The 72,089-nt window shown below is 35.4% G+C and overlaps 4 protein-coding genes and 1 pseudogene across 5 annotated transcripts; 2 read left to right on the top strand and 3 right to left on the bottom strand.

The window, feature by feature from the left end:
• Positions 1 to 8,049: 8,049 nt before the first annotated feature.
• Positions 8,050 to 12,540, bottom strand: LOC141597258 (uncharacterized). Its single transcript, XM_074417642.1, has 2 exons — positions 11,991 to 12,540; positions 8,050 to 9,516 (listed from the first exon to the last, which is right to left on the bottom strand). The coding sequence occupies exons 1-2, from the start codon at positions 12,254 to 12,256 to the stop codon at positions 8,277 to 8,279; spliced, it is 1,506 nt and encodes a 501-aa protein (XP_074273743.1). The 5' UTR covers positions 12,257 to 12,540; the 3' UTR covers positions 8,050 to 8,276.
• An 8,245-nt stretch (positions 12,541 to 20,785) lies between these two features.
• On the top strand, positions 20,786 to 31,754 carry LOC141597257 (arginine--tRNA ligase, chloroplastic/mitochondrial-like). 2 transcript variants are annotated; one of them, XM_074417641.1, is made up of 18 exons: positions 20,786 to 20,981; positions 22,136 to 22,210; positions 22,293 to 22,429; positions 22,547 to 22,622; positions 22,750 to 22,851; positions 22,958 to 23,173; positions 23,343 to 23,423; positions 25,668 to 25,751; positions 25,899 to 26,003; positions 26,135 to 26,313; positions 26,665 to 26,749; positions 27,009 to 27,195; positions 27,591 to 27,660; positions 29,698 to 29,767; positions 30,621 to 30,710; positions 30,998 to 31,066; positions 31,159 to 31,257; positions 31,415 to 31,754. In XM_074417641.1, exons 2-18 carry the CDS (start codon positions 22,202 to 22,204, stop codon positions 31,523 to 31,525), a joined length of 1,770 nt encoding a protein of 589 aa, XP_074273742.1. In that variant the 5' UTR covers positions 20,786 to 20,981; positions 22,136 to 22,201; the 3' UTR covers positions 31,526 to 31,754. The 2 variants fall into 2 exon arrangements, with proteins under 2 accessions (XP_074273742.1, XP_074273741.1); XM_074417640.1 differs by having other exon boundaries at positions 20,813 to 20,981; positions 22,140 to 22,210.
• An 8,972-nt stretch (positions 31,755 to 40,726) lies between these two features.
• On the top strand, positions 40,727 to 45,022 carry LOC141597255 (uncharacterized). The gene is made up of 2 exons (XM_074417638.1): positions 40,727 to 41,563; positions 43,101 to 45,022. The coding sequence occupies exons 1-2, from the start codon at positions 40,856 to 40,858 to the stop codon at positions 44,352 to 44,354; spliced, it is 1,962 nt and encodes a 653-aa protein (XP_074273739.1). The 5' UTR covers positions 40,727 to 40,855; the 3' UTR covers positions 44,355 to 45,022.
• A 303-nt stretch (positions 45,023 to 45,325) lies between these two features.
• On the bottom strand, positions 45,326 to 47,187 carry LOC141597256 (profilin-1-like). The gene is made up of 3 exons (XM_074417639.1): positions 46,898 to 47,187; positions 45,879 to 46,016; positions 45,326 to 45,788 (listed from the first exon to the last, which is right to left on the bottom strand). Exons 1-3 carry the CDS (start codon positions 47,024 to 47,026, stop codon positions 45,654 to 45,656), a joined length of 402 nt encoding a protein of 133 aa, XP_074273740.1. The 5' UTR covers positions 47,027 to 47,187; the 3' UTR covers positions 45,326 to 45,653.
• An 8,934-nt stretch (positions 47,188 to 56,121) lies between these two features.
• On the bottom strand, positions 56,122 to 57,860 carry LOC141595709 (PI-PLC X domain-containing protein At5g67130-like; annotated as a pseudogene).
• Between the last annotated feature and the right edge of the window lie 14,229 nt (positions 57,861 to 72,089).

The raw sequence follows: 72,089 nt of genomic DNA, 5'->3' as shown, positions 1-72,089 counted from the left end.
TCACTTCTGTTACTAGAGTGGTTAATCTTTTTCTTGAGGGCCGGTGTCCTCTTCCTCTAGGTGAGTACATTGCCAGCGCCCCTCTCACGCCACTTGTTAAACCGGGTGGTGGGGTTCGTCCTATTCTTTGTTGGCACGGTCCGGAGACGACTTGTCTCTAAGGTTGGTGCTTTTATGGTTGGTCCTTCTTTATCTTCTTATTTTGATGGACTTCAGTTTGGGGTGGGTGTGTCCGGTGGAGGAGAGGCTATCTTGCATGCCTTGAACCGGCTCATTGAGGCTCGGGGGACTCAGGAGGGGCTTTCTATGCTGCTGGTTGATTTCCAGAATGCGTTCAACCTTGTTGACCGTTCGACCATGCTTCAGGAGGTTCGCCGTCGTTGCCCGGCTCTCTCCCGTTGGGTGGAGTTTTGTTATTCCAGCCCGGCCCGCCTTTTTTATGGGGAGCACTTGTTTGTGGTCTTGTCGGGGTGTTCGCGGGGTGATCCGTTGGGGCCTTTGCTTTTCGCGTTGGTTTTGCATCCCTTGGTTTGCAAGATCCGGGACACTTTTGACCTCACTTTGCAGGCTTGGTACTTAGATGATGGCACCATCGTGGGTGATACTTTGGAGGTGGGGAAGGTTTTGGACTTGATTATGTTGGATGGCCCTCGTTTTGGTTTACATCTTAATGTCTCCAAGACGGAGGTCTTTTGGCCTGTTGAGGATCCACGGAGTCGGCTTCCTGGGGTTTTCCCCACTTCTATTTCTCGGCCATTGCGCGGTGTTACGATTTTGGGAGGACTGTCAAGACTTGTCCTGGTTTTAGCGGTGAGATTGTGGCGACGAGAGTAACTAAGACCATTGAGCTAATGGACTTGGTTGCGAGGATTGAGGACCCGCAATGTGAGTTGCTTCTTCTTCGAGCTTATCTTGGTATTTCTAAGCTATACTTCTCCTTTCGTACTTGCTCCCCTTGTGTTTTTGGGTCTGTCCATCTTCCTTTTGATGCCGCTCTTCGTTTCCGGCTTGAACGTATTGTCACCGCGTCGGGGCCGGGTTTTGGGATTGGCGGTGGCGCCTTGCTACTTTCCCTTTTCATCTTGGTGGTCTTGGTGTCTATGCGGCGGGAGATGTTTTATTTTATGCTTTTATTGCGTCCCGCTTGCGGTCTTTGGTTTGCGAGGCTAAGCTCCTCGGCCCTTCGGTATTGTAGCTGCGGCCCGCTTTTGATGATGCCGCGCAGTGTTTCTGCGACTACGGGTTCGATATTTTAGGTCACCCAAAGTGAAATTGCGCCCCAAACTTATGAAGAAACGGTAGACATTTATTTCACGACGGTTCTTCTTTGCCTCGTAGTCATTTTCTCTTTGACACCTCGCCTTGCTTGCTTTATGGCGTCTCGGCGCAGGTTCTCACTCCTCCGATTGGTTACGTGCGGTTCCTATCTCGGGGTTGGGTCAGACTATGAACGGGAGGACTTACCGTAGTGTCTTTGGGGTATCGTCCGGGTGTTCCGTTATTCACGGTATCTAGGCCCTGTCCGGCTTGCTCTCGGGTTTTTCTTTGGGATGTTTTTGGGGACCACGCTGTTTCTTGTCTTTGTCTTGTGGGCGTTAAACATCGGCATAACCTTGTCCGGGACACTCTTTTCGACATCTGCTATAGATCCGGTATTACTGCGGGAAAGGAGGTTGATATCGGTTTGGTTGATGGGCATGGTGGCTCTCTTCGTCCTGCGGATTTATTGCTTTATTCTTGGGACAGGGGCGTGATGTGTGCGTCGACCGACGGGTTCTTCACCTTTGACTCGGATCGGGTTGGCGATTTTGTCCGGGCGGGTTGTCGCCGATCTTTGCTCGGCGAAAGTGTGCTAAGTATGGGGATTTGTGCGCGATAGCGGGTTATGGTTTCCTTCCTTTCTCCTTCTCTTCACTTGGGGAGCTGGGTTCGGATCTTTGTTGCCTTGCTCAGCGGATCCGAAATTCTCGGTATCTCCGGATGCGGGGCTCGGGTGGCCGCTTACATTTTTACTAGACTTAGCTTTCTTTGTTGCTAAGGGTGTGGGAGCCCAGATTGTCTCTCGGCTCCCCACCAATTTCATGTAAACTTTTATGAATCTTTTATGAAAGCTGCGCGCATCCTTCCATAAAAAAAAAAAAAAAAAAAAAAAAAAAAAAAAAAAAAAAATAATAATAATAATAATAATAATAATAATAATACGGGGACTTGATGGGGTCTTCTCCTTTGACTCGATCGGGATGACGGATTTTGTGCCTGGTCGGGTTGTTCTTGATCTTTGCTCAGCGTAAGTGTGCTAAGTACGGGGATTTGTGCGCGGCAGCGGGTTAAAGTTTCCTTCCTTTCTCTTTCTCATCACTTGGGGAGCTTGGTTCGGATGTTGTTGCCTTGCTCAAGCGGATCCAGAAATTCTCGGTATCTCAGGATGCGGGGGCTCGGGTGGCCGCTTACATTTTTACTAGACTTAGCTTTGCTGTTGCTAAGGGTGTGGGAGCCCAGCTTGTTTCTCGGCTCCCCACCAATTTCATTTAAACTTTTATTTTTCTTTTAATAAAAGTTGCGCGCATCATTTCTATAATAAATAATAATAATAATAATAATAATAATAATAATAATAATAATAATAATAATAATAATAATAATAATAATAATAATAATAATAATAATAATAATAATAATAATAATAATAATAATAATAATAATAATATTTAAGTTAAATTAATTTAAGTTAATTTAAATTCGGATCGTGTAAGTTCGATTCGAGATCCTATAAGTTGATTCGATTAAGATCTTATAAGTTGATTCGATTCGAGATCCTATAAGTTCGATTCGGATCCAATAAGTTCGATTGATTCGAGATCCTATAAGTTCAGTTTAGTTCAGTTTAGTTCAATTCAGATCCTATAAGTTCAGTTCAGTTCAAATCAGATCCGTTTCAATCCAAAAGAACATGGCCTTAATATATATGGAGAGTATAACAAAAAAAAAAAAAACTTTCCCATTAAGGAACATGGAATAGGGGGAGACCGGAGATGTAACACATAACATAAGAATTTCAATTGCCCCATTAGAAAACATTAGGGCCCTTAACATCTCTTTCAGGAAATGAGGAATTGTCGTTTAACTGAGTCATAGGCTTTTAAAGGTCCACTAGTTTTGGGACCCGTGAGAATCACGGGTTTTTTTGTTTTAAGTTTCTTTGTTGGGTTTCCTTCCGTAAGCCTTTGTTTCAATTTTTTATTTTTCCCGTTTTTGTCTATTTTGGAGGCCCAATTGGTTTTATTTTTTTGTCTTTATTTTCTCCTTTTCTGCTTTTGGTTTGTTATGACTTATGAGAACTAACCCGGTTTTGAATTTCCGCTTTCATTTTAAAATTTGGTTGTATCTCTGTCGGTGAAACCAACACAAAACAACAGTCGTTCTTCATTTTTGCTCTCTCTATTGCTAGTCCCGTTTTTTGCGTGAGCTGTAGATCTCGCCAAGGTTAAATTGTCGTCATTCGGATCATTTGGTCAACCGTTTTATGCTCTTCTCCGCCATCCCCAGTTTAGATCATGGTATTTGTTGAGATGCATGAATAATTAATTAAAAGGTGAATACATCAATTATTTTGTATGCAATTATGTCAAAATTTATGAATACCAATTTATAACTACCAATAATTCGTGAGACTTCTTTATAAAATTGGTTTAATAATGTTATTTAATTTGATCCAAAGTTTAAATTGTAATAAACAAAGAGAAATGTAGTAAAATACGCATTTGTAACTCATCTAACTTGGCAACAAAACTAATTCTTTTTTTTTTTGTATGTTCATGGAAATTATTTTCTCTTATTTTTTCTATTTACAACCAACAATCTTAATATCGATGATTTACAACAATTGTGATTTGAAAATTTAAGTTGGGATAATAGAGAAAAATTAATCGTGGGAGGATTAAAATTTCCAAAATTCGTAAGGTACGGAATTGACCTAATTTAGTGCTCATATGCATTACAAATATTTGTCCATTGATAGAGTATGAAAAGCTAATAGAAACAAACAACAATAAGGACTAATATCCACCATATTTGTAGAGTAAGAGTCACTTTTTTTTTAATATATATATCTATGAATGATAAACATATAAATATCAATTAATATCACAAAGTCAAGTTTACAAAAAATTTCACCTTGATGAAAATTTAATCACCAATTTATGTTTCAAAACTTCATTAAAAATACAAATACTTTGACTTAAATGGCAAGACATTGTTTATAAAATTGAATATTTTATATGAAATGTATTAGAAAACTAAAAACCAAGTGAAAAGAATAGGAAACCATAAAGCTATAATAAACCAAATGTGTTAGATTAGAAGTCATGAATAAGGGAATGAAAGTTACAAGAGCATAAACCATCACCTAAATTAATTACTCACATATATAATAAGAAAATACCCTTAGTTGATGTAGTCATTTGTTATCATAGTTTGAGAATTGTTACACTTTCGCATTGTTACAATGGAATTTTAAGTAGAACCTCAACATGAATGTATACACATGTTTCTGCTTAAACGAAACTCACAAAATTTAGCATTTGTTAGTGACAAGCAAATTAATCAAACCAAAAATATTAACCTAAATGAGGGCCAAATGGATCAAATGCTTAGTTGCAAGTGTCGAAACTCTCGACGCAAGTAAACCTGCAAATCCAAACACTTTTATTAGTAACTTAAAATCTCATATCGACAATACACCAATTAAAAAAAACTAATTAATACAAAAAAAATATATTGAACTGTAAAATAATACAATATTGAATATTAAAACATTTTAAATGATAAATATAACTTCGTCAACCTAAATTAGCATATGGAAATATAAACATATTAATTAAAAAAAACTAATAAACAAAAATATTGGCAAATAGAATATGATATTAAAAGAGGGAGAAAACTTGTATATTTATACATTTTTTAAGACATTAAAGATTTTGATACGCCTCTTCCCCTTCCCCAATATTAAATATTAAAACATAAAAATGAGTAAATTAATTATATGAATTTATGAGATTAAAATTTGTCAAATTAATATAAAGATTCTTTAACTATGTGATTAATGAGTTCTTAATTAATTTTCCATTCTCTTGAACTTCTACTAATGTAAATACATAATTAAACAATAGGTAAAGATGGAAGATGGAAGTTTATGTAGACATAAGTAAAAAGAGTTTTGTGCTAGTATGAGATGATGTCACATGTCCTTTACTTAGATGCTCTACATACCTTTTTTTTATATATTATTGTATGTATATATTATTGTATGTATAGAATCCTAAACCAACGGCTGCATCGAGGGGACTCTCCAAACTGGCCATCAACTGTGTGAATGTCAAATTGGGGGAAAATGATATTTTGGAGGTTGTGTAGGCAGTAAATTCATGTGGGTTGGCTAAAAGAAGCTAGATTAGAGGGGGTTAAGAAGGTAAAAAAAGGGTGTTAAGAAATGACGGGCAAACATGGTATATGTCAATGAGATTTTTGTAATGCAAGGTGACATTTAATCCATGTTTACGTGGCTTTTAAGGTGGTGACGTGGGATTTTCGTAATCCTAGGTGACATTTCCAGGTCTACGTGGCCTTTAATAGTTACCATTTTAATAATATTTATAGATTTTAATTACCACCTTTGGAGAACAGCTTTTCTTCTTGTATGTCTTTATAAAATCTTGGCATATCAAAATATTGCCCTATAACAACCCAACCTAATAAGATAGGATGTGTATCTTTGGGCCCATTATTTGTCCTCACTTAAACCCAAAAGCACAAAGCCTCGTTACTAAGTGGTGGGTGGAAGCCCTTATAAACATATCACAATCCTCATATTTTTCCAATGTGGGACAATTTAATCTCATAACCTCACGATGTGTTACATACCCACTATATCTCGATTCTGAACCATTTATGAAAGCACTTTGGAATGAGCTGATAACATCAGGCAGAACACTTTGGAATGAGCTGATAACATCAGGCAGAACATTGCTCATACTTGTACATAAGATCTTGGAAAGACACTTATAAATGGTGTCACAAGTCACAAAATTGAGACACAGATTTGGGTACCTTCACTTTTGAAATCAATGTAATAACAGCTAGTCTTGCTATAGACAGATATATCCGTCTATAGCTAAAGATGGGTCAAATAACTTGAAAGTGGTGACATTCTTGGCCTCCACCACCCCACTTGTTGTTTGTCCTATTAGTAATGTGGCATTTGTTTGGCTCGTTTTTAGTTATAGACGGATATGTGCCGTCTATAATGAGATTTTGCAATGTAATAATGGTATGATTACATTGTTTCAGGAGTTTCCTAGAATGAAAAGCATCTTTGACACCAAATGTAACCTTATGACCCACAATTGACCAAGCATCCTTGAACAATTGGCTACTAAATCCATCTGGATCAGGGGCTTTTGAACCTATAATAAACCACCAATCGCAATATTGACTTAACGTTAACACCGCTTTAACCCTAATAGAAATTTACTAAAACACTACCTAGGCTGACAGGCTATGGCTCGGGCGAATTTTTCGGGCGCTAATTTTTTTGAAAAAAAAAAGTATGATTCGAAATATAGGTAAGATTGATGTTTCGGCCCTAAGCTAAATTTTGAACTAAGCTTCGTCCTTGTATACGAGTTTTAATCATAGTGAGAAACTGAGAATCAATCATGCTAACGAGTAACGAGTAACTAAGCTAAATTGTTGTAGATTGAAATAGAGTGAAGACCCACACTATTTATTTGTACTCTAATGCTAGGACCATCCTAAGATCATTGAGCGAGTAATGCAATTCGAGCGATCGACATTACCTTAAGTTTCTTAATTACTCCGTAGTAAGGAGCATAAGAGCAAATTATAGACTTTAAGCGTAATTATAGATGATACTCATAACCTGGATTCAAGATACGGTGTAATTATATTCGCCTAATGGATAAGATAGATCATTACACTTTACACTCTATATTTACACCACATTATTTTTAGCATAATGATCATAATAATATCATAAACCATTAAACCCCCACATTACGGTCATCATCGATATCATCATCGCCGTCGTCATCGTCATCATGATCCATGAAGCAAAATCAAGGGGTAGGATCATCTACATCATGATGATCATCAAGATCTACATAGTTAGGATCCTTGGAATCAACGGCAGCAACAGTAGCCACGTCAACATCAATGTTACCACCAGACCAAGTGAACTTGCCACCGTGTCCACCTTTCTTAGGCAGCCCACTAAAGCCAGTGGTGGACTTGCGGTCTTTTGGGCCTTCTTGGGCTTGGGCCGCTTTGGTGTGTGCCTTTGGGCCTCTCCTTCCTTGTTTCATCGCTTCTTTTGTTAATAATTTCTCTGTCACACAATTTTGTGAAAATGATGTGAATGAGGAGTGTTAAGTGTGAATGAATAGAGGGTTTATATATAGTTGAGTTTTGATATCTTTGATGAGATGTATTTACATTGTAAAATTAGATAAATACAAGATCATGTGAGTTTTGAAGGGTAGATAGCTACATGGATAAGAAACAAGCATATGGGGGCAATATTTGTAATATGTACCTATGTGGATAATTTATGACGAGTAGAAGGTTAAGAAGGAAAATGAGATTAATGGAAGTTTTTGTTAGGTGAAACATGAAGGATTTTACAAAAATTTTATCTAAATTCGTCAAAGTTTAAGACGGGTTAAGTACTCTGTATAAGACAAAAGCGAGTTACTCAATTATTAACCCATACAATGCATACACTCTTTAATTCGGACCGGATTATAACATAAGATATTATCAAGTTATTTGTCGATAATAACGAGTTTACAACTATAAACATTCGGACCGGATTATATCAAGTCGAGTCAATTCGGATTCGGGTCTTAAATTTAGGTGTCGGATCGGGTTAATCGGGTCGGATTCAATTTTTCCAGGTCTATTTACCATCATGGTCCATGGGTAACGTTCTTTCGAGTTACTCAATTATTAACACATGCAATGCATACACTTTGATTAAACCTTGTAATGTTTTCGTAATAAAGAGAGCATGTTTGTTACAAATAAGATGGGAAATAGTTTCTTACAGTTGAAACATCGGATGGAAGTGCATCAATCAACCATATTTATTACATTGCATAAATTTAAAGTACTTGAGAAACTGAAAAATACTAGTAGTACATGGGTTTCAATTGAAATTCAAAGGTGAGCCGATAACCTCGTTTTCACAACCAGGTGTCATATCATTCAGCGTCGTTTACGGCAGTGTAGGGTGTCGTTTTCTCTATGATTTCATAATCATAGACGTGGGTACCAATGTAAACACCGTCGTCCTTATTATACGTTTTGTATGGTCTCGTTGTACTTAGGTCTGTTTCAACATAAGAAAAAGGCACTTTACAAGTGCTCTTTTTCGCCACGAGGGTGGCAAAGATAGACCCCTTCGGGGGTACTAAGACCTCGTGATGTACTGTAATTTTTTCAGACTCATGTATCGGTTGTCCCCTCGAGTACAACCCTTGGTACGCATCTCGGAGAACAACCTCGTTTTCCCCTATGATTTGCGGGATGGAGCTCCTTACAACTATAGACCCATCCTGTTTGATTGTTTCCGTGTTATCCCAAGAACTGATTCGACTCTTGGTAAATGTAAACGTCATGTGCCACTGCGTAGGCACGGTATATGTATTCCCAACGCTCCTACGATCCATTTCGAATGATTCGTGGTCATACAAGATAGCATCGGCCATCCGAAAATCGGTAGGGTTCACGACGATTTGCCGGGTAATCACCCGCTCAACCACCTCGAATTGTGCTTCTTTTGCATCAGCATCGGTCCCATTCGCAATCAAGTAATCAGGCCGGTCGTTGCTGCTGCTCGGTGCTCTTACGCAAAACATATTATTTCCCACGTTTCGAATATTGATCGTAGAAGCGCTCTCAGGCGTCTTCAAAACCTCAAACAACGCGTCGTCTCCACTATCGTCTTGGCTGTAACTTTGGATTAAGTCATTATCGATCCTCCTGAGAAACCTGTCATAGTCGTAAGATTTAATCCGGACAAACCTGTTATCAACAGGCACAATCTCGTACATTGCTCGTGTCTCTCCACGGTTGTCGCCTTTGAAGACGTTGTACGCATATCGTCCCGATTCCACTCCAGAAACTTCAAGAAATTTACCATTGTCGCCCTTGAACGACACAAATTTGGGTAGAGTCACTACGGGTGTGGTACATTCCACAGCCAAAAGGTAAACATAGGGTCCGCCAGGTGCGGATGTCCGCAAATATTGGCGGCCCGCGTCCCCATTTTGATGAATTGATTCGCCAACGGGGGACACAAAACGCTTAACTAGAGAAAACTTGGTTCCGTCTGATCCAACACTAGGAAAGGGCCGAAACAATGTATTATTCCAAGCGTCCATGTCATTCACGGTTTCCACAGCTGTTGCAGTGATGAAAGCGCTTTCGTCATCCGATTCTCTGCACATCAATTTTTATCACAAATATTTTATCAAATTTTCATTTTGTTCTTTAATACGACTATACGAGTATAAGTATACTAGTCAAGAGTCGAAGACCCAAAATCGCAATGAAATCTTGCAAACAACAATAATGCGAAGAATCACATCTTACGTCTTCCACATTGGAGTAAGAGAAAAGAGTGTTCTACTTTATAATCCAAGGGGCTACTCTACCCATTGCCAATTGGTTTTGGGATGGAACCTCCTTAGACTTATAAAGTAACACTCTCTCCTCCTCGACAGGTACGACCCAGACCCATGTGCGATCCCATGTGCGATGGATCTAACAAATCTATATAATAACATAAAAAGGCATGCTGAGCCTCTTTTGAAGTGACTCGTGTCACCCCATATGTTATTGCCACCTATCATACCTATTTACACAATAATACAGAGTAATAATTTTCTTGTACAGAAAAAACGATTAATAATTAATTTTCATTTAATATTACGGAATAAATGCACATAAATGTAAAGAACTCAATAGATATTTATCTCCCCTTCAACCTTCCCAAGAAAAAAAGATAAAGAGTCATAAATCACCCTTTCACAATTTTAATGACCTCCATAATTAAAATCCGTCCTTTATAATGTTTTTTATCTTCTTTGTTTCCAAAACATAACGACACATTTCAAGCATGGACAAAAATAAACTCAAAACACATTTTATCCTCATTCTTATCATAAAAAAAAAGGTAGGTGAATTTTTCTTTCTTCAAATGTTGTTGTTATTAAATTAATTTGTTTTACGGTGTTTTGATAATATTGTTTTAGACTGGGAGTTTTAATCATGGAATGCTTAAAATCGTCCTTCAAAATAGCTATTCATTAAATTTATTACTTTGATCATTCAAGAGTTGATCTTATGCATATATATCTTTTGCATTTTAATTAACCGAGTGTCAAAATATGTTTATATACTGTTTTACAAGATTTAGATAACAAGATTTAGATTTGAATGGCAGGGGAAAATAAAAGAGGAGAAGAAATCATCCAAAGGTGAAGAAAACAATAGAATATGAAAGAAATAATATAATTGTTTAAGTGAAAACTTTTCCTACTATTTTGAATCAATTGGTACGGTAATTTGCCGTGAGACGATTTGGTCATTTTTTTTATGTATGTTTCTGAATCAATTGGTATGGTAATTTGTTTTTTTTTAATCAATTGGTACGTATGTATAAAGTTGATAAGGGGTAAGAAGAGGTGATTGTTGTGATGTTGAGTTTTATTATGTTTTATTAGGGACTATTTACAGGGAATAAGGTGAAAATTGTGATAATACGGATTTGGAAAACAATTTACATGTTCGTAAATTTCTAGCTAATTTCTTTATTAATATTATTGGTTATAATATTTTTATCTCTCATATTTGTTTGGTCTATTATTATTTACCGGTCATATTTTTTTGTCGTTATCTACCTAAGATGCTTTCTTTTTAATATCAAACGGGGCGAGTGACCTTTTTTAATTCATATCAAGTTCCGCCAACCCTAAATGGTTTATGAAAAATTAGAAGTATCTTGGCGATGTTACTACATTTTCTCTCTTTTCCTAGGATCGAGGTATTTGTATCTTGTACGTACATATCTATCATTTGATCGATTCATCATTAAAAACTGTATTAAAGCCACACAAAATAATTATAATAGTGAAAATATAAACATAAAAACGGCTTTTAAAAATCCCGTGATTTTGACGGGATACAAAACTAGTGACAACAATAATAATAACAGAACCTTACTCTGTTAATTCTAAAATGATTTCGGATCAGCTAATTTGAACAATAAAAAAATTTGGTATGTGGGATGTGAGAGTGGGCATAACCTCCCACCCCTATCTAGAGGTGGCAATCGGGTCAGTCGTGTCGGGTCACATCGGGTTAGGTCATATCAGGTCGTCCTACTCTTTAGGGTCAAGTTGGGCTCGGGTCTGGTCGTTATCGGGTTGAGTCATTTAGGGTCTAATGATATATCAGGTCGAGTCGGTTCATTATCGGGACCAGTAAAATTATCTCATTACTTCAATTTTTGACTATTAAGTTTAGTTTTAAACCATTATTTGGTTTAGTTACTCCATCGTTAAGTCAAACATATCAAACTAAACACTAAATCACATTCATTTTCTTCAATATTAAGCTTAATAATTATCGGGTTATCAATTTAATTGGGTCAATATTAGTTCGAGTTCATAACGGGTCGGTCATGTTGGGTTTCAGTTCACTGATCATCGGCTCGGATCGGGTTACGGGTCGTCATTAGGGACGGATCTGGTCAGTTTCGGTTTACAATATTTTCGTGTTTGAGTCAGATCGAGTCAGGCTCGTCAGCTCTACTCCCACCAACCTTTGATGAGAAAATTTTTGAAACTCAAACTTCATGTTATAACAAAAATAAGGAAGAATAGACAGCGTGAAAAGAAAAAATCAATCACCTGACCCAGTACTTGCCGTTGTAGCAACTTTTTAGGTGCACATCCTGGTTGTTTTCAGCCATCTCCACAACGAACTGTGCACGCCGGCTAAATTGGTCGATATCTGGATTGAACTCGAGATGATCTTTCAAAGGCCCATCATCAGTGACAACGGCCAAAAAATGGCCGGTTTCACTATGCTTGCAAGCGAGGAGTTGAGGCAATGTCGCCACAGACAACGTTTCCATTGTTTCTTCATCGATCACTAGTGGGGTTTGGGTAGCCATAGCTTTTAGGGTTTTTGTATGTGTGCAAATTATATAAGGGTTTTATTTGTATTTGTAGTAAGTAATTGTTTCAATTTGTACGTCCAATTTATAGGCCAAAGTCTTCTTTGGTTCTCTACGCTACGTATATTAGTTTAATGAATTCACCATATATCATGAATAACATGCAATTAATTGCAAATCTCGGCAGAAACTTGGAAGCATGGCGGAAATCGGGAAATGGGAAGTAACGTGCTCTTAGATAGTTGACCCAGCATTCCAATAATTGTCTTAGCATCGAGTCATTCATACAGTACATGATGATACTTATCCTAAGGAAAGAGAATTAAAAAAATTGAGTTATCTCTATAGTATTTTTCATACGGCAATTAATATATACTTTCTGCGTCCAGGACATTTGTTAATTTTGGTTTTTGGCACGAATACCAAGAAAAAGGGGATCTAATTATTTGATGGTAAGTGACCAAATTGAGGGTGGGAATTGTTCATCAAAAGCATTCCCAAAATAAAAATGATAAATGATTAACTGAAACACCTTAAAATGGACTAATAATCAAGACGGAGGGGGTATAATTTAAGCATTTATTCGTGGATATTTATCCACTCAAATTAAAATAGGAATAATATGCTGATATGCATGATGGATGGTGATTTAGTAGGATAAGATACGAGTTTAAGTGTTAATCCAAATAGGTAACCTAATCCAATATCAACCCTTGAGCTCAATATGTAACCTAGAGTGTCAAAAACAAATTAAGGTAAGTGATTAAAACGAAGAAAACCTAAACTAAAATCATTAATCTTGATTCTTCACATAACACAACTTTAACTATAATCAAGTGACCTGCTTAACCATTTCATAATCCACAAAGAAGGAAGTATAAATATGCATAATAAAAGAAAAATATTCTCATCTATACAAGTGATATGGAGGGACATATGGTACAATATGATACAATGGTGCGGCCGGGTTTACGGCGAGCATGATGGATGTACGTGTGGACTGAAGTTTGACATCACAAGCTAGGTGCGGAATTAAATAACAAAATGAATTGTCACGTATGACGCATTCGTAATTTCACATGCATGCAGAAAGCAAGCTCTTTAAATAACACTATGTAGGTAGTCCCTTCGTCCCGGTTAATAGTTATCTATTTTTATTTTGGGTGTTTCAATGAATAGTTATCTATTTCCATTCTTGGTAATTTTTTGCGAGTCATTTCTCATGTGTATGTGGGGTTAAGTGAATTTGTGTGTTCCAAATTTATCCATATTTATTTCCTTAATCTTTGTGCCAAAAGTAGTTATTGATTAAGACGGAGGGAGTATAATATATCCAAGTTGATCCTCGTCAATGGACAGAATTGGTAATGGAATGGAGATATATTTGGTAAGAGAAATTGGTAATGGTGGTCAAATCTATTTTAATAATCAAAATTTGTTAATGATTATTGGTAATGGTATGAGATACGAAGTATTTGGTTAGAGAAATTGGTAATGGTGGTCAAATCTGAAATTCATACAACACAAGTTGGGTCCATTCCGTTACCCTCCCTAAATTCCTGAAATTGTTGGGGTATGGATGGAAGCAAAACGGGTGTGAAGAAATTACGGATTTCATAATCACTAATAGAGGAGCACAAATTCTTAGGCTCTGTTTGATAAAGTATTTCAGGTAGCTTATTTGACCAAAGTAGCTTTTTTGACCAACATTTGACCAAAGTAGCTTATTTGACCAACATTTCAGTTACCTTATTGTTTTGTACATGTTTGGCAAGTAGCTTATTTAGCCAAATAAGCTACCTGAAATGAAATGCTACATGAGGTAACATTTTAGAAATCAGGTACCTGAACTGATTTTATCTTCCATGTTTACCCCTTCAATTTATAATAATAGATCATTCTTATATCCTTTTACATCATTTCACCAAAAATCAGTTACATTTTCAGCTAGTTTGCCAAACATTTTTTATATAATCAGCTACCTTATCAGCTCCTAATTTTCAGCTACCTTACCAGTTACTTTTTCAGGTTTCGGTTACCTTTTCAGTTTTCAGCTACCTTTTCAGGTTTCAGTTACCTTTTCAGTTTTCAGCTACCTTTTCAGGTTTCAGTTAGCTTTTCAGTTAGTTTTGCCAAACAGAGCCTTAGTATTTGTGATCGAAGATGTGATTATTTTTATGATGAAATATAATCATTATGGAGTATTTGATAAATACTAATATGGGCGTCCGGCTTTGCCCGGGCTACCTTTATTTAGTATTAAAATATATTTTCAATTAACTAAAACTACTTTAAAGTTACATAACTCATAAATTTATCATTAATATATTTTTCAATGATACGGAATATATCTTAAAATTACAATGAAATAATTATGAGACAAATTCACTACTCCCGCTATTAATATTTTACTTAAATCGATTACTTAGCTAATTTTTCATATATACTTCCTTTTGTTCTCAGAATTGTTAACTTTTATTACATTTGTTATTATTACTTTTACTTTCACTACTCCCGTCGTAATTATTGTTACTTTCACAATTTGGACATTAATATTGATAATTTCACTACTTCCGTTGTTACTTTGTTACTTTCACTATTCCCGCCCGCTGCTAACATTGTTCTTTTGACTATTCAAATGAGTGATTATTATCATATTACTATATCCAATGTCTTTAAGTATCCAATGAGTGATTTACATACATATATGCATTAAATATACTCCCTCTCATCAACTCATTTCTTCCCCTTTGAAGTGGGCATGGGGATTAAGGGTGGGGAGTATCTACATAGAATAAAAGCTGAGTTTTTTTAAGCATTCTGATTGGCCGAGTGATTTAAGGAAAACATGCACTTATTTTGTTAGTGGTAGGGCCCATTTGAAAAAACAAATTAATTAATTTCAGTTTTTTCTTTTGCACGTTTAGTTTTACAAATTTATATCTCTATTAACTAAGTTTACAAAACACTATACCAAGGTTGCATTATTATATTAATAAAATTGTCATTTCAAACCTACTTCATGCCCCCGCAATTTAAATTTTAAGAAATTACTTTACAATACCCAACAAAAAAATCTACTTTTAATTTTGTACAAATTTAAGTCAACAAATAAAATTAACTTGCAAAAGGAAAATCGATTTTTGAATAAAAATAATATAATGTGATTTCAGATTATGTACTGTATAATATATATTTTACATTTTTGAAGTCTTCAATTTGTCCAGACTAATGTATTTTTTTTATATCTAGCTTAGGCCCTGTTCTTTTGGACTGAAACTGATCTGATCTGAACTGAACTGAACTTATAGGATCTGAACTGAACTGAACTGAACTTATAGGATCTGAAGTGAACTTAAATTAAGTGACTTTAAGTCCAAAAGAACAGGGCCTTAGTGTATTTATGAACGTGATGTTTACTCTTTTCATATTTCTTAGTAAAATTCATTACTAAAAATACCCGTGCATTTTTTGTACGGGATTAAAACCAGTAATATTGATAAAGATATGAGTGGAGTTTGGTAATTGGAGAGATGTGTGAATAATTAGGATTAAATATTAATAAAGGAGATGAGTGGGGTTTGATTATTGGAGAGAGGTAGGAATAATTAGAATTAATATTAATAAAGGATATGGTGGAGTTTGATGAGTAGAGAGAGGTAGGAGTATAATATTAATAAAAACTTTCCCAAAAAGGAAAGGAGAAGAAAACCTGAATAATCCGTTTTAGGAAATATGGAAGAAAAGAGTGGATGGGAGGGGTATTACATATATGGATTAAATTAATTAAGTCGAAATAATTATGGAATATTATATTTTTTGGAAATCTAACTTGATTTATTTACTTTTTAATAGTTTCCAAAATATAATATACTTATATCATATTTGTTTATGTTAAAATAATTAACATTTTTATACTAATTAATACCAATAGTGGGACATGTTTATTTTAAGAAAATCGCTCTCTAAATTTATATTTCAACCAAAACTATATAATATTTACATTGAAATCTCTTGTTCAGCTCCATCGCACAGTGTTATTGATTTAAAACTATATAGTATAATTAATTTGTATAGATTTATTTAATTACATAGAAGTCCCTTGGTTTCTAGAATTAATATATAGTATTGATGAATTGATAGATGGTTAATTAGATTCATAAAATGGTTACAATTTGTTGGTCACCAGAGAAATCAACTATAGGAGAGGGGAATTTATATGGCTATATGTAGAGGTGGCAAACAATGACAAGACACGAAAACACGACACGAACCCGACACGAAATTAACGGGTTTGGGTTCAGGCTAAATGACCCGTTTATGTAAGTGGGTTGACACGAACACGACACGATATTTAATTGGGTTGGGTTTGGGTTGACCTTTCTAAACACGAACCCGACACGAATGACCCGTTTACTAAAGTAATCCTAATTTTTATGGATCCTACATCACATAAATATACTTAAACTTTACAAATATGGACATGACACGAAAATACGACACGAACTCGACACGAAATTAACGGGTTAGGGTTGAGGCTTGATGACCCATTTATGTAAGTGGGTCGACACGAACACGATACGATATTTAATTGGGTCGGGTTTGGGTTGGAGGGTTTGTGACCCGTTTACATGTGACACGAACACGAACCTGACACGACCCGATCTGTTTGCCAGGTCTAGCTATATGGCTATTAAAATTGATCTTGAGAAAGCATATGACCGCCTTCGATGGGAATTTATCAGAAGCACTCTTCCGGATATGTGTTTTCCTCCGCTGTTAATTGATACAATTATAGAGTGTGTCACTACTTCGTCAATGCAAATCTTATGGAATGGAGAAGCTATAAAAAAATTATCCCTACCCGAGGAGTCAGACAAGGGGATCCTTTATCATCCTATTTGTTCGTCATGTGTCTCTAAAAATTGCAGCAAGCAATAGATGAGCGAGTAGGGTACACGGATTTGGTACCCATTCCTATTTGTAAAGGGGGTCCGAAAATTTCTAATCTATTCTTCGCAGACGATATGATACTATTCGCAGAAGCTAGAGTTGATCAAGCTTTAGTTATAAAATATGTTCTGGATAATTTCTGCAAATCTTCAGGAGAAAAGGTTAGTGTGGCCAAGTCAAGGATATTCTTCTCCCCTAATACTCCAGAGGAAACCCGTGATGAAATAACGAATGCTATCGGGTTCGAATCTACTCTTGACTTGGGTACTTATTTAGGAATACCTACCATCAATGGACGGGTTACGAAAGCTATTTTCGCTCACTTGGAAGAAAAATTCAACAAGAGATTAGCCGGATGGCAAACTAAACATCTTTCTTTAGCAGGTAGAAGTACTTTGGTGCAATCGACTTTATCAACTTTGGCTAATTACAGTATGCAAACGACCAAGTTACCGAGGTCTATATGCGATAATCTTGATAGGAAGCGATTATTAAAGAAGCTGATATTCCACCCGAGAAGAGCTTAAAAAAATTGCGGCCTATTCCCTCTCAAAAGACCCCAACATGGAAGATAGTCTATACTGGAATGACACTTATCATGGGAAATTTTCGATTCAATCAGCTCTTGCGATTATTAAAGAAGCTGATATTCCACCCGAGATAAATCCCATTACATGGCATATCATATATAAATTACTGGTCCAACAACGTATCCGAATGTTCATTTGGCTCGCCGCTTATGGAAGGTTATTGACTAATTATAATAGGGTGAAACGGAGTCTCGGTGATGACCCCATTTGTCATCGATGCCACTTAGAAGACGCGACATATGACCATTTGCTTCATCTATGCCCTTTATCAGCGGAAATATGGTCACAGCTAGGGGATTATGCCTCTCTAGCCTCCCTCTACACGGAATCCTACCCCGTATGGATCTCAAATAATGCGAGTAATGGCTCGCCCTTATCATCCATCAACTGGTCAATGAAGTTGGCGATAACATGTTGGTGGATTTGGAGGTGGCGGAATAATATGGTATTCGGAAGAGCTGGCGACAACCCAACTGATCCTATACGGTTCCTACACCATCAATTTGATATGTCGAAGAGAGCTTTTGACCCTTTTTCCTTGTTTATCCCATTCGCAGGTGAGTCGCGTGTGGAGCGTTACGTCGTATGGAATCCACCTCTTCATGGATGGGTAGTTCTCAATACCGATGGCGCCTCTAAAGGTAATCCCGGACCTGCTGGTTGGGGGGGGGGGGTTATTGCGTGACGATATGGGTAACTTTGTCACTGGTTTTATCTTCTCTTGCGGTATATGTACTTCGATGAGGGCTGAAATGAGGGCACTAGTGACGGGTTTGGAGCATGCTAGGAACATGGGTTTAACCAAGGTTTTAGTTCATATGGACAATAAGAGTTGTGTCGAGCTTGTTCGAGAAGAGCAGCTTTATTGATTTTATCGATCCGGTACTTAAGAGGGGGGGGGGGAGGTGACCTTTTTTAAAATTTAAAGCAAGAAGCGCGTTCACGAATGATTCTGACCACTACACAGGCGATTTGAACAGTTTGGGCGACTTCAAACAATATGAATTGTGTTGTAATGATTTGATTGTAAACGTGAATAGCAAAAAGGAAAAGCAACGTGAAAAAGAAAAGGAATAGAAACGTGAACACAAGATTTTTAACGTGGTTCGACCTACTCTCTAAAGGTCTACGTCCACCCTTTCTCTTTATTAATATTTTCTTTATAACCAAACCCGGTTACAAAGAAACTCCCACGATCAACCCCGATCGTGCGACTCGAGTACAACCCCGTACCCCAATAAAACACTCTCTCACATAATGAAAATTACAACTCTTTTGTCTCCTTATAAGGTTCACAAGTTAGAACAATGGAGAATAAAATATGCCTAGAGATAAGAAGACTTAAACACTCGAAACAAATTTTCTAAGGCACAAAAATAACTTTTGCAAAGATAAAATTTCTTTTAAACCAACTTTCACAAATCTTATAAAAAATGTATGCTTTCAAACGTGAGAATTGTGAAGTGCAAAAGATAAAATTTCTGAATCACATAGTTAGAACAATGGAGAATAAAATATGCCTAGAGATAAGAAGACTTAAACACTCGAAACAAATTTTCTAAGGCACAAAAATAACTTTTGCAAAGATAAAATTTCTTTTAAACCAACTTTCACAAATCTTATAAAAAATGTATGCTTTCAAACGTGAGAATTGTGAAGTGCAAAAGATAAAATTTCTGAATCACATATGCCTTATTTATAGGAGATAATATTAGCCAATGAAATCTTCATAATTTAGGCAATGATAGGATAAATAAAAGATATGCAAAATCTTTTCCTTTTAACCAATTATCTTTTTATATTTTAAGAATATTCTAATATGATATCCTCCTTGGTGATCAAGCAAGCTTTAGAAAGGATAAGGACGGATATCTACCAGAATATTTCGTTCAAAAACAATTTAGCCATAAAAAGATATTATTTCGAAAAATTCAGAAAATAGATTTATCGTGCCTTATGAACTTGCTCTGAATTGAACAGCCTTCGGGACTGTTCACTTCAGATGAATCGAGCAGAGCTTAAGCTTCTCACCTTTACAATTAGCTATATAACAAAGACAAAGACTTGACCGATGCCTCAACCTTTTTCCATGAAAGAGCCCAGTCCTTGCAAACCCGTTACAACTCATATCTAGCCAACATATATTAGTCAAGGAGGCAAGAAAAGATTAAGGACTTGTCACCATCAACAAATAGTTCAACAAGCTTCTTAGCAATAATCTCCGTCCCCTGGTATTTCGTTGCAAGCAGCTCATCAATATGGATGGTTGGACGGTTCATATCAATCATGTGTTCAGAGAAGCCAATAGAGCGACGGATTGGTTAGCTAATGCGGGAGTTTCTTCTTCGACAACTACCTCGTTCATTGATAATCCACCAAAAGGACTTCGCTCCATTCTTAGGGAAGATTTACTCGGGGTCGCCTTTCCCCGTACTGTTCCTAATTAAGGGGTTGTTTGGTTACCCATTCTAAAACACATGAATTGTAATTCATGGGATTTGCAAAATGGGGGAGTTGTTTGTTTGCCCCAAATCACATGAATTGAAGTTCCATAGGAACTCCAATTCCTCCATGATGTGGGAAGTTGCTTACCTAGGTCCCCCTAGGTAAGTGGAAATTCCTGTGGAATTCACTTCCCACATTCCAACCAAACAACTTTTTTCCATTTCATGTGATTTATAAAATCATGGGATCTCTCAATTCCTTGGAACTTCGATTCCCTTAGCGAACCAAACGACCCCTAAGTAGTTGTATCTTTCGGGGCTTTGCCCCTCCTAAGCACAAAAAAAAAAGTTTTTCATTAACAAAATGTTGTGGTTTATGGTAACGTCACTGCACAACTCATCAAATTCTTTTTTCTTTTACGTGAATTCATATCCGATAATTTATTTTTTTTGGATTTAAAAAACAGATTTTTATACACATAATTATGAACACTTGAGATAACTTAATCAGATGTCTCGTGTTCGACCTGCAAAGAAGCAACAAGAAAAAGGAAGACCGGTAAAACCCTAGGAGAGAAAGGGTTTAGTCTTAGACAGAGAATAATTAAAGATAGCTAAAGTAACCCAAAAGAAGAAGGGAAGAACATATGACTAGTTTTAAATTCGTAACGCCGGCATTAGTCTTCTCTCCTTCTCCTTCTTCAACCTTTCTCTCTCCTCTTTCTCTCTCTTCCGGTATCATCCTTCTCTCCTTTTTTTTTTGTTTTTTTTACCATTTTAAAATTACCTCATTTCGCCTTCTAATCTGCTTAATTAATTAATTAGTAGTATGGTATGGTATATTAAGTGCGTTGTTTGTGTAATTTGTTTGATAATTATTGGTATTAGTATGTTGATGAACTGTGTAAGTGTGCTGAATTTGTGGATTAGGATTAGGTTAAGGTTTTGAGCTGATTGTTGGATTTAGGTGTTTGTGTTTCAGCTACTTATCTTGCAGTGTTTGATTAATTGTTTGTAATTGACGTGATAGATGATGAAATTGAAGAAATGTTTGTTGTTTTCGAGTTAAATTGCGATTATCGGTGCTACACTCGTACTCCCCCTATCACTTGGACTTGGTGTTCAAATGGTGTCGACTTTGTCCAAGACATTTTCTCACGGTTTTGAGTACGAGGATAGGAAAAGCGTTGTTTTGGTCAAAAATCATTTATGCCTTGCATTTTATCTCATTAAATACAACAAGAAGAAGAATACCCCATTGCCTATAGGTTCTCGAATATTGTGGGAAAAAGGGGGTTGAATGAATGCACCCTTACCCTTTGTGTCCGTAAGACAAATAGGCTATTTGCAAATGACCATGATGAAAATTGCGTCGAACAGTGCATCTAATGACTCTAACTTCATAATAGAATCGCAAGCAGTTTTGTGAGTCAATTTTGCTTTATTCCATCATAATCCAAAACCAAAGAATAACGAGTCTTTAGCTTCACTAGAAATGGAAACAAAAAATGTGGGAGTAATAATGGTCAAAGTTGACATTGGTAGACAATCAGAGTTTGATGAGGACAATAAATTTGATTGGAGTATAATTTAGGTAGTGATGTGACTCTTAATTTGACATTTTTTCGTTTGATTATTAGGTCACATGGTTGGAATTTTTAAATGCAGTGAAAACAATTTTTGAAACCTTGAAGGCTTGAATACTCATGTACGTTAGAAAACTATGTTTAATTAACACGACGAGCCTAGAGCAGCTTTTTCCGGTGAAGAATTTGTTTGTGTCATAGAAGTTGTCTTTTCTAGAGTATGTATGCTTTATGTTTCGGTAGTGGATCCCAAGAGCAACTACTTTGATTTTGTGGTGACACTCGTTTGTTTAATTGACTTAGATAGGTTTCTTAAGGAAAACAACTAGGAGGCTTTTTAGTGGTGCCAGGATTCAAGCTTTTTCTACTATGGCAGCGGTAAGTTTTAATTTTGCTTCAAGGTTTCCGAGGTACTCCATAGGTTAATTGTGGTACTAATATGGCATGTATGATAATGCAGCAGGAAGAAAGTGGGGGTAATGTGAAACAACTTCTAGCAGAAGTGTTTAAGAAGTCGCTTACAACAACTGTCCCAAGTGAGGGTGATGTAAAACCGTTGATTGCCATTAGTAGTGCAAACTTTGGTGACTACCAATGGTAAGCCATTTTGCTGGTTGTTGACTGATAATTTGCGACTTCTATTCATGTGTGCAGTGTGCATATCTTTGTGAATTGACTGAAGAGCATTGTTGATTAGTTACCTTTCTTATGCAGCAACAACGCTATGGGTTTGTTTGGCAAGATTAAGGGAACGATGCCTGAATTTAGAAACCCAAGATCGGTTGGTGAGGTACAGTTTTTTCAGTTAAAAAAAATATGCAAGTTCCATTTTTCCTTGCTCTTCTTATATGAGAAATCATAACGGATGAGTTTATTTATTTATTTATTTTTCCTTCTATATTGTTACTACTATCTAGGCTATTATAAAGAACTTGCCCGAATCGGAAATGATAGAGAGCTGCTCTGTTGCTGGACCTGGATTTGTGAATGTGGTCTTGTCACGTACATGGTTAGCAAAGGTGAATGGTTTAGTCCTGCTAAACTTTCTTGTGTTCTGTGTACTCTTGTGTTTTTTTTTTTTTTGCTTGTTGCATATCTATTAATAATTTTAGGTTACTGATACAGACCATACATAAGATGCTTACGGAAGGCATTCAGACTTGGGCTCCAAAACTATCGATCAAGAGGGCAGTAGTAGACTTTTCTTCACCTAATATTGCAAAGGAGATGCATGTTGGACATTTGAGATCAACCATCATTGGTGATACGTTGGCCCAAATGCTTGAGTTTTCTGGTGTTGAAGTGCTCCGCAGAAATCATGTTGGTGATTGGGGTACGCAGGTAAGATTGATTTTGGTTTTTGAATATAAATAATAAATTTTGTTTCATCTAGTATCTATATGTCATATGCTCTGTTAAGTTTGAATACTGTCTGAATTGTTCATGTTGCTGTTGTTGTCTTCCTGATTAGTTATTTTTCTGATGTGTAAATGGTGATTATCATATGCAGTTTGGCATGCTGATTGAGTTTTTGTATGAGCAATTTCCACAATGGGAGGATAATGATGAAATCCCTATTAAGGACCTTGAGGTAAGCGGAATTTCTGTTGTTGCTAGCTTGCTTAGGCAGTGTTAAAGCTGATGTTGGCAACTTGTTTTTCATGTGCTTTTCTTTTTCTACTTTGTAATGTAATCTATAATCCTGATTAGATTATTTGTGAGATTCTGTATGATAAATTTTATTTACTTTTTAGTAAATGATCAATATACGCGTTTATTATATGATGAAATTATACCGTACATTTAATGTACTATTAGATGTCCTTGCCCAAATTTGTTTCGTTTTGGATTTAGTCATAGTTAATGATTTTTTGATAGTATAAAGAAATATGGGCAATCCTTTTAAGCCTTATTGTGCAGTTCTTAATATTGCATGTCATTTTAAATACTCGTATTGAGAGATATTTTGATTCAAGGATCTTTTATTTTCGTGTAAAAATGTTGTATCTGTCGCTTGAGAACTTGTTGCTGTTTTCAGTAAATATCTTTGTTCAAAATCATCTATGTTTGGCTAAAATGGATATAGAATTTAAGGCAATGGGTCTTAGTGTTGCTGTTATATTTGTTGTTTGTGAAAGTAGCTCCTTCCAAAAAATGTTGAGGGCTGAAGTTCTTGGGGACATTGAGCTGCTGCAAAAGGCGTTGACAGTAGCTTGACATTTGAATGCCTTGGTACCTGACTCTCGTAGTTGGTGCCCTTTAGCTAGGGTCTTGGGGAAGGGTTTAGATGGAAGGTGTATTTGAGGTGAAAGCTATTGGGAGTGGTAGTAATTGCTTCGTCTTCTGCCTGAGGCAGAAACACATCTGTAGTGCTTGATAAAAGTGGGAAGGTGTACTGTGAGGGTCTTTTCTATGTCTTGTACTCTTGTTGCTGCATTTGTGGACGGTCCTGAAGTCCAATCGACAAGGCGCAGGATGGAGGGAGGATGTTTCCATAGGAATGTGATAATGTTTTTAGTTTTTTTTTGAATGAGGGATATAAGTTGGTTGACCCCTATTTTAGAACTAAGGCTTTGTTGTTTTAATGAGGGTTGGAAGAATGTCCATTTACCATGAAGCCAACAGATTCAGTCTCTATGGCTTTGAAGTATAATTTATAAAATAAGATGGCGCGTCAAACTATCTGAATTTATTCTTTTCTGTAAAGTTGCAGCTAGTAATTGCATTTCTTGTTAAACGTCCATCTGAATCCTGAAGTTGCCTGCCTCTCTGTTAAGACACGTCAGGGGAAGGTTGCGTATGCTTTTCTTGCATTTGCACCCCGTTCTCTGTATGGGAACCTATATATTTGTGTGACTGTGTGTGCTCATTATATCTTGTTATAAAGTAGCAGTGTAAGTTTCAACCTTGAACAGTTACTTGTAGGTTATTTATTTGAGTGAAAATCAATCCATTAATAATGATATAAGTCATATTTCTACAAAAGACATCAAAATCGACAAAATACAAATCTGTAAAAATCAAACAAAATAAACTCTCTCTTAAATAAAGGTTAATATTAGTTAATGACACTTTTGCATACCCTCTATAATACTGTTGTTTATTATACATACAGCCTTCTGCAAGAAGATCTATAAATCTGTTGTAGGGCGAAGAAGGACAAATCTTGTCTAATCTGACAAATTGTATACAATAATCTGACATCCAATGCACCACATATGAAGAGCCCCGAAGAGCATTAGTCATCAACGTAATTCTTGAACCTCTCAGGCTCTCATATAGAGAAATTAAACTAACCCACAAATGAGAACGAAACTCTTATAAAACGAGAGGCAAGAATTATTTTAACCATAAAACTAACAACTATTTAGATATAAAATAAAATTGGGGCTTACCACCACCGAAATTGGTAGACGGTGGCCCCCAATTGATAATTGAGGGAGTTAGTTTTTTTTTTTTTTTTTTTTGTGTGTGTGTGTGTGTGTGTTTTTTTAGTTACCAGTAGTTTAGGTTGCATTTGTGACTGTGAGGTCACGGGCTCAAATCCTTGGAGCGGCCTCTTGCCAAAATGGCAAGGGAAGGCTTGCCCCAATTATACCCTTGTGGTGGGACCCTTCCCCAGAACCTCGTCTAGCGGGGACGGCATCATTCACCTGGCTGCCCTTTTTTTTACCAGTAGTTTAGGTTGCAGATGTTCCATTCTTCTTTTGCCAAGAGATTTTTTTTTTCTGTCCTGACCTAAAAAGATATGGATTGTGATCTCATGCTCTTGACAACTAACAGTTAGCATAGAGTACATCGTTTTTATGATGATGTGTCTTCGATGTGCTTCTAGGCCTTCTACAAACAGTCCAAAAAAAGATTCGATGAGGATGCCATCTTTAAGGAAAGAGCACAAAGGGCAGTAGTGAGCCTTCAGGTAGATATTTTAACATCAGTTCTTTCGAGCTTTTACTATATAGTTGTTAAATGCTTTTCCAATCCAAGAAAAAGCTTGGTTGAACTTCATGTTTCGGGCAAGAATGTGTTGATTGTTGCTGACCATGAGCATCTTGCTTCTACATAGGGCGGAGATCCCAGGTACCGGATGGCATGGGCTCAAATTTGTGAAATTAGTCGTAGAGAATTTCAGAAAGTTTACAAACGTCTTGGGGTTCACCTAGAGGAAAAGGTATTTATGCTAGCTAAGTACTCCGCTCACTAGGATATATGAATTCTTGTCAATTTTTAGCAGCTTCATAGGCTGTTTTTTTTAACCGAGTACTAATGCTCAGTATCTGCGCTTTTTCCTGCACACAACAGGGTGAAAGTTTTTATAATCCATTTATTCCAAGTGTTTTGGAGGGTTTGCGCAATAAAGGCTTGATCGTTGAAAGTGAAGGAGCTCAAGTTATACATATTGAAGGAAAAAAAATTCCTCTTATTGTTATAAAGAGTGACGGAGGTTTCAACTATGCATCCACCGATTTGACAGCTCTTTGGTAGGCATTTTCTAAAGTTGTATGGAATCTTTTTTTGGAAAGAAAAACGTTACGGAGGTTTATTAAATCAATAGTTGAGTGAAAGAGGGGACATGGGATCCTCATGCAAACACTATAATGGTGCCTAATCCCGTTTGCAAAATTGTAATTTGGATACCCTTAAAAACACCCGAAATTTTAGCCCACAATGAAGCAAGAAAAGCAACTCTTTCCAAAATATCTTGTTGCATCAAATGCTCTATTGTGACAAATGTTACTCCCAAGTTTACTACACGTAGCGTCCCTTTCTCTCTTTGACATTTGCATGGCTATCGTCTATGAAATGACTGTCGTACTGATTGCATCATATAGGTACCGCCTAAATGAAGAAAAAGCTGAATGGATTATATATGTAACTGATGTTGGTCAGCGTGAGCACTTTGAAATGTTCTTCCATGTGAGTATACTTTCTATAAAATGTCATGGTTGATTCTTGATACCATGATACCTTCTTTCTGATTTTGTTCCGGTATGGCTGATCTTATGGATGTCTTATCTGAAGGATGCTAACTATTTCCTGCAACTTCATCTACTCTGAGCGTTCTCCTTTTATTTGATGCAATTTAGTACACTATGTGCTGAACTGTGGACTACGTGTTTTTTCTTGCACATTTCAGATGAAAGCTATAATTTGTTTATATCCATACGTTTAACAGGCAGCTAAGCAGGCAGGATGGCTTTCAGGTGATGACAATGCATATCCTAAAGTTAATCATGTGGGTTTTGGTCTTGTATTGGGAGAAGATGGCAAGCGTTTTCGTACTCGAAGCTCTGAAGTGGTTCGTTTGGTTGATTTACTTGATGAAGCTAAGATTCGAAGCAAACAAGCGCTTATTGAGCGAGGTATGGAAAAATGAATAAAAACTTTGTATTTATTTCAAATATCTGAGCATCTTAGTCTTGTAGAATTCTTTATTCCTTCGTTAAATGCTTTCATTTTGATTAAGCTTGTGTTAAACAAATGTTACTCTTTCATGTAAATTTGACACTTAGTTCCTAAATACCCTCACTCATCTCCCTCTTTGAGTCCAGTCCACAACAGCTGAACTTTGCATTTGTAACAAATTCTCCAAACATAGCGAAAAAACTCGTTGAAAGCTCTGTGGGCATTCTTGATGATGACTATTATTAGAATCTTTGAGGGGGGAGAGGGGACATGCACTTGTTTTCATTTTGCAATTATTTTCTGGAACTCTTGCGAGTTGTAAATCTTGGCTGGAAAAATTGATCTTGAATAGGTAAAGCGGCAGAATGGACAGAGGATGAACTGGAGCAGACCGCTGAGGCAGTGGGTTACGGTGCTGTGAAGTAAGATTAAAACTTTCTTTTTTTTCTTGTCCTTTTCAGAGTACATTTACATATTGCATATTTGTATCTCGTGACTGTGTATGTATTGATATTAGGTAACAAAGCCCACAAATCATGAATATCAGATATCACAGGCAACCTTCTTGTAAGGGTTTTCTTTGGCGAGACTGACAGACTGCTCGATGTCTAAAGGGACCTAAAGCAAAATTATAATTGAGAGGTCTTTATGTAGGAAGTTATTTTTAGAATCATAAATGTAAACATCATTAAGGGGGCGTTTGGTTTGTCAAGAGGTAAGGAAAAGGATATCTGAAAGGGTTACAAGGGGAAAGGAATCAAATATTTTGTTGGTTTTAGTTGTTTGGTTGGGAACGTGAAAAATATTAAACAACTTTAACCACCACCCCACCACAAAACCATCCACCACCTTACAGGCACCATCATCGGCGACAACGGTAACGCTATCCGTCACCAGCAACCCCTACTGCCACCGTCGCCGGCGACCTCCTCCCTTATCTGTCATAAGTGTCGCCTTTCCCGCCCAAGACCACGCTCGTTGAAACTCCTCAAACCATCGCCTACCCTTGGAAACCCCTCCCTAGCCCCAAAACCCCTCTCCTACCCCAAAAACATCAGTTCCTTGTGTTTTAGGGGTTTGGGGAGGGGTTTCCAAGTGTGGGTGGTGGTTTTAGTTGGTGGTGTTTGGGTTTCGACTAGGGTGGTCTAGTGTTTCTGGACGACAGGGAGAGAAGGGGGACGCTGGCGAAGGTGGTAGAAAGGAGGAGCCGGCGGTGCTTCCAGGTGCAGGTGGTTGTGGAGGGGGTGTTACTGGTGGTTGTGGCTAGGGTGGTGACGGGTGATAGTGGCAATGGTGGTGGATGTTGGTGATTGATAGTTATGGTTGCTTTGGAGGGGAAAGGGAATGAGGTACCTTAGGGGGGTTGAGGAAATGAGTTAGAGAAGTTTGGGGATAAGGGAAGGGTAAAGGGAATCATTGATATAGCAAAACAAGCATGTCAAAAGGGAATGATCCGTGATCCTTTCGTAATAAACTTAGAAAGCACTTGCAGGCTTAAAATTCTAAAAGCCATTGAAGATAATAGTTAATCTGGGAATTCATAGACTCTGGAATAATTTGGCTGGTCGTGCGCCAAACAAGCACCAGAACACAACTTTCAACACACACCTATCTGGCAACCTTTCGTTTTTTTTTCTGCGCAAAAATCTTCTTCAAGATAACCTTATTGCACCTCACCTTCCTTATTGGCACTGTCTCTTCACTTGTGCCTAACAAGCACCATAACTCAACTTCCAACACACACCTGCCTTGCAGCCTTATTTTTTCTCTGTTAAAAAATCTTCTTTAAGATAACCTATTGCAACCTTTTATTCCTTACACTCTGCTCTGTATGGCCTGGGTAGATTACTAGAATCTCGTTATAGAGCATGCACAAACGGGTATAAGGGAGAGCCCCATTTACTTCCGTTGGGGGAGCTGTAGGCAATTTTGTTCCTTCAAAGCCTCTTCTACGTGTTCTTCGCCCCCCTCTTTATTATTCCACTTGTCACTTCTAGAGTTTAGGAGAACAATAAAGATATCCTAATTTACATGTTCCTAGGAACAGCCAATAACTTTCTTATTCCCACCCCAATGCTCTATTGCAAGTAGCAATTTCCGTCAAATTAGATCACTAATTGATCGGCAGAGAACAGGTGAACCGCTATTCTTTACTGGTTTCCACAGGCATACACTTAACAGAGCCAAACCATTGTTTAAGTTCTCCCTTTTGTTGTCAATTGGTACTAAAATCCAACAGCAGTATTTGTTTGAGAACTGAATCATCAGGACTTGGTATAGTTTCTGCTGGGCAACACATCCTTTCGGCTAGTTTAAAGTTTAAACTATCAGGTTTACAGTAATACTTGCATAGGAGATGCTTGATGCAGTAATTTGACAATGATCATACCAGGCCTTTAGCATTTTCCGTTGATTATGTATAATATATGATTGCTACAGTTATTTTTCTGCCATTCCAGGTATGCTGATCTGAAGAACAATCGACTCACCAACTACACGTTCAACTTCGACCAGATGCTTAGTGATAAGGTAATTTCTTATGCTTTCTCTTATTCCCCATTTTTAGCGTTAAGGGTAGGGCAGAGTACGGATCGGATATTTGATCCAAAGTGCTAGTTCGGATCGGATATCCATATTAAAAATCCTTAAATTAGATATCCAATATCCAAACCAAATGTTTCGGATATCCAATGTTCGGGTATCCAAAATAATCGGATCGGATGCGGATATCCATCGGATATCCATACTTTTGAATTTACTTTAAAATTAAGTTTGAAACACGATTATATTCATAGTCTTACATGATGATTTTCTTTAGTATTCTTATTCCAATGTTCTCGACATAAAATTTAAGTACCATCTAGATATTTCTCTAATATTTTAAACATTAATTAAGTTGTTGTATCAAAGAAAATTTTATTTTCTCGAAATTATACTAGAAAACTATAGTTTCGGATCGGATCGGATATCCAAATGTTTTAGTTCTAATATCCATATCCAAACCAAAACCAAACATTTCGGATCAGATATCCAAGCCAAACTTAACTTTCGGATCGGATATCCAAACATTCGGATCGGATACGGATCGGATATCGGATCAGTTTGGATAATCGGATTTTTTGCTCTGCCCTAGTTAAGGGCTTAAGGCTCTTCGCATTCTGTGTTATGTGTCTGTTTCTCAAGTATTTCGAAGTAGTGAAATGATGATATATTAAGAGTACTTGAAATGGGTTTATCTTAATATTGCTTTAATACGGGAGTAATTGTTTTTTTTTGTTTTCCTTTCAGCAACATATTTCATTAACTTTGCCTTTCCGTCACGAGTATCGCGCTTGCTTTATGCAACAAAGCTTATCTGTTTCGCTCATTATTTTGATTACAGGGAAATACCGCTGTTTATTTACTCTATGCACATGCTCGAATATGTTCGATTATCAAGAAATCTGGTAAAGACATTGAAGAACTTAAGAAGGTGAGATTCTTGCTTTGAAAACAATCACAGGACGTCAAAAATTTTAAGTTTTCTGGTTCGTTAAACTCGAATATCCAAAAATCCTAAATTCACATTCATTTCCAGGTTCTGTTGAAGGATGTTCCGAATTTCTAGCATCTGTCTGAAAGTTTATCTTGTAGGGGGCAGTGGCTTTACGCTTATTGATGCTAATATGCTTACTGATGCTTAAAATGAGACTGTCTCGTACAAGTCTGATTGATGCTAATATGATTATGCTTGATGATGTGTCCACTTGTTTAATGCAGAGTGGAGAGCTAGTATTAGCTCACTCAGATGAGCGTGCACTGGGGGTTCATTTGCTAAAGTTTTCCGAGGTGAATAGCATGCTATTACTTGCTCCATCTTGACATATAAACATCTCGCTGAAAACGTAATGTGATGTATAATTTTGCATTCTTTTGCCCAGATTGTCGAAGATGCTTGTAGCAGTTTGTTGCCCAATGTACTTTGCGAGTACTTGTACAATTTATCTGAATGTTTCACAACGTTCTATTCCAACTGCCAGGTAACTATTTATCTTGTTTTCAATTTATCTTTCTTTTTTCTGCTGTTCTTTCTTTACTTATTTTATTCCTCATTGACGGTTTCCACACCTTTTTTTTTTTTTTTTTTTTTTTTTTTTTTTTTGTGTAACGTTCTTACCGCTTATCTAAATTTTGCAGGTAAATGGTTCTCCGGAGGAAACAAGTCGATTGTTATTATGTGAAGCCACTGCCATAGTAATGCGCAAATGTTTCGAACTTCTTGGCATTACTCCGGTATACAAGATATGACATATTTTTCTGGTTTTTAAGCATTTTCATTCTGGTGTATTTTTGACTTGATTGCTGGTTATACCTTTGTACGCCACATTGTAATCTTTTGATGCTGGGTTGACCTTTGTCCTTGCCATTAGTTGTACAAGTTAGAGCCTGTGTTCGGAACTCGTGTAACCTTTTTGTATACTGATTACTGAACTTGTGCTTCATTGATACCTTAATATATTCCTTGGGTTTAGCGAAACTACGAGTAAAATAAAAGAAAATTAATAATTGTATAGATTGTTCAAACAATTTACCCACTTTTCGATCGTTTCATGGTGTATTATACACCTTCAACTCGAATTCAACCTGTGTTATTGATAGTGGTAAATCAAGACTTTATAGTAAGGAGACGGATTTTTTTTGTGAGGACGCTAACCTGCTAAACGTCGTCAATAAATTACTAAAAACACTAAAAATCGAAAGTTTAAACTAAAACTTGAAGACTTTATTTTCAGGCCGAGATGAGACATACTCCGTCATCATTGAAACTCTCGAGTCTTGAGTCTTGACCCTCAAATCTTTGAGCAACAAATCTCATTGAAGACGGGCGATATCCGTCACAAGCTTGTGACGGATACCGTTTCCTCTTACAAAAAACCCATGAGAGGTGAGTGAGAAGCACATGGGGGGTGCCCCACCTTGTCCCCTCTCCCTTTTTGTGAGAGATCTTCAGCTTATAACGGGATTAACATGTCACAAGCAAGATGCTTGAGTGACTCATTATTAAGGTAGTATTTAAAAGACAAAGTAGCCAGAAAATATGCTTAGTGTCTGTTTAATTAAGTCCATCACACTTTCCACGAAATATTTGCATGTTTCGAAATGAGCCCATAAATCCATAACCTTCCTCTTTTTGTACGCATTCTTGATTTTTTGTTAGGATTTCTTGCAAACAATTTGTCCATCAAAGAATGACAATGATAATTACCAAACATTTCATCTGCATCACTGATTCACTGATGCATGTGGCTACAATTGAGTTGTCTCTTTTACTTTTTCCCTCAAAAGGCATGCTTTCTTGCTTTCTTCCTCCGTCTCTCCTTAAAGCTAGTGCGATTATTGCCGTCCTTGACTTTTTTTTTTTTTTTTTTTTTTTTAAATCCCTCACTATCCACTAGTCACTAGTCTATAGGGTGTGAATGAGACGGGTAAAATTCCGTATCACATTGTTTCCGTCGGGCACAAATAGTTATTTAGCGCGTAATTCCCTTATACTAAAAGAATAAGAAATCTCTCAAATTTTTCCGCCTAAATGAATTTGACTATAAGTGGGCTTTCATTATATCATACTCCCTCCATACCACACCAATGATAACATTGAGAATCTTGGCACTATTTATGGTCGTAGGGAATCTTTGATATTATTCTTAATCTATAAGACAAAATATAGTCATGTGAGATTTTGTTTGATTTATCGTCATGAATGCTATAAGAATATCAACTTTATATAATTTTTAATAATGTGTAATTAAAGATATTCACGTTGCAAAACGTGTCTCGACAAGTGTGGAAAAGTTAATGTTACCATTGGTGTGGTATGGAGGGAGTATCTGTAATTGAGCTTTTATTTTATCATATACTCCCTCCTATTCACTATATTCTTCCCTATTTCCTTATTCGGATTATTCGGATTTTCTTCCCTATTTCCTTTATTGGGTTGATTTGTGTGGTCCAAATTCAATTGCATGTGGGGTAGTGTGTTTTGTGTGGTCCAAATTCACCTGCTTATTTCTTGTGCAAAAAGGAAAGGGGGAGAATATAGTGAATAGGAGGGAGTATGTAACTGGACTTTCATTATATAATATCTATAATTGGATTATACTGAACTTTTCCTTTTCCACGGATTAATGCAAAACATTAGTAATAATAAATTTTACAATTGAATTTCAAATTGAGTTAAATATCAGTTCTATAATTGTTATTTTCTTTAATATTCATATCTAAAAAACGGCGCATGCGCGCAAGATCTATACTAGTAGGACATAAATAGATTAATTACTAGTTTTCTTGCCTGTGCGTTGCACGGATATTAAAATAAGGTGTGATAAATTTCACAATAAAATGGAATATAGACATATAGTACATCGTTCGTGTCTAAGATTTTATGTATGCCGCTTGACCAACAAATAACTCTCGTTAACATAATATTGACATAAGAATAAAAGAGTGTTTGATTAATAAAATACAATTTTTAGGAAAATAAAACCAATACGAAGTTTATATATATAAAACCAATACGAAGTTTATATATTTAAATTTGTTCATTAATACCTGTTTGTTTTTCAATTGGTCAAGGAAAACAATAATATCTACTCTGCATAACAAATCTCCTTCTTTCGAATAAGAATCATAATTTAATCATTGCTGAATCAAATTGTAATTATGAAAAAACATTTAGATGTAGTTAGAATGTTATATTTCTCGGTCAAACTATATAAGAATGTGAACTAAATTCTTACACAACACTACATGGCTAGGGCTGCTTATGACGCCCCCTCCCCCCATTGCAATAGTCTTGGCCCCCATCTTCTCATTTGAAACAAAATCTTTCATGTAGACCCTTATTTTTCTTCCCTATTCACACACATTATCTAAAACAATCTCATCCCTTGAAAGATCGATCCTTGTCTCCGAAATTTATCTCAAATTTATCCAACCAAGTGAAAAACTAAGCCTCTACTTCTAGAAAAATCCACCATCCAAGGAAACTAACCCTTGCTCTCGACAATGTTGTTTTTTTCGGAAAATAAAACCAATATTAAGTTTATATATATGATACTTGGGACTGAGAGTTTTGAGATTTTGTTCATTAATACCTGTTTGTTTTTCAATTGGTCAAGGAAAACAATAATATTTACTTTGCATAATCAACTCAATGATGCAACGAATCTCATTCTTTAGAATAACAGCCATAATTTAATCATTGTTGGGTCAAATGGTAGTTACGTAAAAACATTTATAGATAGTTAAATATTATATCTCCCGGTCAAACTATAAATGTACCTTTGAATGTGAACCAAATTCAAACGCAATACTATATGGGTAAACCGCTTATGACACCCCTATAACATTAGTCTTACACCCCCCCCCACCACCCCATCTTCTCATTTGAAACAAAATCCTTCACCCATACCCCTATTTTTCTTCCCTATTCACACACATGATCTAAAACAATCTTATCCCTTTAAAGATCGATCCTTGTGTTCGAAGCTTCTCTCAAATTTATCCAACCAAGTGAAAAACTAAACCCCTACTTCTAGAAAAATCCACAATCCAATGGAAACTAACCCTTACTCTCGACAATGTTTTTAGAATTAAGATTTTACTTTAATTTGGATTGACTGGGTCAAGATTAAATTTATCAGTATGATCTTTTGAGGTTTCTTGTTATTATTCATGTTACCTATTTATTATCAACCTCATTCCCACTCGAAACAACCTTTAGCCCACTACTTAATCCCTTCGGTTCACACATAAAACGGTCTAAAATGCAAAGCTTTCATCTCTCTCTTGAAAAGTCCGTCTAACTAACAAGAAACTAACCACTACTTTCTGAACTTCATCATTTTTACATCCCGTAAAGATTAAGTTGAACATGATAAAAAAAAAACGTAGAAACTTAGGTTTTGTTTGATAACGACAGATTGGAATTTTTTTTAACATTTTGAGAGTTTTTACACTATTTAAATAAGAAATGTGCTATTTTGAGTGTTGGTCATCGACATATTGAAATAGTAGATTGTGGTGTGATTTACTGTTTTACATTATGACCTTTAATTAGTATATTATAAGAAAATAAAAATTGATTTTTTTTTATCTCTGAGGAAATTAAGGATCAAACTTTATATTTATCATATTTATAATTAATATTCTACACTTAAAATATATAAATTTAAGCAAGTTCAAATAAGTTAGCTAAAAATTATAAATTACAAATTGTACGAAGCAGTATAATCATTTTTTTATTAATATGAAATAAATGTCATAAACTTCATGAGAAAATTAATATGGTAGAGAACTATAGAATAGTTAGCAAGTACGTGACCCCCTTTTAGGTTTAAATTTTTTTCATTTATTTTTATTTTTTGCCTAAAGGTGGTCAAGGCATCGTATTATGCAAGACGAATATGTCTCACCCTTCCCCAACTCGTATCTCTCCCTAAATTATAGTGATGATGTGCTCAATTTACACAAAAAAAAAAAAAAAAAGTAAAGCACCAACAATAATTAGTTTGCTCCATATAATTGAATAATACCGTTTTTTATGCATGCAAATTTGTTAGAAGAAAAGCTTGAGACAGACGGTCTTCACTATGTTAGGGAAAGACTACTCATACCCTTTTATGTGTTTTTCATGACTTTTTTTTAATGTTGATCGTTGCGTGAATTGAATCTTAACCTTATACATATTTCTATAATAAGTGTATCTAATTTACCTTCAAGCCTCATTCAAATCTATTTTATTACTCGTGGTACCATTTTTACTTTAAATTGTAAAACAATCGCATAATAAAGTTTTTCAAAACATTTACATTCATTTATCATAATATGATATTTCGATTCGCAAATTAGTAGCAACTTTCTTTATCTTTTACTACTCCTTGAAAAATAGATATCAAACTTTGTACTTATCAATAATTTGTGAATACCTTATTTAAATTTTGATTAATATACTTTTATATAATGACAAATGAATGTAAATAATATAATAATAAAAAATTATCAATAGAAGTTGAAGTGTATTGTGAGGGAAATAACTTTAAATTAGTAGGAGACATACATATGACATTTGAAAAATAAACTTCGTATTATTTATAATTAAATATGATATTAGTAATAACAAAAGACGTAGAGGCATATTTCAGCGTTCATTTTACTCTTTACATGAGTAAATTCCATGTAGTACATATTATGCATGCACATTTGTCATAATCCAGTTCGGCCTAAGGCCTTTTAGCCTCATAATACCTCATTTTTTTAATCGGAAGTTGTTATAAAATTGGATATTATAAATATATCAAAGGTTTTTTTCCCTTCTAATTTAATAAAAAGTGACCAAATACTAATGAATAATTTTTTAATATTAATAAAATATCGATAATTAATTTATTTCATGTTTCTAATAATAAATTATAAAATAATTAATTAATTCTCATTTCTAATAGGAAAATCATATTCCTAATTATTATAGAAAAATTTTAAACAACTATTATCTCCTAATTCTAATAGTATAATTAGGAAAAAAAACATAATAAATTGGTAATTTATTTCCTATTTCTAATAGGAAAATTGTAAAATATTAATTAATTTGTATTTATAATAGGAAAATTATATTCCTAATTATAATAGAAAAATTGTAAATAATTAATTTCCCAATTCTAATGCTAATAGTATAATTAGAAAAAAAAGCCTCCTTTAGTTATATACTAGATTTAATGCCCGTGCGATGCACGGGCCAGTAAGTATAATCGTTTATAATATATTAAGAAACAAAACTTAGGCGGTTATTTTCCAACCGTAATTAACTATGTCGTCTACGTTCAAAGTCATAAAATATACCGTAAGTCTCCCTTGTGACGGATATATCCGTCACAAGTTTGCGACGGGTCAAATACTACCCATATGGGTAGATTAGACAAAAAAAAAAGTGTTAGTCCCTAGACAATTTACTTTTGTCTTATATCTTCATATATGTTAACCCGTCACAACTCACAAGCTTGCGACGGATATGCCAAAATTTGTGTAAAACATACATCAAACTTGTCTACTATGTCAATCATCGATGTTTTCTTTGTGAAAATGTTGATTTGTCTTGGCAGATTTTACACAAAATGATTAGTCCCTTTATTTTCATATTTTCATTCAATTTGCTTTATTGCGGTTTTTAAAACGTCATTTTAATCGTATATTATTTAACATAAAACTTGGTTACTTTATAACAAAACTCAAATTGTACACTGTATAACATATACAACTGGTTGTATAATCCATAAATTGCTTTCAATATGGTTTTAGGGTGTAATTAAAAAAAAACAGGTCTCGTTTTTGTTGTGTATTTTTAGGTGGAAAGAAAGTCATAATGCTTCCCCTAAAAAAGCTATTCCTCACTTTGTAAGTCGTCTTTTTCTCATCTTCGTGTATGGTAGATTGATAATTAAAAACGTTTATAATTCACAAATGTTATTAAAAAAGTTTTATCTTAGACAGTTGGACATTCCTAGTCCTATTAAAACCCAATAATCCCATGATACCATTTCTTAAATGATTAAAAAACGGTAGATTCTTAAATTCTCTAAAATCGTTAAGAAAAAGCTATTTTTAGTGAGACACTTTTATTGTACCACTTTACATACTTTTTCTTACCCTTTTATCATTGTTCATGACTCAGAATGTCTCTTTCATTTGGTACACTTTTTCATAATAATCGTACCTATTTTATAATATTTTGTACTCGTTTTATTAGTAACATATTTTATAGCATACATACACAATTTATAATTTGTCTCTCAATAAGTTTATTGAGAAACCGTCTCCCAGGAGACATCTCGATTATACACCTGCTGATAGGAAAGCGAATTTCTTTTAGATCATAGAACATTGCATATTTTATACAAAGTAAATACTTGCAAAAATACAATAATTAAATGGATAATATATACTAAAAACTTTTGAAGCGAACCTTGGCATATATAATTAACCATTAGAATCCCATCAAAAATCATGCCATATGCTTGGTACACACAAAGTACTCCGTAACAAATATGATCCATTAAAGTATACAAAGCATTCATACATGCTAATTTGAGCGTGACTGATGTTTACTTGAAGCAGCAAGATCGGAGTTATGTACGCCAAATTTAGTCTCAAAAACTGCATAAATAAAAGTGTATATAATCACATATACGAAGTACTAAACAAACAAATAACAATTTTATAATATATAATCACGTGTTGTGGGAAAATCAGACTTTCATAATTAAATATATGAATTCTAAGGGTTAGAATATAGAATAGTTACAAAATTAAGAGAAATTTTAGAAATACCTCTTCAGTCTTGTATTATACTTGTAATAGATTACGGTTTAAAAAGTCAATAACTTTGTGGACATAATTCCAAATATATCATCATTGTATTAAGCTATCATTAGACCTGCAAAAACCTGCAAAATAATTTGCCACAATTAGAATCAAGCAATAAAAATCAAAAGAAAACAAATCGAGATATACTCCTTAGTTCACACAAATTCATGATAATAAGACCCAAATATCATAAATCCATAATAGTGCAAGAAGCCAGTGGGACATAAACATAATGTGCTGCAAAAAAACAAAAATTAAAAAATCATTGTCATAACTATAAGCAAATAAATAATTAAAAAAAAAAAATATACGTTCAAACAATAAGATACAAAGAAGTTGAATTCTGAAATAAGGCCATTAATATATAGTTGGAGGTATTTGTATTTTTGTCAACCGGAAGCATTACGTTTATTATTGATCAAATTCTATCTTCTAATTTTATTCCAATTTGTTTATCTATTTTAAATTGTATATATTATCTTTAATATAACTTGGAGTTTTGCAAAGGCTGGACTCTCTGTAATCGCTCGAAAAAAGCTTCCTTTATTAATATAGATAGATATTGATATTGATTGATTAATAAGATAAACCCGTGGATCTAACAGCATTCTTGTTGCGATAGCTCTCACTTTAAAAGAAGACATTTTAGCAGCTAAATACTTAGGAATTTCAAAGTTAATTTTGGAAGGTGATAATTTATGCGTTATTAATTTCGTAATACTTGGCAAATTGCTTGGGAAATTTCTAGTATTATCAAGGATGTGATTAGACTTTCATTCTTACGCAGTGATAATTAAACATTGCTTTCGTGAAACCAACAAGCTTGCTGACTTTGTGTATTCTATTGGACATTCATGTCTAACTCGTTCGAGCTGGTTTTAAAGTTGATGACTTTAACTTACCTCACCCATCCAAAAGGATGAGATAAGTTGGTCCTACCCATCAATCTAGTTTTCTTATCTAATAAAAAAATAAAAAAAATTAATAAGATAAACCATCTAAACATGTACACAAAACTACAAACAAGTAAATTTATCACTATGTTCTTTCATTTAGTACTAAAAACAAATGTTAAGACTTAAGAATTGTGTGAAACAAAACTAGTATATTAGGAATAGTAAAACCAATATAAATACTCCCTCCTATTCATTCATTTTGTCCCTCTTTCCTTATCGAAGCTAGTCGGATTTTTGTCTCTCTTTCCTTTTTTGGTAACTTTTATGTGGTCCAAATTTAATTACATGTGGGGTAGAGTGGAATAGAGTGTTTTGTATGGTCCAAAATCATTTTCTTAATTCTTGTGTAAAATAAAAGGAGGACAAAATGAATGAATAACAGGGAGTGTTACGAAAAGACGAAGATTCATAGGAAGAGTCGACATCTGCTCCGTCCAGCCGACCCGAACGATATCCCTACGTAAGACCAAATCAAGTTCCACTACACGTATTTTATTAGATTTTCCAACTTTCTTCTTCCACCCACTTAATAATTTAAGCTCTTAATCAACACAAAGCTGGTAAACACGCATAACATCAAAGCATAATTGCGTTGTCTCTTTCTTTCTTGTGCACTTCTGCTGCATTATCATCTTGATTAAAGTAAACTATTCTGTTTTTTTTTTTTTTTTTTATCTACTTGTATCTTTGATTGCAGTTTTTCCTGCAATCTCTCATTTTCCCTCCAAAAATCAGTATTTACAGCAGAATTCTCTGCTTTTTCTGCAATTTTTATTGCAGAAACCTGAAATCTTTCTGTTTTAGCATCTTGGTATCTATTTTTTCATCAAATTTCCCCCCTTTTTTTCCCCTCCACAATATTTCCCTCCTTAATTTTCCCTAATCACTACCTAAATTTCAATTGTAAACTATCTATACGTGCAAAAGCTCTAATCTTTCAATAATTTACCACTTGGGTAATTTATTTTCTTTACTAATTATTTGTTAGTATCTCCCAAAATCCCATCTTTTCTTGAATTTCTACCCTTTAAGTTATCTCAGTACCCGAAAGAGATTGCTCCAGCTGTTGGTAGTAGATACCTCCCAAAATCCCATCTTTTATTGATCAAAACACAAGCATCCATCAAGTTTTCAATTGAAAATCCATTTTTACAATCAAAAGTTTCAATCTTTGAGTAATTTATCACTTGGGTAATTAATTTATTCACTAATTATTTGTGGGTATCTCTCAAAATCTCATCTTTTATTGACAAAAACAACAAAAATGGATGCATCAAGTTTTCCACTAAGGTGGGAAAGTACAGGAGATAAATGGTGGTATGCATGTCCAATAGATTGGGCAGCAGCAAATGGACACTTTGATTTAGTCCGTCAACTTCTAAAAATCGATGGAAATCACTTAATTAACTTAACCTCTCTTCGTCGTATTCGCCGTCTCGAAAATGTATGGGATAATGATCAACAACAGTTTGATAATGTTGCAAAATGCAGGTCACAAGTTGCACACCAACTGTATGATGAATGTCAAGATGGTATTCAACAAAACTCTCTTTTAGTTGGTTATGGTGGATGGCTTTTATACACTGCTGCATCAGCTGGTGATTTAGGGTTTGTCAAAGAAATTTTACAAAAATACCCTTTGCTTGTGTTTGGTGAGGGTGAATATGGTCTGACTGATATATTATATGCTGCTGCTAAGAGTAAGAATCATGAGGTGTTTAGGGTTGTTTATGATCATGCAGTGTCACCGCGGTTTACGACGAAAAATGGGGGTGAAAGTGTGGAGAATGGTGAGGATGTTCCTTTGGAGTTTAAGGTTGAGATTAGGAATAGAGCTGTTCATGCTGCTGCTAGAGGTGGTAATTTGAGTGGTTTGAAGGAGCTTCTTGGTGATTGTTCTGATGTTGTGGAGTGTTTAGATGCTCATGGTTCTACTATTTTGCATGCTGCTGCTGGTAAAGGTCAAGTTGAGGTGGGTTTTGTGTTGGTTAAGTAGCATTATCTGTATGTTGTTTTTGCCTTGCCTTTCTTTGTTTATAGCTGTCTGGCTTCTTTTTGTATGGTTAATGTTTGTTTAGGATTGGATTGAATGAGAAGATTGTTAAATGTGGTGGCCTTGTGGGCAAAAACTTGGATAAACAGTCCTACTGTATGATGAAAAGTTGATTTAGGGTGTGTTTGGATTGACTGATTTGGAGGGAAAAGAAAGGGAGGGAGAGTAAGGGATTTAAAATCCCTTATTTGGATAGCAAATGAGGGTGGAGGGAAGTGGAGGGGGAGAGATTTGGTGGGATCCAATTTCCCTCCTCCAAGGCTAATCAAAATCTCTCCACAATGGGCAAGATTTGGAGGGAAATTGTATCCAAACAACCACACTTCATTCCCCCTCCCCTTCCCTTCTCTCCCTTTCCCTTCCCTCCTTCCCCCTCCCCTCCCTTTCCCTCCACATTTACTATCCAAACACACCCTTAAGGTTTTGGGGACAGCTATCAGAAAGGGAGGGAAATAATTTCCGTTGTCTTAATAGCAAATGGGGTTTTAGACTCCGTTTCGTAGTCTTTAGAATCCCTTCCTCTCCCTTTTACCTGCTTTCCTGCTACTTGTGTATCCAAACAAAGGGAAAAGCTCATGTTGTCTTAGAGGAGGACTGGTATGATGTTATGTTTGTGGTAAAAGGTTGATGTTTTAGCGTTTTGAGTTTTGACTATGTGAATGTGGATATGATAGTGGATACTTTCTCTTTCATGCTCATAGGTTGTAATACTCTAGTATTTGTTTGTTCAATTGTTGACATCGGCCTAATGTTGGTTAAGTAGCATTTGTGTGTTGTTTTAGTAACATTTTGGGTTTGTGACTCTTATTTCCCACAAGAATTGAAGTCCTCCAACATTTGTTTTCCCTCCTCGTCCCTTCCCATTCCTTCCCCCTATCACCTTCCGTCTACATATGTATCTAAACTAAGGGAAAAGCCCATGTTGTCGTATATGAGGACAGGGTATGACGTTATGTTTTGATAGTGGTTGGTGTTTTAGTATTTTGCCTCTATGTTTTTGAATATCATGCTGGTATTTTTCTTGTTTATGCTCATAAATTCATGAATATCGTGGTATTTGTTTGTTGGCATCAGCCTAATGTGGCTTCGAATAGGGACATTTTGTGAAATATAGTATGCTGAACTTATGCACGTGTTCTGTGATGCGCTTGTTGACAAACTTGATTGCTAAGTGAAGCTAATGAGGACTATTGTATTCGAGCATCTAAATCTTTCTTTCAACTGTGATTGAGGAAAAGTACTAGTTGCATAAACAAGTGAGGACTAAGTAGTGTTAGATCCATCATTGGACTGCTGCTACAGAAATCTGGTCTCATGCAGCAAGTGGTTTTCGTTGCTTGCTAACTTTCTTCTGCAATTGGGGAATTCCGGTTTAGTTGCTTTTACTTTCAACTAACCAGTGTCGATGGGTATTGTTGTTTCTGTAGTTACTAACAGTTATTTGTTGTTCATGTAGGTAGTTAAACACCTAATAGCATCCTATGACATGATCTCGTCCGTCGATGATAAAGGCAACACTCCATTGCACGTTGCTGCTTATAAAAGCCAGTTATCTGTTCTCGAAGCTCTCATTCAAGCATCACCGTCATCTGCGTCAATACTGAATAACGCTGGTGATACTTACCTCCACATGGCGGTAGCTGGTTTCCAAACCCCTGGATTTAGGAGATTGGACCTACAAATTGAACTTATGAAGCAACTTGTGAGTAACAAATGTTTCAACTTGGAAGACATTGTCAATTCCCAGAACAATCAAGGAAGAACTGCTCTTCATTTGGCAATCATTGGAAATGTCCATTTTACCCTTGTAGAACTATTGATGACTGCCCGCTATATCAATCTGAATATCCGAGATGATCATGGAATGACCCCACTTGATTATTTGAAGCAACATCCAGAATCGTCGTCATCCGAGGTTTTAATCAGGCAGTTGATCTCGGCCGGAGGAATTACGAGTTGCAATGATTTTGCCATGAGAAGAGCATTTGCTTCCCAATTAAAGCTTCAAGGCAGTCTAGGAAGTCCCGGAGCATCCTTTAGATTGTCTGACAGCGAACTATTTTTAAGCACAGGCATGGATCACCTGATGGGTTCCAAGACTTCCAACCGAGGTCACATAAGTGCAGATCATCTTCGGTCTATTAGCAGTTTAAGTCAATGTGAGTCAAAGATCGGGGAAAACTATACTCCGGATATTAAGAGGTTTGGTTCCTTCCATATTGCTGCAAAGCATTTTAAATCGATTTTCAGCTGGTCTTCAAAGAAAAAAGATATAGAAGGTTCGAGGAGGACAGGTCATGCAGAGACACCAGTCCCTTTAAGGCAGAGATATTCGAATGCTAGCTCTCTCTCTAATAATAAGAGAACACTCGCGGTAAGGAGTAATATTTCAAGTCCTAGCAACCACAAGAAATTTGCGTCAGGTGTAGCACATGATGTTTCGCATGATCGGCTTAATGTGAACCTCTCGTCTCAATCGCCCTCGACATCAGTTTCATCTCTGCCATCACAAAACTCTATGGATAACGAGAATGGAAGTTCCATAGAACATGAGATAGCGAGACGACCTTACTCAAACCACATCAATGGTGATGACACCCCACAGAAGACAAGGTCGATGACTAGAAGGTTGATGAACCCGGCTTTGTGCTTTGGTGGATCTCGGCTTGGTAAGCATAGTACCAAGCAGCCTGTGCAATTAGTGGCTTGACTTATGAGCACGGCTGCACGGTTCGGGATTCGACTGATCCTCAAACCCAATCGTCGACTCAGAATAGAGTCCGTTTATGAACAAGGTTGCTACTGTTCTGCGAATTCCGACATGTTTTCTGAACAGAGAAATCGAACACCAAACCATGCAGAACTCCTCATGAGGTACCTTCCACGTTAGATTGCCGATTGATAGATTGCATAATTCTGTATACTTATCGTTTAGCTTATGTACTTCTGCAAGACGGTTTACCTGATGATTATGGTAAAACCACATGTTAATTACTCAAATATCCCTATAAAAGGTATTTACTGAAACGTTCTTCTATAAGAGTGTTTTGGGTAAATAACAAAACGGTTTTACAGTGTCTTGGTGTAAAACCGTGTTACAAGAGACTTAGGATACCTAGTTTGCTGTAAGTTCTATTGCTTAGATTGGGTCACTACTTGTGATACCACCTTGGATAGGAACTTAACAAACTATATTTGTGATAGTTTGCTGTAAGTTGTGTGTAGAACTACTTGTGTATCGTCTTTGTCGAATAAACATGTACTGTACTGATGTTTCTGAAACCTTAAGAGAATCTGTGTGCTGCTGTAATACCCTTGTACTGTGTTTGCTTATTCTATGTAATATAATGTAAATGAGTTAATGACTATCTTTTGATTTGAATCATAAGCATGAACTACTTTGAACTTTGTTTCAGTTTTGGGTGCGATCACGGTGTTACTTGCGTTGTATGTCAATGTGTTCTAGTCTTATAGACACTGGACTCATGCTGATGTTCGATCAGGTTCATGAATGAAGTTGTTTTGTAGTCGTAACTCGATTTTGTCATGTGAATGTTAAGATCTTGAGTCCTGGATATTGCACCTGGAAAAATCATCATTTATTTGACGATATGGTAAATATTCAAGCACCCGGGAAACTACATGCAAAAAACAAATTGCAGACGAAAAAGCGAAGCTGAATTTGACAAAGCAACCATTGAAATTAAAACCATAAGCCAAACAAGGCCATGATACACAATGAATTGTTAAGTTACAAGAAAACTTGAAGATGAAAGAAACGAATCGAAACCCTAAAACCTCATAAAAATCACTCTTATGGTTGTTTTTTTTTACCACACGGTTATTGTTTACATCACAACTTCACTCTTAGTGTAAGGTGACTTAAGGAAGGGATGCAAACTTTGAAACCATAAATAACAAAAAAAAAAAAATCCAAAGAAAATAGTATTGTTGTGATAATTCAAGCATGCCGTAAATATAAGGAGTCGTGCATGGTTATGAAGGCGGTCTACATGCCCTGATCGACAAGGTAGTCGCCCAACCTCTCGACAACCAAGTTGCATTGCCCTGGGTTAACTGGCTCTTCATAGATTCCGAATAACATAGCTTGTCCTGTCTTCTTGATGCAGACGCCTCCGGTTCCCTGTCGATATATTACCAATATTTACGTTTAGAGAAAATAACAAGACATTTACTCGAAAATTGGAGTTAAGAAAAGAGAAAAAGGGGAAACCTTCTTTCCACGAATGACAACGGTAGGCTCTCCCTGAATAACCATGTACTTTTCTCCTCCCATGTAGAGACCTGTTGGAGCCAATGTGTTTGGCTCATCGAACTCCTTTATGATTCCAGCTATTTCGTTTGGTTTCAGCTGCGTTTTCAGGTTTAATTCAACAAAAATGGTACTCAGTTCCGATACCATAACACCACCATATTTACATGTACTCCGTATTATATTATACGGAGTACTAATCTTTGTTTTAGTATATTATCAGATGATACAAACTCATTTTCATTTCGAAAACAATCATTTTTATGCTTTGATGATTACTTCCCAGTTATCGGTTAGAGTCTTAATCCAATTGGTTAGAGCCTTAGTGGTTTATCTATCTTAACCAGAGGTCTAGTCTGTTCGAGCCCTGAAATGACGTTGTGTTAAAGCATATGAGATAAATGCCTTGCCAGAGTTGCCACCCTTGTGTCTTACTCGACTCAACCCGACCAAAATAACAATAATTAATATCTATATATATAGACATTATTTGCATTTAAATCTATAATAATTAATGATTTTATCATTTTATCGTATTGTAAGACAATCTCGTCAAGGGAGTATAATTTGGCCTTTAGATACATGTATAAGACCGTTTTACATAGATAATAATATTGTAAAGATATACATATCGATCTCAAATTAATGATTTTCACGTAGATTTTCTTTTGATCATGTTAAATCGATTCCATTGGTAGGAAAATCATCAATCTTGTTTTAGTTGACTTTTTTTTTCCTGTTAAATCTCTTTCTACAAAAGTCAAACATCGATCATAACGTAGACTATGTAAAATTTTCACAATTATTAGTACTACTATATGCGTAAGGTGGATCTAGGAATTGAAATTTGTTATCGAATTCGATTCCTTTTGGAAAAAATAGGTAGATGAGTACGATAATACTGAATTCAGAACCACCCGATAGTAAAAACACGTTTTACATAATTTATCTCATATAAGGAAAAAAAAAGTGTGACAAACCTCAGGGAAGGAAGTGCTCTGGGCCCAAACACTACCATCAGTACCAAGGATAGCAGCTGCGGTAAGATGATTTCCAGTGCCTTCAATGTCGCACATCAAATGATCATCGACGTAAGTTTGCCACGACATTTTTCTCAATTAATCTTCGAAACACTTGTTTTTGTTGCTCTCAAAGGTTTGTTGTTGTAAGAATGAGAATTAGAATTGTTCAAAGAATGAAGGAAGGAGGCAATGTTTAAGGAATGCTTAAAAGGTCATAAATAGGAAGTGAGAAAAAAGAGGAGATGATTGATCATTACCACAACTAATTTTCTATTTTTATTTATTTATTTATTTTAATTTTACAAGTTGGATTCCTTCAATTAGTGCCATTCACGTCCTCCTTTTTTTTAGGTCTTTTCTCATTTCCTCTTTTTTTTGCGATGTCCTCCACATGTTCTCTTGTTAGACCAATGTACTCCGAAAGTGTCGTGTTTTCGGTTCGAGTTTTCACCTTACAATTAAAAATAAATTATGTTTTTTTTAGAAAAATGGTGATTGGATTGACTTTGAATAGTTTTGTAGATGTATTTTAATTATCATTTTTTTATATTATGGGCATACATTACGCGGTTGATATTGAAATTTACCATTATCTTCAGTTACGATATAATAATATAGATCTGGTAAACGGGTTAATTTCGAGTTGGGTCGGGTACGATCATTTCGGAGTCGGGTCAGTTATTATCAAGTTATTTGTGGATAATAATCCGTTTCCAATAATAAACATTTGGATCGAGGTATACTGGGTCTGGCCAATTCGGATTCAGGTCGGGTTATTCGAATCAGAACAATTTTGCCAGGTCTACTATACATAACCATAGTCCGTGCAGATATTAACAAGTTTAATTAATATAATTATTATGGGAAATAATATTTATGACCTGCGTTCGAGTTTCATCGATATATTATTTGTGACTCCCTTTACACAATTTTTTTTTTTTTTTTTATCATGGTCCCACCTCATATGATGTGAAATGGCTTGTTACGTGGGAGTTTGATTTGGTCTAAAGTCAAACGTAAATCCCATTTAATATACTAGCTATGAAATAAAGAATGTACAAGGCTAAGGCTAAGGCGGTGGATTGGAGATTTGAGATTGATATAAATGCGTTTCTACAGGACATGTCTTGTTCATGTTTAATCCTCACATAAATGACGTATATACGTTATAATATTAGGCTTGTTAAACCAAAACTATTTTGAAATTAAAATTCTATGTGCGTGGAAGACTGATTTTTATGTAAAACATAAGAAGACGAGTCGTATGGTTGAAAAGTTTTGTACAAGATACAAACGTATTTATGAAATTCTTTTATAAAATGCTAAAAATTGTACTCCGATTATATACTCAGGTTCTCAGTTCGAGGGGTTCAATTCTGGGAGAGATTGATACATAGTAGTAAGAAGTAGCATTCACTACCCGAGATCCCAAAAAGTAATTAAACTTACGGATTTCTGCTATCCGAAAATTCTCTATATATTATGAAGCATTAGCAAAGACGTTAAACTATAAGAAAAAAGTTTGATATCCAAAATTTCATTTATGGCTTCGACCTTACGTGTAGTGGTCGACCTTAGTCCTTAGTTATGCGGTGAGGAGCCCAACTCCCGCTACTTTTTCATTTTTCCACGTAAAATTATCATACGATCCTCCTTAACTCAATTACCGAGTCTTAAATAATCATATACGAAGTTCATAGTTCAAACTTTGGCTCCCTTAGTATTATTACTCCAAGACCCGTCATTTCCTACCCGGATCGAGTACAAGTCAGGATTATTCGTTTAGTAATTCGGACGGGTCAATTTTACCGGGTCCACTCACATAACACGACTACATGGGAGAATATATGAATACCTAAAACGATAGAGAATCATGGAATGTACGAGCAATCAACTTTCCAAAGCATGACAGCGTCAATCACCATTATAATCAATAAGTCCAGATCAATAACAGATCATGTGGATTGAAAATTAATGGCCAATTAGGCAATTATGCGAACCCACCTCATAATAATTTTATAGAAAAAGCAGATGTACTTGGTTTAACAGGTACGGAGCTCCTTTGGTTATTTGCAGTTTTGGAGCTTGGGGTTAATATGGATAATTTAAGGGCATAACGAAGTTACAGTAAAAAGACGGGGAGTTAATTACACTTGTAGAAAATAAAAATTAAAGAGGAGGGATGTAACTTGTAAGTATATACCACCCCATTTATTCAGAAGCTTTTAGCAAAATATTCCCAGATAACAGTTAGTTTTGCTGAAGACGGGTCGGAGCAAGTGACGGGTAATGCCACTCACAAAACGGATAGGGGGGACAAAGTGGGGCACCCCCATGTGCTTCCCTCTCTCCTCTATTTGGGCCATTTGTGAGAGGAAATGGTATCCGTCACTCCAAAATGACGGATACGTGCCGTCTTCAATGAGATTTTGTGCCCAGATAATTAGACTGTTACCATCTCGATTACTCGAGATAGTGAATAGCAAAATAAACAAATCAAAGTACTTTAATTAAAATTGTCTAAAAAGGTTTTATTACAAAGTTCCGAAATAATAAACTAAATAAATAATTATTACACACAGCGGATAGACTAGACTCCAGTGAAGGTCGTCATCTCACGCGCCATCCCTCTCCCAGCATTCAGTTTAGCTACTAAACTAGTTTTTGAACCCGTGCACTGCACGGGTGGTAACGAAAAGTATTATTAAGAATAAAAATTTACATATTTTCTTATTTAGTAAAGTAAATAACTAAATTTTAGATAAATTTACTTTGTCTACTCATACACTTTTGATAATTTATGTTGCTTAATTTATTTTTTCTTTACTTTTTAACTTATGAGAGATAAAATCTAAAAGGTGAACATAAAATTATTGGTCGATTTCATAAACTATCTATCAGGCAATATGCACTTAATTTTACTCATTATTGTACACATACTTTTTGGGTCATATTATTCCTCTTCCTCTAATCTCCTCTCCCTTCTCCACCCCCTCTCTCACCCATCATCGCCTGGACATCTGGAAGCAGCATTCACCATCACTGACCGACTACTCTGAGACCCACCAGCACACCCTCCACCATAGTGGTGACTCAACCCAACACCTCAAACCACGACGTTCCTCTCAACCTTCTATCACCCCCCCTCCCCAGACTAACCACCACTCTGCAATTCATATCCTACGCCCGTCCTTCGACTATCCTACCCCATCTTGCCTCAACAATCCCCCTGCGCCTTGTACATCCACATTTGATTTTATTCAAGCTAAGCCCGTAGATAAATCAGATCAAGTGTCCTTAACGGTTCAATTGACAATTTTTAATACACACTTCATATTAACTATTTCAAAAATAAATGATTAATTATTAAATACTCCCTTGTAAATATTTGATTCTGCAGAAGACTTTTTTTTTCGTTAAATTGTTGTTGAGTGCACAGGTATCTAAAATGACATGACAATAATACATTAAATATGTTTAAGAAACAAAATAACCTGATTCGAGTTAATATGACTTTATGAGTAATATCACAAAAATTTCGGAGAGATAGTCTCTCAATAGCGTTATTGAGAGACCTCTCACATGATGGGGTGAGGGACCCACAAATTTTTTTTTTTCCCTATTATGTCTCCCACTAAATTAGTGGGAGACGGCCTCTCATGAAATCTACTGAATATATCTTATCTAATATAACCTGACCTAGTTCTTCAGGAGGACTGTTAATGTATCCTCCTTAGCCAATAATAAGTCTTCGTGCTAATACTTTCCTTATCTTTACCATTATATTTATATCTTTTAATTGGAGACTAGTGTAGTTCCCGTGCTATAGCACGGTACTTTTTAGATTATTTTATAAAGAGATATTATCAATTAAATTATTTGCATAAATGAAGTATACTTTTAATTTAATGTTATAATCTACTAAATATAATATTAATAAGAGGTTGAAAAAAAAGTTTACTACCATAAGAAGACCTTTTAAGTTAAGTTATTTTTTTACTATTAAAAATAACACAATAATTTTATACCATTACATGCAACTAATTTATGACACTAATAGTACAATTATTAAGTTAGTTGTATAATTTTATTAAAACGCGTATTGACCTTAAAACGAAAAGCAGTAAAAACTATTCCTTGCGTCGAAAAAGACGATTTACGAATTATTAAAATAATGTTTTCACTTTTATATTTCTAATAGAAAATACATAAGTGATTTTACATCCTTCAAAAAATAGTCCATATTACTAAGACAAAAATTTACATAATAAATAACTGATGATTTCTTACAAAAGAAGTAACATATAAATATAATACTTAAATTTAAATTACGAAATCAAGTTAACTCATCTAGCTTATAATATGACAATGTAGAGTCCAAAATTATGGGCTATTAATAACTTTTACTTTGATAGATGAGATAGAAAAAGTGGGCTACGTATAAGGTTCACAATTTACAATCTATCAAATTTTATTGTGTTAGTAGTATCCAGAAAAATAGGCCCGATTAAGAAGAAGTCTCTTTAGGCGGGAAAACTAAGAGAATTTTTATTCTCTTAGTAGTAGGGGGGATGAAAGCTTCTTATTAGTTAGGGAGGACCACACAATGGTCCTCATGTAGGACCTAAGAACTTCCGTAGGACCTAACTTGTCTATCACAAATTGATATTATTACACGGGACGACCAAAGGTAAAGATAAGTTGCATAATACCTTTCTCCATTTTCATATAATCTACCCATTTTATTAAAATACTCCACTCATATATTTAATAAATGAGTACATCATATAAAAACGGATGAAGTATTACTCCTATATATTATCCGTATATATGTCAAAATAAAAGAAATGAATCAAACCCAAACAAAACAATTTTTCTGCTAGCTATGTACCACCCAAACACTACGCACTTTTATTCTCGTTTCATCACATATCAGTATATAAATTGTATATAGACAAATGTTATTTTTAAACTATTTTCTATTTATGCCCTTTTATAATATATTTAAATATTCGGTTGTCATACTAAGCTTTTTTTTATCGACACATCAACACACAACATTAATTATGGAACTTCTTATTTTTTTTCAATAGTAAAAGTTTCATACTTTTTATGTGGTCCTCTCTTCTCTCCTTTTCATAACATGAAACTGGTTTCTTACAGTTTCATACTTTCATATAAGGAGCTCCTGATTTTGTAGCTCAATATTTTAGAAGCTCCTTATAATCTCTTCATTGCTATCGCCCTGGTTTTATTTTGTTACCATGTACCATGTACCGAGTAATAGAATACTCACAAAAATATAAAAAATAATTATTAAATGATGTTAAAACGATAAGGTTAAAAAAAATTGTCTAATCCAGGTCCTACAAATTTCTATAAGCTTCTACTCCATCTTTGTTTTTTTTCCTTTAAGAAACAACAATTTTTGAGTATGACGGTTGTACCCGTGTTTTTTTTTTTTAACCAAAAGTGACCATTATGTTATAAATAGCAACCACTTTAACATAAATAGTGAACAATTTGAAAAAAATGGTCATTTTTTTTAGTAATATACTGTAAAAAGCGAGTCACTATTGAAAATAAAAGGTCACTTTTTTTATTGCCGCGCATACGATGGTCATAGAATTTGCGCTTCGAAAATTAGTCTAATTTACACCCTATTATACGGAGTTTTGCCCCGTCTAAGTTTTTGTTTTCAAAAAATTAGCCATGTAAATAATAAATATTACATACACATAGCATTTAAGAATTTGAATATTTTACGACCAATAAACATTAATTTAACTAAGAAAAAGGAACACTTGCAACATGTTTTTGCCGTATTATTTTGGGCTATCTATTCTACTTTCTGCCCATTTGATTGTAAAAATCTTACAAATAATATAGAGTAATAATATATGATGAGGCGTTGAGTTTATAAAGATACCATATTAAAGTGAGGTGAAACTTAATAACAAACCTCGACATTTATCTGATGAACCTTGTACCACCAAATTGAATTTTGAGTGAGAAATCTTACTGAATTTGATAAATATTTTATCATTTATTATACTTAAATGATGGAGGAATACAAAATAAAAGTATAAAAGTGATTGAAAGACTATTCCTAATTTCTTCAAGTTGATTTGGGCGATATCTTTGGAGATAATTTTAATAAATTATTTTAATAATATTCTGTTTAACCGAAACTTATATATTTGTATAAAATGATAAGATCCCGGATTTGAAGGGGTTGGATATAAGGTGTAAACGAAAATTATTGCCGTTATTAAAGTTTGAGATTCCGTATTATATGGCTAATTGATGACTTGATTTGTTAGTTTGTATAAATGGATAGCAATTACACCGTATATATATTTGAATAAAATGTTAAGATCCTGGTTAATTAAATTATATATCGTATATCAAGGTGTATAATATGATAATATCCCTGATTATGTTTGTTACCTTAATTAGAATATTTAATCTACATTTGAAATTATTGTTATTGTCATTTCCTAATATGTATTAGGAAAGTTATTTAATAGTCTTAGTATTTTGAAAAATTTGTTATTCAAGCTTCACGATTAAGCCATTAAACATATTGATATCTATCATTATAGACACGAGTCTTCAAATATAAAATCCAACACCGGTGTTTCTAAAATGAAATTGATATGAGCGGGGTTTTTAAACTAACATGATAAATATTTGAGATCAATTGAAAAATATAATTAGAAATGTAATTCGTTAGAATTAGAATTATTTCATAATCATCATATTATAGTCTCATTTAATATTCTTAACTAACCATTTTATGAGAAATAACTTGATTTATATAACCATAGCAATCAGTCTAAAATCCCGAATTTTAAGTAAGATTTTTAGATGAAAATATATAATCTCTAAATTAAGAATTAAGTACCGGATTTCAACTTTCAAGTAAGCGCTTTTCTAATCTAGGAAATATTTTGATTTTTTTCCTATTTCAAAAAACCAAGAACTAATACTTGAGTAAATCACATGCTAATACGGAGTATTAAATTGTGAAGCCAATTGAATGCTCTAATTAATGCTCTAAAAGTAACATGAGTTTTTTATTGGCAGAAAAGAATAATTCAATATATACAAATATTTCATCTTTAAATTAGAGATTTCACACAATATCGTTTTAAAAAGTGAGACGTAATATTATTGATTCTGTGATAATGTGATGAAAATTTTCTCCTATAATGTTAACAGTCTAACACAATATCGTTTATGTGAATATTAATTTTCCTTATTTAATGATGATAATAATAATTTTCCTGTATAATTATTACTATAATCATAATCATTCTAATTCTTTCTCTTCTATATCCGTATTATGAGAAAGAATCAATCAATAATCATGCTTTTACGTGATTGCCACATTTCTAAGATTTGAATATATGTTTTTTTCGTAATTAATTAATTAGTATACATATCATGATTAATATATTGAAATTTTGGACATTTTTTTTTTGTAGAATGACGTCTCATTTCGTTGCGAATTACACGTGGCATTTAAATAGTGAATGGCACGTGTTTAAGTATTAGATTGATGGCTTCAACTTTAATATAATATATAATATAATAGTAGTAATAATAATAATATATGATGATATGATAATATAATCCCGGATTTTATGGTTGGGATAAGAGATTGTATTTTCTATATAGTTAAGAACTTAAAATTATTTCTTGTACGCAGAGGAAAAAAAAAGAACACTATAATCATATAATTATTAATGCATTGTAAAATTCAAGATGAACAAAGAATTATTATTTGAAATCTAGAAAATATATGGGAAATGATGAAAAATAAGCTAATTATATGGGCAATGAAGATCACATGGGAAGGAATATTCTAGTTAATATTTGAATGTAAAGATATCATGCGAGATTTTAGGTAAATTGCTCAACAATATTATTGATTTGATTGTATTTCCATATTTGAGTTTTTTTTTTTTTTTTTTTTTGGTCTAAACCATCCGGTAATCCGAACCACATTGGGCCGACTAATCCGGATTTCGGGGCGTGTCCAAGGATTACGGTATTTAAACCCCTCCCAATCGCAGTTGTGGGGGATCATTTCCATATTTGAGTTGAATATAAATGATAAGTGATTTTTTTATTTACGGCAATATCACCAAGCATATGACCACCATGCATATGACACGTGTTAGTTAATTAGGCATATGACACGTGTCAATAAAATAGGCAGTCGGTTTCTACTTTAATATAATATATGATTACCCGTTTATTTTAACCTGCTCTTCATTTAATTGGAAATCATTAAATAGATCTACACATGCGACCATCAATTAAAGCAGGTGACAATTTTATTTTTGTCATGAGAAACATAACACTGTTAACAATTGGTTGAGCTAAGCAATTTAAATGACAACTAGTATAACACCCGTGAAAATTCACGGGTTGTTTATGATTTTAGAAATTAAATTTGTTCACTAAATTTGTGAATGAATGTAATACGATTTATCTACTCGTTATAAATATACATTTATTACATCTATATATAGTTTTGACGTACCCGCCGCACACACCATATTTTATTTTATGTGAAATACAATTGTGTTTACTTGTCTAATTTATACATTTTTTTGAACGATTAATTTATACATTTAGTATTTATGATATACGGAGTATGTTTTTAAAACGTGATTAAGATGAGATTTATCAACCTGATTTGAAGACACATTTATCAACATGAAATAACACAGTCACACTGGCTACGTAGTTGACCTATTTACCATAGTGTCAGGTTGACTAAACTTAAGAAGACCGTCTGTGACTAAAAGCAGCATTAGAATTGAGAGGGTCACACGCAAAAACCCCATCGCAACTTTGAACAAATTTATTCGGATTGTAAAGATTGAGAAGGTTTAATATGATTAATATAGATAAGTTAAAAGGATTACAAGAAGTACAAGGAGTACATATTTATACTAAAACAATTGCTAACTAAATCCTAAATACAAGTTAACAAAAGTAAAGAACTAGATAACTAAAGGCTACAAATAAAGGATATTCTTGACTAACTAGTTTACATAAGAAGAGGAGGGGAAGTAGGAGTAAGTTGTTGGACTTTGTACTATCATTGACATTATAATATCCTTTGTACGGATCGGCAACGCCTTCCCTCTACAAATGCCACTTCACTACGGTACAGTAGTAATATTTACTAGAGGGGGTACCATGCAAGCGTTAAGATCGCCTCGTCTGCAAAGTAATCCTCCATTGAGCATATCCAAAGTTTCAAAGGCCCCTCCTCCTTCACTTCTCTATAGTAAACTTGTATTAGTAAGTTTTTGAGTAACGTAATAGATAAGTGTTTAAAGGTAATCATGTTGTGTTTCATACCTTGTAATAATCAACTGTAATGAAGTTCGCCCAGCGATATTCAGCCGCAACATATCAAGTAAGGAGCATTTCTTTAAGCCTGCCCGAGTTGTCTACACACGAATAATCCTTCGCTGGAAAAGACCATATGTAGTTGACTAACACCAAGGACTTGGATTTATCATCCAGTTGTGACGATTCTCCCCTGTTTTTGGATTGACCGTGTTTCATTCCGTCATTTCCGTCTGCATTGAAAATCATTTTTTAAAAATTGAACAAAAAAAATAAAAAAAAAGGTACGTAATATCCATCACGAGAAGCATGCAATGGTTCATTCTACCGTTCTAACCTCTCAAGAGAAGCATGTTTTTCAAACGTCTCCACTCTTATCATATAGTATAAAATGTAATACTCCTCTATTTTTTTTCTAGTCTACTATCCCTTATTGTTAATTACATACTTTACAACAGAGTATAATCAAGAGACTTTGGCCCTATGCTTATTAGTCGAGTTCGAAATAACCTATACCCCTCTCATCACCTAGCGACATCATCATAACCCTCCCTTACCTTCAAACTTAGAATGCTTTGAAGAATGAGCTTAACCATCAGTCTCATGATTTGTTGGAGGAGGTTGGCCACAAAAGAGTTATTCATCTTCTTAATCTCGTTCGATCCCGGAAGTCTTTTGCCCATAGGTATAAGGCAAATGGATATACAAATATAAAAGATGAAATAAATTGTAAATAGATTAGATTAAGAAAATGCAAAACTTACATTGGTTTTCAACCATGTAATCCCATTGGTATGCAATCCCTTTCGTGATTTGTTTGGATTTCATTGATGTAAACACGATCAATCTTTGGTTGTTTGCAACCATGTCGGAAACGAAAGGCCAATCTTGACCTCCAAGTGGCATTTTTGTGATCGGAAACCAATATTGCATGAGCCCGACTTCATGGAAGACGTTGGTCAAACCGTTTGGGGCTTCGACGTAATCTTCTAAGATCAGAGTTAAAATTTCCGTCGGATTTGCATATAGAAATGACTCGATCTCCCTCATGGCATTGATTGCAGGTTGCTCATAACAAACATTGATTTAGAGTTCTATGTTAAATAATTAATTTTAGAATATATAACAAGGGGCCCGATCAACAACTAACTCTTTACAAACTTGTGTATATATTTATTGAGATTTAAAACGATGTTTCTATAGCATAAATTATATCTAGTGGTGCATGATTAAGCATTCAAATGTGACGTGCTTATTATATTTTCGGAGAATACTTCAAAGACCAATTATTATCGACATTAAAAAGGCTTCAAATTGTAATGGCTTGATTCAATGTTTAATGGAAAATTGATGTTATGACTTCAAATTGTAATGGCTTAATTAAACATTGGATCAAACACATTTTCATATATAGTATCTAATTGAAAGGATTGTATTTTCCACTATGCAACAACTCATACACAATGTTATTTGCTTTTAGGTGACAACTAATTTTATGACCCGTGAAACTCACGGAGTTTTCCGTTTCTTTTGCGTGTTTTCCCATGTTTTTAGGGTTAAATAAAGTCAATTAGTTTATTGTAAAACGGTTTTATATAAAACCAGAAATTAGAGTAATATATAGTGTATAATGTATAATATATAGTATATAGTATATAATATATAGTATATAGTATATATATATATATATATATATATATATATATATATATATATATATATATATACATAGAGAGAGAGAGAGAGAGAGAGAGAGAGAGGAGTTCTAATGAGTCCAACATGTGTCATTGAGTCCATAAGTCCCTCTAAGGGCCATTGGATGGACTTAATGGATGGTTGAGATGAATTTGATTAAGGGCTATTAAAAAGAAAAGGTAAAAAATGTGGATGGTTGGATTGAGATGGGTGGTTGAGATTGAAAATTACCAAAAAAAAATTACCACTAATCAAATTTCTATACACTAATTAATTTTTCTTTCTCTCTCTAGCCCCTAATTAATCAGTTTTGAGTTTCAGATTTCAGAAGTGTAAATGTAATGTTGTATGAGTTTTACAAGTGTAAATGTGATATTTTACGAGTGTAAATGTAACATTTTAAGAGTGTAAATTTGATTTTTGTGATTTAAATTTTGAATTTATATAATTTTAGCATTTTACAAGTGTAAATGTGATGTTTTACGAGTGTAAATGTAACATTTTAAGAGTGTAAATTTGATTTTTTGTGACGGAAATTTTGAATTTATATAATTTTAACATTTTACAAGTGTAAATTTGATGTTTTACGAGTGTAAATGTAACATTTTAATAGTGTAAATTTGATTTTTTGTGACGGAAATTTTGAATTTATATAATTTTAACATTTTACAAGTGTAAATTTGATGTTTTACGAGTGCAAATGTAACATTTTAAGAGTGTAAATTTGTTTTTTTTTTTGTGACCGAAACTTTGAATCTATATAATTTATTAATTTTAACATTTTACAAGTGTAAATTTGATGTTTTACGAGTGCAAATGTAAAATTTTAAGAGTGTAAATTTGATTTTTTGTGACGGAAATTTTGAATTTATATAATTTTAACATTTTACAAGTGTAAATTTGATGTTTTACGAGTGTAAATGTAACATTTTAAGAGTGTAAATTTGATTTTTTGTGACGGAAATTTTGAATTTATATAATTTTAACATTTTACAAGTGTAAATTTGATGTTTTACGAGTGTAAATGTGGTGTTTTATGAGTGTAAATGTAGTATTTTAAGTGTAAATTTGAAGATTTTAGAGTGTAACTTTGGTCCTTTGAGTGTGACTTTGATCCTTTATAAGTGTAACTTTTGTCCTTTAAGAGTAAAACTTTAGTCCAACTACCAAAAAACACCACCGTCGTCGTCCTCCACCACCAACTCATATCCACACAAAATATAAGTGCAAATCTATATAATTTTAACGAGTGTAAATGTACAGATATACAAGTGTAAGTGTAAAGAAATGTGAGTGTAAATGTAAACAAATACAAGTGTAAATGTAAAGAAATGTGAGTGTAAATGTAAACAAATACAAGTGTAAATGTAAAGAATGTGAGTGTAAATGTAAACAAATACAAGTGTAAATGTAAAGAAATGTGAATGTAAATGTAAAAAAATAAAAGTGTAAATGTAAAGAATATGAGTGTAAATCTAATAAATATGAGTGTAAATTTAAAGAAAGACCAGATCTGAAAAATGAAAAAGGAACCCAACAAAACCAGATCTGAAAAAAATATATAACAAGACGATTTTTTATATGACGAGATTTGAAAATTTATAAAACAAACACCCACCTTTTTATGTTATTAAAACACCATTTTCTCAAAAAAGAAAAAAAAAAGTAATCAAGTCACGACAACAAACACAAACAATAAAAGAAACCATTATAAACACAAACAAACCCATCAACCTACCACCAACCTTTAAATAAAAAAGAAAAAAGAATAAAAGAAGAATAAAACAACTGAACAACACTGGAAATCATCTTCAAACCATTATAAACACAAAACAAACCAATCAACAAATTAATACCTACCACCAATCTTTATATATAATAATAATAAAAAAAAAAAAAAGAAAAAAGAAAACCACGAACACTGAACATCTACATCAAATAGAACAAAATACATCAAAAATCAACAAATTAACGTTTTTTTTTTTAAAAAAAATCAGTTTTAAAAAAATAAAAACTCAGATTTAGATTTAGAAATACGAGGTGACGGTGGCGGCCATGCTCATATTTGGCCGAGGAGGTAGGTGTTTGTGGGTGACGGAAATAGAGGAAGAAAGGAGGGAGTGGCTGTGATGTGCGGTGGTTTCAGGGGTCATGGGTGGTGCGTGGTGGTGGGGTGGTAATGTGTCTGGTGGGCTGAGGTAGTGTCGGGTGGAGGTACGGTGTTGTTGTGGGCGGTTGTTGGAGAGAAAGAAGGCGGTGGCTAGTGAAGTGGTGGCGGTCGTGGAGTTGGTTTGCGGAGGAGCAATGTCGCGGATCTGGTTGTGGGTGAGAGGTTGGTGAGGTTGTCGTGGGGGTGGGGGTGAGGTCGCGGACCTGGTGGTTGCGTAGAGCGGTGTTGGTGATGTCAAGTACAGGGAGGTGGCGGTGGGGCGTGGTGGGTGGTGTCGGTGTGGGTGAGGTGGTCTGTGAAGGTGGTTATGGTGAGGGTGGTTGTCGGTGAGGGTGAAATTTTTTTTATTTTTGGGGGTTTTGAATTATTTGAGTTTTTTAGAGAGAGGGGAGGAATGATATTTGTGAGATAAGAGAGAAGTGGAGGGAGAAATAAATGTTATATAGTGAATTAGTTTGTAATTAGGTGATTAGTGAGGGTAGAGAGAGAGAGAGAGTGTGTGTTAGATTAGCTTTAATCCCTTATTTTACCATTAATCCCCTCTTTTTCCCCTTCAATCTCAGCCTTCCATCCTATCTTTTCAATGGCTCTAAATGGGACTTATGGACTCAATGATTTAAGGTGGACTCATTAGATCTCATATATATATATATATATATATATATATATATATATATATATATATATATATATATATATATATATATATATATATATATATATATATATATATATATATATATATATAGAGGAAGGATCAAGTGAGTCCACCTTAAGTCATTAAGTCCATAAGTCCCATTTAGAGCCCTTAGATTGTGAGGATGAATGGCTAAGATTACACCAAAAAGCAACTTATAACATTAAAATAATATGTAGACTAATTACCTCTCTCCTTAGGCTATTAGACTTACTGTTCATTTTGCATGTATGTTTTCTCATCAGTCACTTGCACGTTATTCAACTTCCCTCCACTTGATCATACAACCTCCTCATAATTTCAAAAAACCGTCCTTCCTTATTCCTGTCTTTCATCTCACATTTCTTCATTTCTTTTCTATTCCTTACTGTTCCATTCTCTTGCTTACCAAATACAACAAATCCATTTCTTTTCTGTATTCTATCGCATTCAAACCCTTGTAGTTCCTATCTTTGTTTCTTTACCTCAGCTTGAAGGTAATTCATTGATCATCCTTTATTCTTTTCTTTGTTTAAATTTTTTTATTTTGCAATTTATGCTTGAGTCGTAATTGTTGTATTGCGTGTTTCAATTTTATTGTGTGTTTCAATTTCTGTGATTTTATTGTGTGTTTGAATATTTAATTAAATTCACAGTGTAAATCTGAATTGATGGGTAGTGACAATGTATTTGTTAGGGTTTTAATCGAGCCTGTTTTTGGGGATTGTAAATGTGATGTAATTGGGATTGTGAATGTGAGGACTGACCCAAGTGTAAATGTGAACCCAAAAAAGTGTAAATGTGAACAATCAGAAAGTGTAAATGTGAGGATAGGAGAAGTGTAAATGTTATCAAATAAAGCGTAAATCTGACTCAATTGGAAGTGTAAATGTGAAGATATTCAAAGTGTAAATGTGAGGATAGAGTAAGTGTAAACGTGAACACTAAAGCGTAAATCGACAAAAATGGAACTGTAGATGTGAAGATAATGGAAGTGTAAATGTGAGTTTAGGAGAAGTGTAAATGTGAACAAATAAAGGGTAAATCTGACTAAATTGAAAGTGTAAATGTGAAGATACTGGAAGTGTAAATGTGAGTGTAGGAGAAGTGTAAATGTGAAGAAATAAAGCGTAAATCTGACTAAAGTGGAACTGTAAATGTGAAGATAATGAAAGTGTAAATGTGAGGATAGAGTAAGTGTAAATGTGAACAAATAAAGGCTAAATCTGACTAAACTGGAAGTGTAAATGTGAAGATAGAGTAAGTGTAAATGTGAATAAATTAAGTGTAAATGTGAACAAATAAAGAGTAAATCTGTCTAAATTGGAAGTGTAAATGTGAAGATACTGGAATTGTAAATGTGAGGATAGAGTAAGTGTAAATGTGAACAAATAAAGGGTAAATCTGACTAAAGTGGAAGTGTAAATGTGAAGATAATGAAAGTGTAAATGTGAGTGTAGGAGAAGTGTAAATGTGAATAAATAAAGGGTAAATCTGACTAAATTGGAAGTGTAAATGTGAAGATACTGGAAGTGTAAATGTGAGGATAGAGTAAGTGTAAATGTGAACAAATAAAGGGTAAATCTGACTAAAGTGGAAGTGTAAATGTGAGGATAGAGTAAGTGTAAATGTGAATAAATAAAGTGTAAATGTGAACAAATAAAGGGTAAATCTGACTAAAGTGGAAGTGTAAATGTGAAGATAATGAAAGTGTAAATGTGAGTGTAGGAGAAGTGTAAATGTGAATAAATAAAGTGTAAATGTGAACAAATAAAGTGTAAATCTGACTAAATTGGAAGTGTAAATGTGAAGATCTTTGGAAGTGTAAATGTGAGGATAGAGTAAGTGTAAATGTAAATGTGTAGACTGTTATAGGTTGTGACATCTTGTGCATTTCTTATGTACTTTTTGTTCCTGATTCAGATGGTATCTGATGGAGAAGTACCTGGAGGTGAACAACAACCAGAAGTTACCCCTACTGTTTCCGTCAAGTGTCGCCCCAACCGGCTTCACAAGCTTATTGGTAAGCTTAACATTGCCCAACGAGAGCGTACGAGAGGATTGGATTTGGGGGTCGCTTCATCTTAAACTCGAAGTTTCCGCTTTCACATGTTCTGAATTTCTTTAGGCTTTTAGCGATGGTTCTCATGTTTTCAGGGCGTCGGAGTTGAAGGAGTTTATGGTTACTAAGTACGATGTCTATGACTGTTTCATGTTACCTGTTGGTGAGAGAGAGATGGAAATAGTACCTACTGGACACATGCCTGGTGCTAAAGATGAAAAATATGTGCGCATAAAACAACTGTGGCGCAAAAAGTTCAAAGTGAAATCAAATTCTGATTCTATTCCTTTAGGAGACGTCTTCAATTATATTGAGTCAGAGCAATTCAAAGATGGAGGCGATGAATTCGCCTTTGTTTGTGCTTCTTAGCATTTCATCATTCCTTGCGCCGACATTGAACAACGGCATTGAAATCAAACTTTTGAAAGTGGTTGAAGATGTGAGTGCCATACCGGAGTATGACTGGTGCTCGTATGTATTGGAATGTCTAGCTAATCTTGCGCCGAGAGGCTCGCAACGTGCGATCACATCCGCTTGGTTGTATCCCTTTCCTTATGATTACTTATTTTCAGCGGTATGATTACCGTGGCAAGAGTTGCCCAGATGGCCTTCCACTTATTCAGCATTGGGATCTGAAAACTCTATCGAAGAGGTTAAAGGATGAGCTGGACGTGGGTCCACTGGGTCGTCTAACTTTGTCGAAGGTGATGTACCCGCGATGTCAAAACAAGACCCCTGATGAGAAGGACACTGGTAATACGATGTTGGCTATAGCTGGCGTGCCCAAGGCGCCATTGGCAAGCCCTACGCCTCTTCTGATTTCAACGTCGGGTACATCACCCGATAAGAAGTTTATTCAGATTGAACTCCCTCCCGGTGTTGAAGATGACGATGAGTTGAAAGCTAGGGCTGTAGATGTAAGATTTATGTTATGAATGTTTAATTAATCGCATATTTTTATTTAATATATACATATATATATATATATATATTGAGCAGGTATATTTTGTGTATCTAGAGTCTTAAATCTTTTTTTGTTACCAACTGTAGGGTGTACACGAGTGTACTTGAAGATTCAAAGGAACGTTGTGGCCTTCTATTCTGGTATACGGATGCAAATTTGAAATGCTTAAGAATTTAACAACGGGTGCTACTTCTTCAATCGATCTTGTTCGTCACAAGCGACGCAAGCTTTTTTGAAGGAGCAAAGGTGAAGGAATATGTTGAAGAAGTTGGAAATTTAGCTTCCCAAATGAAAAAGTATAATGATAACGCTCCCTCATTGTCAGATGTTGGGAAGGTGGCCAAGAAAAAAACAAAGGCAAGCAAGAAAAAAAAAGACCAAGGCTCCTAAGTTCGAGTTTACGCCTTGTAGAGCCTCGTATCACTTGCAGAAGATTCGATTTGGGTGATAAAGCAGGTGATGCGGCGATGTCGAGGTAATGGAGACCGCTAATTTCTACAACACCGCTGAACTTAACGAAGCTTTGTCGACGAGAGAGGAAGAGGAATGCGGGCTAGATTTAACCGACGACTTGACTCAATACACCGATCGACGTGATTCTAGAGAAAATTTATAGCCCGGATGAAGTTGAAGAAGCGTACACAAAGTCCTCATTGAACGAGGAGCAGGAAAGTTTGGGGGGGAAGTGCGACACTAGTGGTGGCCCAGAGAAAGTCAAGATGTTGTTGAAGTGTAAGTCGAAGCAACGAATAAGGGTGATGCGGATGTGGTAGGTCATCAATGAAGATGGTTCATCTTTGATTCAACTAAAATTTATTTCGATCGCCGATATTGATAATGCGCTGCAAGGTTTGGCAGATGTTGGGGATGGTGGCGGTGAAGCGGCAGAGGGCTGCGTACAGGTAGGTGAGGATGAGATTGTGCAGGGTATGGATATGGAGCTGGCTCAAGAACAGGGGCCTGTTTCTGGCGAAGGGGAGCCGTCTTTTTCAAAAGTAGTAAACAAGGTGGGTGCGGATGTGGTAGTCCCGTCAATTGAAGATGGATCATCTTCATTTGAGTTGAAATTTATAGCGACAGCTGATATCGATAACGCGCTGAAAAAGTTGTCAGACAGCGGTGACATTGAAGTGGCACAGGGTGGTGCACCGATCCCGGGATGAGGTCGCATGGCGGGGCATGGACATGGAGCCGTCCCAAGAGCAGGGGCCCTGTCGCGGGCCCGAACCACTCGTGGTTGGACTAGTGCCTGGTGAGGGTGTTGATGCTAGCGGTGCACCGGGAGTGGAACAGCCCGTTGACCGACACCAAGTCAGTGGTACGAAAGCACCGGATGGTGAGCCTGGCGTTGTTTCGACCACAGTGCGTGAAGATGCATCGCAAGAAGGTTTAGAGATTGGTAGTGGCATGGTCAACGAGGAAGGTGAGGGCCCTACTGAACAACCTGGTTGCCCTGGTTCATTTCAGAATGATGACAAGCCCATGGATGTTGCAGAGGGTTCAGATAAGGTTATTGTTGAAGCACCCTCCTCCGAGTTTAAGTTGCCGGAATTTCAGTGTACGTTTATATCTCTATCTGCAGAGCTAGCCGAGGCGTTTAAGGGGTTCCGGTGAGGATTTTGGAACGACCGATGTGGCGAGCCCTTCTCAACCAGCCGTTCCGCGGATGGTCGGGAAATTTATGTCCCCCGTAGTAATATGGATCACCACCCTTTCCTATTTCATTCACCTGAGCCCTTACAGTGCATGGAAGTGGTCCCTGAGAATCTGACTTGCACCATGGATTGTGGGGAACCCATGCCCGAGCAGGGCTTTGTTACTGTAGACCTGCAGCTGAATAAGAAATTATTTAGGGGTGTTTTTAAGGAAAGGAAATACGTCCTGGACTACGTATTTAACAAATCAGAAGCTTGGTTGAAAGGGTGAGTCGATTAATTTCTATGTTAAACATATTAATACTTATATGTTTTCGTAACCATGTTTGCCTTATATAAATCAAACTTTTTTTGTAGGGAAGAATTGACAGTTTTTTCAGACTTTTTCTTCGTGTCACGGGAAGACATGTTAACCCTTGAACCTGAACAGGAAGTTATAAATTCTGTAATCGATTGTTGGTGCCTACTAATCAATAAGATGATGTACGACCAAACTGCACCAGTTGCATCCTCTCGTTGTTTCTTCGGGCTTAGTCACACTGTACTTGCCCTATCCTCACTCAATGCAATTTTTATAGTTCCAATTTAATTGTAACGTAAGTGTCTAAATTTAATAGCGCTGCCGTTTGTTTGAACAGAGCCCTGCACTGGAAATTTGGAAAGCCAAGAAGAAAGGCATTGTTCTTGACAAAAAGGACGAAATCTGGGCTGGGTGGTGGGATGCTTGGATTCAATCCTGTTTGTCTCCATTTCAACTTGGATCTGATATGGTAAGTGTAAATGTGACCTATTGTGAAGTGTAAATGTTATCACACCGAAAGTGTATATGTGATTTTCACAGAAAGTGTAAATGCCTGTATGTGATTAAGAAGAAAGTGTAAATGTCATGAAACATGAAGTGTAAATGTGATACGTAGTGAAGTGTAAATGTTATGATGTATAGTGTAAATGTGATTATATAGAAAGTGTAAATATGTTGACATAGCGAGTGTAAAGGTGACTAAATAGAAAGTGTAAATGTCAGCACACATAAAGTGTAAATGTGAAAATATGTAAAGTGTAAATATCATGACATATGAAGTGTAAACGTGAGACACAATGAACTGTAAATGTCGTGAGATATTGTGAATTGTGAATGTAATGAAATATGAAGTGTAAATGTGATACATAGTGAACTGTAAATGCCATGATGTATGTATTGTGGAAATGTGAACATATAGAAAGTGTAAATGTGATGACATAGGGAGTGTAAAGGTGACTAAACAGGAAGTGTAAATGTCATCACATTTAAAGTGTAAATGTGAAAATATGGAAAGTGTAAATGTCAGCACTTTGGAAGTGTAAATGTGAGATATAGTGAAGTGTAAAAGCTATGAGACGGGTAGTGTAAAGGTGACTAAATACGAAGTGTAAATGTCATGACATATATAGTGTAAATGTGAATATATGGAAAGTGTAAATGTCATGACACATGGACTGTAAATGTGACGAATTATTGAAAAAGTAAATCTGAATTTTTTACTGAGTGTATCTTTTATGTCTTTGTTGTCACACCCGCCAGGTCTTCATCCCGATCTTATCTGGCAATAATGATCATTACAGTTGTGCATGCATAAACTTCGTTTCCGAGCAGATAGAGTATTTGGACAACCGTCGATACGACGATGATTTTGAGAAGCTTCCATATTTTGGAATTTCCCGTATTGCGGTAATAATTATAAATAGCATTCCGTAATTTGTTCTTCAGTGTTGATGTATTCTGGAATTGTAAACACTGTTTTTCAATTGACTTTTTTTTTTTAATTCCTTTTACAGTGTGATTTAATGAGTGCGTATCTGGAGTCTAAAGGGTTTGTGAGAGGATCAAAGGTTGCTGGGTTCAAATTTGTGAATGTCGAATTTAAATGGCAAGGCACGGGTTATTCTGCGTTTGATTGCGGGGTGTACATGATGATACACATGCTGCTTTTCAATGGGAAGCTATTTGACTGCGCCTTAGGTGAGAGGGACGTTCTGAACCTCGTCCGGGCTGAAGTGGTGTCGATTCTTATCCTGAGTGACCATAACAAAGTGAGGGAGAGCGTTCGCTCAAGGATAACCCAATTCAGAGAAAAGTATGGTCAAGGTCTGAACCCATTTGGAAAACCTGGTCTCCAATGTTGCACGAAGCGGAGTCCGGGACGATGAGGAAGAGATTACGTACGCAAACGACCTCGTGTTGCAGTCCCACCCCTAAACGCGTAGAAGGAAGCCCCGTGGTCAATCCCGTAGCCATACAGGTGAAGCAGCATTTGTTGTTGTTCAAGCGTCGCCGTGATCGTCGGGTAGCCAACCGTTGTCAGCCGTACGGAGCCGTCCCCGGGGCGGGGGGGATGGCTTGGGTTGCTCAATTGACTGTGGGGCTGCTGGTACGCAAACTCTTGTTGTCTCGACCTTCTTACGGAACAATCAAAGTTTGGTCAGGGGTATTCGATCACGTCGAAAGCATGCGGTGGACTATTGCCTGTTAGACGACTACAACTTTGAAAATTCGTTAGTTCCTGCCAGTCTCTTATAACAGGGCCAATTCGTTACGATATTTAATTTGTAACTACTTCTCAATTTCTTACTATTATACGTGTGTTTTATTGCAGTGAATCAATCTCTTGGTACAGTAGGCATGCGACGCTGCGCCGGTCCGACATCATGACCATGCTTCCTGAGGTTGTAATGTCGCCTGTTGTCATTGAGTCGTGGGGCTTTTCTTTGAACCATTTGGAGTCTGCTGAACACTTACTTCCTAGGATGGCCTTCTTTGGGATACGTCATATGGTACACCCCCCCCCCCCTCCTCCCCCGCACAAAGCCTCAAAGTTATACATTAGTTCTTTCTTTTATTATGAAGTCTCACTCACTCCCCGAACAGGAATGTATCATGCAGCTTATGGATATACGTGAAGCAGGCTCACAGTCTAATGACATCACTGATCGGCTGTATCACATTTGGGATACCTTCATCCAGGACTGTGATAAAACTTTCAACCTGAATGCCGAGTTTATCTTCGTACCTGTCAACATTGGTGGTCACTTTGCATGCGTGTGTATAAATTTTGGACAACAAACCGTGGATCTCCTTGACTACCAACATCATGCCAATGGGATCGATCGAAATGTGCAATGTTACTCGCCAAGTGGCATCGGTTTGTTAGCGATTATTTGGACGTCGAACGGACGGGGGGATATGAGATTACTAGCTTTGAGCATCGGCAAATCCCGTTCAGGCGCCAAACACCCCTTCCTAACATAACAGAATCAGGGATTTTCTGTATGATGTATATGCTGATGTACGAGGGTCTACCTTTTGAGCATCCAGACTTGGAGAGGAAGAGGAATCGACGGTACTTGGTAGTCGAGTTGGTGGCGACGCTTGTTCTAGCTGACATAAATGTCAATAGAGACATTTTTGAAGCAAAGTTGAATGGGTTTATCGCTGGAAAAGAAGATTTATGGGCCAAGTTACAAAATAAGCGCAAAATTAAGGCTGTGTTGTCGAAAAAGTGAACAATTTGTGGACATATTTTTTTTTTAAAATGTATTTTGTTTGGCAATCTTGAACTTAGTAAATAATGTTTTGCAAGTGTAAGCTTTACAGTAATGAAGTGTAATTGTAAATTACACTAATGAAGTGTAATGGTTGACTATTTGTTGGCATTTATAATCATAGTTTATTCAAAGTGTAAATGTGACTAAATTGCAAGTGTAACTGTTATCACACTTGTAATTTAGTCACATTTACACTTTAAGTGTAAATGTTAACACACTTAAAGTGTAAATGTTAACATGTCGTGTCAACTTTAACATCTTTGAAAGTTTGAATATAAACACACCTGAAATTAAATTGAATGCGGTGTAAATGTGGTGACATGGGAAGTGTAAATGTGGTGACAGCCCAAGTGTAAATGTGAACAAAAAAAGTGTAACTAAGAACAAATAGGAAGTGTAAATTTGAATATAGGAGAAGTGTAAATGTGAACAAATCAAGTGTAAAACTGAGTAAATTGGAAGTGTAAATGTGAAGATATTCAAAGTGTAAATGTGAGGATATAGTATGTGTAAATGTGAATTCTTTGGAAGTGTAAATGTCTTGACATGGGAAGTGTAAATGTTAACACCAGTTATTTGAAAATAAGTGTAACTGTTACTTGAAATAACATAAGTAATCCAAAATAAGTTCAAGTAACACAATGTTTGGCTATCTAATAAAAAAGAGAGATTTTGGTCTTATGACCGTGTAACTCTAACGTTGGTGTTACTAAAAGTTACACCAACTGCATTTCAAAGTTACGCTGCCATGAGACCAATTCCTTATCGCCCGCTCCAGTTATAGCACATCAAAGTTTTAAGTTACACACTCAAAATATATAAAGCAACACTTGTCACGATCGACGTCTATTCTTCTCCCGACTCAGCTCTTCCTCCTCCTCTCCTTCATCCTCTTAAGTTCGAGACGACCCTTCGCACAATGGCGTGTGTCTTTGAGAAGGGGTTAAGGCGATTTCTCTTGTCGTGATTTGCCATTCTCTTGCAATTCTTACACTTACGTTTGGGTTTCCTAGCCAACACCATTGCTTTTGTTTTGTCGACGACAAAGAATCTTTTTCCGGTCCCCTTGTTTTTCGAATTCTTTGGTGGCAATATCGTGACTACCTCACATGCCGTACAATTCAGAAATTTCTCCATTTGTTGATTTTTATTCAACACTTCCTCTAATGGTGAGAGGGACTGTCTAAATGATCTAATTACAGTGGAAAAGCTGTCAACATCAGCTATTCCTTTGTCTCGAAGGAGCCCTACAGCTTCATGAACTTCGACCACATTATTGACATTGCAATTTGTTTTTCATCGATGACTTGCATGTTTTCTGTTCCTTCACCATTAGATGTGAAAATCCTTAATCGGAGATATTCTTTCATCCATCTATTCAGAACATAATCTTCTGGTATAGTCTTTATCCCACTTGCTGAAAAAATCCATATTATATGGCGGCATAGGATTCCGGTTCTTTCAAACATCATCGTACAACTGCAGACTTGCTTTACGTGTACTGTGTCATCGAGATAAAGCTATCATGTAAGTGTGAACGTTAAAAATAGTGTGACTTATGTAAAGTGTAAATGTATTGAATTGTAAAGTGTAAATGTGAAGTCATTAGAAGTGTAAATGTAATGATCTAAAGTGTAAATGTCATGAATTGTAAAGTGTAAATGCTAAGTAATTAGAAGTGTAAATGTAATCTAATAGGAAGTGTAAATGTTAAGGTATTAGAAGTGTAAATGTAATGAACTAAAGTGTAAATGTCATGAATTGTAAAGTGTAAATGCTAAGTAATTAGAAGTGTAAATGTAATCTAATAGGAAGTGTAAATGTTAAGGTATTAGAAGTGTAAATGTTAAGTTATAGAGGATTTACATGTGTAAATGTCATATGATGTAAAGTGTAAATGTCATCAATTGTAAAGTGTAAATGTTAAGTTAATAGAAGTGTATATGCAAACTAATAGAAGTGTAAATGTTAAGTTATAGGAATTTAAAAGAGGTAAAAACAGAAAGTGTAAATGTCATAGGAAGTGTAAACTACCTGTACTGTACACAACTTCAAAATTCTTCTTTCTGGTTGAATCTTTGACAATAGTTATCTCTATTTCGCCTCTCTCAGTGAAACCTCCTGTTCTACATGTATCAATTGAGAAGAAGGCTTCTTGTTTGAATTTGTTGAAAGCTGAATAGGTGTACACCTTTGCAGCATGAATCTCTAATGCCAGATGTGTTGACGCCGTTGCGGACGAGTGCTTATCCATGTTGTCAAGCTGCTTTTGTGTATGTCTTTGTTGGTCCATAGCGCTCTCAAAACGCATCCAAAACTCAACCAATGTTCCTGACTTGTGCTCAAACCTCTTGAAAAAGCTATTTTCGCTCTCTGATCTTTGAGTTGTCCTCATAATCGACGCCATACTCAAGTCTCTGCAATGCGCCATCACCCACTGTCCCCTTATAGCATATGTATCTGCAAACCAATCATTTACGCCAACACCATGATCTTGAACTATTTGCTCCCAGAGACCATCAAATTCTGCTGCCTCAAGCTCATCGTCCCATATAATGTTATCAATTTTACAGATGAAGTCATTATAGTCGCTTCTCGATACGCCAAACTTATTTGGCATTTTGTTCATTATATGCCACATACTGAGAACCGATGGTATTGTCTTGAAAACAAGAGGGACAGATTTGATAATACATGGGTCCTGATCTGTAATTATGTACTCGGGTTCCTTACCTCCCATTGCTATTAAAAACCGGCTGAAAACCCAATTAAACGACTCATAATCTTCCCTTGCAATTAGAGCCCCCGTAACGTCACGGATCGTTTATGGTGGTCAATACCTGTGAATGGTGTGAATACCATAGAATACTTATTGGTGGAGTAAGTTGGGTCGAATGACACCGCATCACCAAAAATTTTGTAATTATCTCGGGCGGTACCGTCCGCCCATATGGCCCTACGTAGGCTGCCA

The sequence above is a fragment of the Silene latifolia genome, chromosome 8, assembly GCF_048544455.1.
Source record: "Silene latifolia isolate original U9 population chromosome 8, ASM4854445v1, whole genome shotgun sequence".
NCBI classification, from domain to species: domain Eukaryota; kingdom Viridiplantae; phylum Streptophyta; class Magnoliopsida; order Caryophyllales; family Caryophyllaceae; genus Silene; species Silene latifolia.
Note: the sequence above shows the minus strand (reverse complement) of the source record. Positions and strands in the feature narration are given on the sequence as shown.

Coding starts and splice junctions, on each gene's coding strand:
- LOC141597258 (XM_074417642.1), bottom strand. CDS start 12,256: ATGGCTACCCAAACCCCACTAGTGATCGATGAAGAAACAATGGAAACG. Junction 9,517..11,990: donor AACGGCAAGTACTGGGTCAG/GTGATTGATTTT, acceptor ATTGATGTGCAG/AGAATCGGATGACGAAAGCG.
- LOC141597257 (XM_074417640.1), top strand. CDS start 20,894: ATGACTAGTTTTAAATTCGTAACGCCGGCATTAGTCTTCTCTCCTTCT. Junction 26,750..27,008: donor ACTTTGAAATGTTCTTCCAT/GTGAGTATACTT, acceptor TACGTTTAACAG/GCAGCTAAGCAGGCAGGATG. Junction 31,067..31,158: donor ATTTGCTAAAGTTTTCCGAG/GTGAATAGCATG, acceptor TCTTTTGCCCAG/ATTGTCGAAGATGCTTGTAG.
- LOC141597255 (XM_074417638.1), top strand. CDS start 40,856: ATGGATGCATCAAGTTTTCCACTAAGGTGGGAAAGTACAGGAGATAAA. Junction 41,564..43,100: donor CTGGTAAAGGTCAAGTTGAG/GTGGGTTTTGTG, acceptor TTGTTCATGTAG/GTAGTTAAACACCTAATAGC.
- LOC141597256 (XM_074417639.1), bottom strand. CDS start 47,026: ATGTCGTGGCAAACTTACGTCGATGATCATTTGATGTGCGACATTGAA. Junction 46,017..46,897: donor AGAGCACTTCCTTCCCTGAG/GTTTGTCACACT, acceptor CTGAAAACGCAG/CTGAAACCAAACGAAATAGC. Junction 45,789..45,878: donor TTGTCATTCGTGGAAAGAAG/GTTTCCCCTTTT, acceptor ATATATCGACAG/GGAACCGGAGGCGTCTGCAT.